The following is a 72,089-nucleotide window of genomic DNA, read 5'->3' as shown; positions in this document are numbered from 1 at the left end:
CAGTATTAAAATAGGGGTATACTAGGGTTTCCGTTGTTAGCCTTAAGGGTTTCATACCTTCATCTTTAGGGTTTTGAATGAACTTAAAACCTCTGATTACATCATTTAGGTTCTATGGCACTCTTAGAAGGATTTAGTTATACATTATTAAGTTCTCCCAAAATTTTCCCTTTTTCTTCCTATTGTGCTTCTCATTAAGTATTTCTGAACTACCATGGCAATTTAGAACTTTCCAAAAATGTTATAAAAATTACAGTGGGTAAACATTGACCTCTGTGGGTTAGTCTAAAAATTTGAGGTTGAAATTAATTCATATACTCCTTGTGCAAAATTAACAAAAGTAATGGTAAAAGGGCACCTTACACTATAGCTCTGATTTAGGTGAGGTTTTTGCACTAAATTTTATTTTTTCCATGATTCCTAAGTGATAATAGGTTTCTATGTTAAAAATCACAAAAGAAGACCTACTGGATATTTAGTTGTGATTTTCTAAAGTTTAATGCCAAAAAGGTACTTATAACTAACTTGTTGTTTGAAAAATATCAAACAACAGAACATACATTTTTCTTAGATTCATATTAGCTTATTGTTATATATCCCAAGGGTTGGGGTGGGTTCTCATCAGGATTATTTTTCTAGGATTTTTCTAAGTTTTTAGTGTTTTCATGAAATAAAATGTGGTGTAATTCTTTTGTACTAACAAAGGGCTTAACAAATTTTTCCAGTGAACTATGTTAATAAAGTAAGCTAGCAAAAATGTGGTTGCTCCCTGGTTCTTATTTTACACTCCCTTTTCTATTTTCCTTAGTTTTGAACCAAAGTAAATTAAAATGGTAAACCCTTCCCTAAACTGGTGAATTGAGGGGTTTACTATTTTTAAACAGGCTAGGTAGTGGTTTAGTATCTCTCTGATTTTTCATAACCCCAGTCTAAAAGTGTAGCTATTTTCCCTTCTTTATTTAGCTTTTGGCCAGTTTAGTATTTGAATCAAAACTTTAAAATTTCCTGCAATACTTAGGGTGTTTGGTATTTTTTCTAAGCAGTTTATATTATTCAGAGCCTAGCAAAATTTGTTTGACCAAATTTGGTTGAATAAAACTGAAGTTATGAATTTTATAAGCTCTATTTACATTTAAAAGGATAATGTTTAAAGGTTTTATGAAAAACCAGTTTATACCGAGGCCCCTGGGCTTTTCCTAAACCAATTCTTTACCTTATGCCCCTGCGGGACTATTCACATGAGTCTCTGACTATTCAAAAAACCCCTCAGCTTCTTCTTCTTTCTCCCCGAGATCCCTCCCCTCTTTGAAACAGTAACCGCGGAAGTAAACAGGGCGGCGCGGCTTACTGTCGGCGAGGGAGGTCCGACGAAGGGCAGGGTTAGCTCCGGGAGGTCCTGGCGGTCACGTCGAGGTACGGCTCGTCGAGGGTGATGGCTGGAATCGATCGGGCCACGTGCGTAGGCGGGCGGGCTCGTCGGCGGCGTGCGCTCTGGCCTGCTCACGGCCGTAGAGTTCAATCCAAGGGCACCGCGAGCTTCACCGGGTGCGAAGGATGCTACTCGTGCAAGGAATCGAAGAAAGACTCACCGTGGAGCTCGGTCTACGTACACCGGCGGTCGGGTGAAGTCCGACGAGGTCGATCCGGTGTCTCCGGTGAGGTAGAGTTTGATTCCTAGCTCTAGAAGCTTCATCGAGGTATGTAGAGGCTATCCCGAGGGTCGGATAGGGCAGGGAATGGCTTGGTTGGCCGGTCTACGGTGGCTGTGGCTTGCGCGGCCGCTGGCACCTTGCTCACGTGGCGAACTCCGGCGAACTCGAGCTCTGGTTGGGTCAGTGGCGCGCGAGGGTGTACGGTCGAGGCCAGGATGGCTTTTATAGGCGCGGGCGTGGACGCGAGGTTGGCCGGCATGGGGCTGCACGCGTGGGCGGAGCGCCGAGGGTGTGCTCTGGCGCGCCAGAACGCGTCGAACACGTGGGCGTTTGTTTCCGCCTCTGTTCAAATGCTTGCAGGGATCACAAACTTGCGTATCTCGCCAAGGGTCTTGTGCAAATCTCTTCTTGGCACCTAGGGCTAGCTATTTTGTGTGAGTTCCATCGGGAGATATGCCCTAAGTCACTAGATATGGGGGCGCCAAGTCAATGCTGTCGACACTATTCAACCCGAGACAAAACTCATGTCAAATCGTATCAAAAGGTCTTGGCTTCGGTTTAAACTTTTCCAGTGTGTGCCTTAGGTAATTTGGGTCCTTTTTGTCAATTGGACCTCATGGATTTGGTGCCAGCAACTAGGTGAACATCTCTGATCTTTAGAAGAGGGCTGATTTTTAACTTAGAGAGAAATTGGTTGCTCTTGAGTGTTCTTCACTTGGGGCTGAATTTGAGAATTTTGTGGGACCTTTTTGGAATACTTTCTTTACTATTTCTTGTAGATATATTAATGTACTTAAACGTTGGTAAAGGGTTTAAGTCATGGTATGGTCATTTGCATAGCTTTCCCACTAATCCCATGCTTGGGGTCTAATGGCCGAAGAGGGGGTCTAGGGTTTGAGCCATTTTTTCCAAGGTGAAAATGTATGAAAATCTTGGGTATGTCTTTTGTTATAATCATTCCTTAATTAATCCTTGGTTTCTAAAGTTTTGGTGCTCCTTCTCCTCTACTTAAACACATGTGATAATAGGCCATGAGTGCATGTATTGGGTCAGGGCCTTGGGTAACACTTGGGGTGTTACAACCCTCCCCCCTTAAAGGAATCTCGCCCCGAGATTGGGTAGGGATCCTTCAGTGGGGTACCAAAAAGGTGTGTGCTGGTGTGCTATAGTTTCCTTTAACCAAGTTTCTCTAGTTAACTGCTCTTCGAATGTCATCCTCTTTGCAACTTCAGAAGGAAGTCCTTTTAGAGTTATTTTCACAACTTACTTTACTTCCGCTAACTAAGTTTTTCTTATATTTAGATTCAAAGGGCAGGTGGGGGTGGGTGTTTTGGGTGACGTACCGACTCCTTTAGGCAGAAAGTCAGGGAAGCGAGAACGTAGAAAATCCTCTGTCTCCCACGTAACCTCTTCTTCTGAATGGTTGCTCCACCGAACTTTATACATTTTGATCAACCTTGCCCGAGTTGATCTCTCTTTTTGGTCCAATACCTTAACGGGGTGCTCTTGATAAGACAAGTCTGGCCCTATCTCCAATTCTGTTTCAGGTAGCACTTCCGTGGGTAAGCGGACACACTTTCGTAGCTAAGATAGGTGGAACACATCATGAACTGCTGCCATATGAGGTGGCAACTTCAACTGGTATGCTACAGGTCCACAAGTCTCTTTAATCTCATAGGGCCCAATATAGCGAGGAGCTAACTTGCCCTTGATTCCAAATCTCTGAACACCTTTGGTGGGTGACACCTTAAGATAAACATGATCTCCCACTTCAAATTGTAGAGGCTTCCTTCTCTTATCATGATAGCTCTTCTGTCGGGCCTGGGCAGCTTCCAAGTTCTTCTTAATGACTTTGGCTTTCTCCTCGGCTTCAATTACTAGGTCAGATCCAAATATTTCCCTTTCTCCAGCTTGTGACCAATTTAGCGGTGTCCTACACCTTCACCCATACAAGGCCTCAAAAGGTGCCATCTTTAGGCTGGACTGGTAGCTGTTGTTATAAGAGAATTCCGCCAATGTAAGGCACTTGTCCCAATTCTTCCCATAGTGCAGCACACATGCCCTCAACATGTCTTCCAAAACCTGATTTACCCTTTCTGTCTGACCATCTGCCTGAGGATGGTACGCTGAGCTTCTTATTACATGGGTTCCAAGTGACTCTTGCAACTGCTCCCAGAAACGTGCTATGAACGGTGCTCCTCTATCTGACACGATAGTCCTTGGTATTCCATGCAAACACACTATCTGGTCAATATAGATTTCTGCATACTTTTCCGCCCTGTGGGTGGTATGTACTGGCAAGAAATGAGCTGTCTTGGTTAACCTATCCATAATGACCCAAATATAATCGTGGTGTCGGGATGTGTTGGGTAAACCCACAATAAAATCCATGCTGAGGTCCTCCCATTTCCAAGATGGTATGGGAAGGGGCTGTAAGGTACTTGCTACCTTCAAATGACTGGCCTTGACCCTTTGGCAAGTGTCGCATTCAGATATATACTTAGCAATTTCCCTCTTCATCCTGGTCCACCAATACAAGGATCTGAGATCATGACACATCTTGTTACTGCCGAGGTGCATGGAAAATTTGGAAAGATGAGCTTCATCCAATATTTTCTTCCTGAGTTCAGGATTCTTAGGAACAACCAATCGGTCTCCAAACCATAGAACTCCCTTGTTGTCCTGATGAAAGCATTTGTACTTATCCACCTTTTGTTTGAGCACATCCCTAATGACTTGAACACCCTTGTCACCAATCTGGGCCATGATTATCTGCTCATGTAAAGTGGGCTCCACTGAGATATAATTCAAGGTACCTGAGGAAACAACTTCCAGGTTCAGCTTGCATAACTCATCACACAGAGTGGCGACCTTAAAGTCCATAGTTACATAGTTGCACTAGGCCTTTCGACTTAAGGCATCTGCCACAACATTGGCCTTGCCAGGATGGTAATGCACTTCCAAATCATAGTCCTTGATTAATTCCAACCATCTTCTCTGCCTCATATTAAGATCAGCCTGAGTGAAAATATACTTGAGACTCTTGTGATCAGTATAAATATTACAATGTGCCCCCATCAGATAGTGTCTCCAAATCTTCAGAGCATGAATTATGGCTGCTAACTCCAGATCATGTGTGGGGTAGTTTTGCTCATGAGGCCTGAGTGCTCAGGATGCATAGGCAATAACTTTGTTGTCTTGAATCAAGACACATCCCAATCTAGTGCCTGAAGCATCACAATAAACATCGAAAGATTCGGTGTTGTCAGGCTGTGCTAGCACGAGTGCTGTCGTCAGATGCTGCCTCAATGTATGGAAGGCATCCTCACATTTCTGACTCCATTCGTACTTTACTCCTTTCTTCAACAATTCAGTCATTGGTTTGGCTATCCTGGAGAAATCCGGAATGAATCGCCGATAATACCCTGCCAATCCCAGAAAACTCCGAATCTGTCGTACCATGGTAGGAGGCTTCCAATTCATCACTTCTTGCACTTTCTATGGATCAACTGAAACTCCATCCTGAGAAATGGTGTGACCCAAAAATTTAATTTCCCTCAGCCAGAAATCACATTTGGACAACTTAGCATATAAGCGATGATCGCACAGTCGCTAAAGTACGATGTGTAAATGCTCAGTATGTTTGTCTTCATTCTTTGAATAGACCAGAATGTCATCAATGAAGACCACCACAAACTTGTCCAGCTCCGGCATAAACACTGAGTTCATCAAATACATGAAATAAGCTGGGGCATTGGTCAGCCCGAAAGACATCACCAAATACTCATAAAGTCCATATCGGGTAGAGAAAGCCGTTTTCGGGATATCACTGGTCCTGATCTTGATTTGATGATAGCAGAGCGAAGGTCTATCTTGGAAAACACCTTGGCTCCCACCAACTGATCGAACAATACATCAATGCGGGGCAACAGATACTTATTTTTGATTGTCACTGCATTGAGAGGGCGGTAATCAACACACAATCTCAAACTCTCATCCTTCTTTTTCACGAACAAGGTCGGACATCCTCATGGTGAAGTACTTGGGTGAATGAATCCCTTGTCCATCAACTCTTGTAACTGCTTTTTCAATTCTGCCAACTCTGCTGGAGGCATCCTATAGGGTCTCTTGGATATAGGGGCAGTTCCGGGTTGTAGCTCAATTGCAAACTCTATGTCTCTGTCGGGTGGCATCCCTGGCAATTCATCTGGGAAAACATCGGGGTACTCACAGATCACTGGAATTCTCTCAATAGGTGACTCTGTCAGGGCAAAGGCACAGGAATGGGTACAGCCCCGGTTAGGCAAACATAACATAATTTCACCATAAGCAGGTGAGTGTATCTCAATGGCCCTTGCTGCAATATCAATCACTGCCTGATGCCTAGATAACCAGTCAGTTCCTAATATGATATCCACACTATCCAATCCGAAGATAAGGAGGGTGGTTCTAATTACAAGACTACCAAATTTTATAGGCACCTTCCTGTTGATTTGATAGGTGGCAACCCTGCCTCCTGGTGTTGAAATTGTAATGCCCCCATTTGTGTGATGGAAGGTAACTGACATTTGGCACTAAATTTTGCACTGATAAAGCTGTGCGATGCACCAGAATAAAAAAGAATGACTGTAGGATAATTCGAAACGGAAAAGATACCAGTCATGATGGGTGCTCCCTCTAGAATATCAGCCATAGTGGTGAAGTTCAGCCTGCCTTGCCTCACTTGCACCTTATGCCTCTTGCCTTGGTTCTGATTGGAATTTTGCCCCTGCCTCTGCTGGTTCTTGGGGCAATTCTTAGCGTAGTGTCCAGTGCTGCCACAAGTGAAACATCTGTTGTCATTGGCCTGACGATACGCTGCTGTGGTTGGTTGTTGTTCCTCTGAACTAGGGGCTGAGAGCGGTTGGGTGTCTGCTACTACTGTTGTGGTTGGATCACCCACCGTCCTTGCTGTTGAGGTCCCCTACTCTGAGTGTCGGACACAATCCTGAAGCGCTGAGGCTGAGGTGAAGGTCCTGCCATAGGGGTCTTCCTCTTCTTTTCTGCCTGGCGGGCGGTGATGCAGTCTTCCTGAGAAATGGCCATGTTGACTAACTCATTGTAGCTATTGGCCCTGACTGTGTTGAGATGGTCGCGGAGCTTAGTACCGAGGCCCCTCCTGAACCTGTCCCTCTTCTTCTCATCTGTGTCAGCATGATAGCCTGCGTACTAACACAGGTCATTAAAAGCTTGAGCGTACTGCAACACTGTACGATTCCATTGAGTGAGTGCCAGAAACTCATTGAGCTTGCGGTCCATGATGCCTGCCGGTATGTGATGTCCTCTGAACGCTGCCTTGAACTCTCCCCATTCCACCACGTGGTTGATTGGCTGCATAGCGAGGAAGTGGTCCCACCATGTCCGCGCGGGTCCGCGAAGCTGCTGGGTGGCAAACCGGACCTTAGCCACATCTGAACAAACTCCATTAAGCAGTGGGAACTTGGATTCCACCACTCTGAGCCATACATCAGCATCGAGTGGATCCTCTGCCCGAGTGAACAATGGCGGCTGAGTGCTGAGGAACTCCTAATAGGTGGCCGCTGCTAGGGGACGCTGATGGTGGTCACCACCACCATAGTGCTAGGGTGGTGGCTGACGCTGAGCCAATTACCGTAGAATCTCATTCTGCTGAGCCATCAGTTCCTGTATGGTAGGAGGCGGTAGCGGTGGTGGAGGAATGCGCTCATTCTGTCCACGACGCGCTCTTCCTGTCATCTGAAATTCAGGATGCTCATAATATCATTTCTTGAAATCAGGGATTTCATATGGTAAGAGAATTTAAAGGACAGAGTTTGCAAAATGTCAAACATTTCTTTGCACTAAAAGGCACCACATGACATAAATTTCCTTCATAACTTAAAATTGACATCATCCATCTTTCATAAATCCAAAAGAGTTTTCTAACGGGTTACAACAGTGTTCAAAATACTCAACTCTTTCTAGCCTAGTACCCCAAAGGTGCGAAAGCTAAGCTAGCTTGGAGGAGTTCTACTGCCGCACTCTTCTATCCCACTTTCTGAAACCTAATGGGCAAACGAGGCAACACTAGACTCGGGGGAAGGTGGTCTTCCTGAGCCAGCAGTGTCCAAACTGGATGCAGGCTCCGGCTCCTCTCCTCCCTCGATGTCAACATCCTCGTCGGCTCCTTCTGCCTCCATGTCTTGGATTTCCTGATGGTGCATATCCAGGTGCTGGTTGGCTTCCTTAAGTTGCTGCTGAGTGTTTAGGAGCTGATCCTCGAGAACCTCGATGGTGTTCTCCCTGGCTCCCACTTGCTCCTCAAGCTCTTGGATCTGGGTGGCCATCTGCACTACCTGCAGGTCCTTTTCCACCAACTCAGTGGATAGATCTACCACAAGGTCCTCCCGGTTATCCAGGGTGATCTTGGTAGACTCCACCAAGCCCATCAGTTGGGACACTGCCTCAGCTCGCACGGCTTGCAGACGATACAGGGCATTCATGCACCGCACCGTTAGGTAAGCAGTCTGCCCCGGGTAAAGAGCCCACACATCCTTGGCATGCTCCACTCGGTCCTTCCACATTGGGTCGTCCTCCTTTTCAGCGGGGAACAAGCCAATGGGATGAGTCGACAGCTCCAAGGGGTGAAAGCCACAAAAGGTCGTCAGCCCGTGGAGAGCAATGGACTCGATGGTATCTTCGGCCCTGAACCCGAAAGACTCGGAGTCCAACGAACGCTAGCCCGGCTGCAGGGGATGAGGCTCCAGGGTCATCCTCACTCTACAGCAGGGTACCCGGTGCTCCTCGAACAACTACACCGCATACTGGGGGGGCGTCGTATAACCGGCTCCCTGCAGTACCTCCCATAAAATGCGGGGAAAACCCTCGCGTGCAAGTCCGTCTGTGTGGGAATGCGCATTCCCTCCTTTCGAGAATTCGTGAGAAGTCATCTGTGTAAAGGTAAGCGTAAGCAAAAAAGAAAAAGAATTACAAAAATGAAGGAGAATTAGTTCTTGGCTTTTCTAAGGTTACGTTGAGGTTTTGTAGTATACTCAATCTTTTATTATCATGCCTCATAGCTTTAAAAGTCCTTGACCACTTACCAAGTAGTTTGAATAAAAGGATGCATGCATGCTCACCCTAATCGACCTCACATCAGCCTATAGGGATGGAGAAATCTCCATCCATTATTAGAGTAGCCCGTAGGGCACATTCAAATAGCCACCTAGCTACCCATCTAGGATCCTAAGGCTTCACGTTCTATGTCCATCCTTATCGCCTTACCGTTCTATCCAACGTTTGTTTCTAACATGTTTTACTTTTGAAAAGGATGGTTTTTACGGTTTACTGATTCCTCTGTGGTGGTACAAGCTCCGATACCAGCTGTGGCGGAACTGCCCGAGTTATTCCAACTTAAGTGCCTACGTCCCACCTTAAAGGCTAGACCACACTTAAATAGGAATAAAACGTCAGTCCCTCGGATCTAGTCCGATGAGGCCACTAACAGGATCAAGTACCACCTACTCACTCGAAGGTGAGGCACAGAGCAAATACAATAAAGCATAAAACCATACATTAAAGGAGTACTTAAAATCATTACAACATCATCGGATTTTTGCAAAAGTAGTGATCATTGTTCGAAAAGCAGCAGAATATAACTAACGGTAAATAAACGGAGGGATGGGAAAGCCTGGCCCATCACTCCTCATGCTCCTCCTCTGTTGAGGTAGGGTCCCACTCGACTGTCCACCCTAGTGGCAAGACGGACGACCAAGTCACTCCAGCAACCATGTCCTCCAGAGAACCTGTAAAAAAATATGCCACAAGCAAGGCTGAGTATACTAATACTCAGCTAGACTTACCCGGTGTGAGGAGTCTACTCCTCTACCTCTAGACATGCTGCTGTTTGGCTGAGGGGTTCTGTTTGCCAAAAGCACTAGCTGAGTATAAAAATCAAGTTTAGCTTTTCAAGTTTTAGTGTGACTCTCTTAAGACTAAATGTGTATTTATCTAATCATACATGGTATCAAGCATTTAGCAATCAACATCTTTTGCCAAATCAACACATTTCCACTTATTACTCAATGTAGCAGCATGGATCAAGCAGTCTCATTAGCTACGAGAAGCAGACGATTTGAATCGAGTTTTTAAACCTTGCAAGGTAAACCTAAACACACGACGTGGTGAGGCACTCCATCCCCACACACACCAACTGTCCCCATCGATTCCCCGTCAACAGAGAGGGGCTCACCGCCTTGGCGTACAATGCCTCACTGACCCCGAATGCTGTCGTGTAGTGACCGCACTTGTACCCACCATAACCGGAATGGGAGACCATGTCTCAGGTCGCGTGAGGAGGGAAATCTACTGCCAGGTTCACTCAGGTACTAGGCTTACCGATTTACCATATTTCTTGGCATGTGCTTAGTACGTTCAAACGCTTGACACACGGTACCACACCTTAATCCTTATTCCAATTTTCATCTCATAGACAACGCATCCCTATGGATCGTTGTCCACAAACCATAATCATTATGATATAAAAATGGATACAACCAATTCCTGACCTCGCGCGAGTGCTAGAAAAATCACTCGACTTCTACCGAGATCCCTAATTAGTAAAGCAGCTACTCGACCTAGCATACTAGTATCCATCTCAAAAGGAATCCTAAGTTCATGCAACTAGGGTTTCAAGCAACTCCTACACTTAAGTGCACAGTACAAGCCTACAAACACTAAGTGTAGTAAAATAGCATATATAACGGTTATGCATAAAACCGGGGGTTGCCTTCCAAAGTTTGGGCAGGCAGATCCTCGATGGCAGGCTCTGGTGCTAGCTTCTGGGCTACCTCCTGAGCACCTCCTTGCTCCGGAACGAGGATGTACTCCCCGTTAGCGAGATTATAGTCTATCGAATGCAATGAATAAGATGTATGCATATTAATGATATGGCATTTGGAAACACGAAGCATAGTGAAACAGTATTAAAATAGGGGTATACTAGGGTTTCCGTTGTTAGCCTTAAGGGTTTCATACCTTCATCTTTAGGGTTTTGAATGAACTTAAAACCTCTGATTACATCATTTAGGTTCTATGGGACTCTTAGAAGGATTTAGTTATACATTATTAAGTTCTCCCAAAATTTTCCCTTTTTCTTCCTATTGTGCTTCTCATTAAGTATTTTTGAACTACCATGGCAATTTAGAATTTTCCAAAAATGTTATAAAAATTATAGTGGGTAAACATTGACCTCTATGGGTTAGTCTAAAAATTTGAGGTTAAAATTAATTCAGATACTCCTTGTGCAAAATTAACAAAAGTAAGGGTAAAAGGGCACCTTACACTATAGCTCTAATTTAGGTGAGGTTGTTGCACTAAATTTTATTTTTTCCATGATTCCTAAGTGATAATAGGTTTCTACGTTAAAAATCACAGAAGAAGACCTACTGGATATTTAGTTGTGATTTTCTAAATTTTAATACCAAACGGTACTTATTACTAACTTGTTGTTTGAAAAATATCAAACAACAAAACTTACATTTTTCTTAGATTCTTATTAGCTTATTGTTATTTATCCCAAGGGTTGGGGTGGGTTCTCTTCAGGATTATTTTTCTAGGGTTTTTCTAAGTTTTTAGTGTTTTCATGAAATAAAATGTGGTGTATATCTTTTGTACTAACAGAGGGCTTAACAAATTTTTCGAGTGAACTATGTTAATAAAGTAAGCTAGCAAAAATGTGGTTGCTCCCTGGTTCTTATTTTACACTCCCTTTTCTATTTTCTTTAGTTTTGAACCAAAGTAAATTAAAATGGTAAACCCTTCCCTAAACTAGTGAACTGAGGGGTTTACTATTTTTAAACAGGCTAGGTAGTGGTTTAGTATCTCTCTGATTTTTCTTAACCCTAGTATAAAAGTGTAGCTATTTTTCCCTTCTTTATTTAGCTTTTGGCCAGTTTAGTATTTAAATCAAAACTTTAAAATTTCCCACAATACTTAGGGTATTTGGTATTTTTCCTAAGTAGTTCATATTATTCAGAGCCTAGCAAAATTTGTTTGACCAAATTTGGTTGAATAAAACTGAAGTTACGAATTTTATAAGCTCTGTTTGCATTTAAGAGAATAATGTTTAAAGGTTTTATAAAAAACCAATTTACACCGAGGCCCCTGGGCTTTTCCTAAACCAATTCTTTAACTTATGCCCTGCGGGACTATTCACATGAGTCTCTGACTATTCAAACCCCCCCGGCTTCTTCTTCTTTCTCCCCGAGATCCCTCCCCTCTTTGAAACAGTAACCGCGGAAGTAAACAGGGCGGCGCGGCTTACCGGCGGCGAGGGAGGTCCGGCGAAGGGTGGGGTTAGCTCCGGGAGGTCCTGGCGGTCACGTCGAGGTATGGCTCGTCGACGGTGATGGCCGGAATCGGTCGGGCCACGTGCGCAGGCGGGCGGGCTCGTCGGCGGTGTGCGCTCCAGCCTGCTCACGGTGGTAGAGTTCAATCCAACGGCACCGGGAGCTTCACAAGGTGCGAAGGATGCTACTCATGCAAGGAATCGAAGAAAGACTCAATGTGGAGCTCGATCTACGTACACCGGCGGTCGGGTGAAGTCCGGCGAGGTCGATCCGGTGTCTCCGGTGAGTGAGAGTTCGATTCCTGGCTCTAGAAGCTTCACCGAGGTACGCAGAGGCCATCTCGAGGGTCGGATGGGGCGTGGAATGGCTTGGTTGGCCGGTCTACGTGGCCGTGGCTAGCGCGGCCGCTAGCACCTTGCTCACGGGGCGAACTCCGCCGAACTCGAGCTCTGGTTGGGTCAGTGGCACGCGGGGGTGTACGGTCGAGGTCGGGATGGCTTTTATAGGCGCAGGCGTGGACGAGAGGTTGGCGCGGCGCGGGGCTGCACGCGTGGGCAGAGCGCCGAGGGCGTGCTCTGGCGCGCCAGAACGCGTCAAACACGTGGTCGTTTGTTTCTGCCTCTGTTCAAACGCTTGCAGGGATCACAAACGTGTGAATCTCGCCAAGGGTCTTGCGCAAATCTCTTCCTGGCACCTAGGGCTAGCTATTTTGTGTGAGTTCCATTGGGAGATATGCCCTAAGTCACAAGATATGGGGGCGCCAAGTCACTGCTGTCGGCACTGTTCAACCCGAGACAAAACTCGTGTCAAACCGTGTCAAAAAGTCTTGGCTTCGGTTTAAACTTTTCCAGTGTGTGCCTTAGGTAATTTGGCTCCTTTTTGTCAATTGGACCTCATGGATTTGGCGCCAGAAACTAGGTGAACATCTCTGATCTTTGGAAGAGGGCTGATTTTTAACTTAGAGAGAAATTGGTTGCTCTTGAGTGTTCTTCACTTGGGGGCTGAATTTGAGAATTTTGTGGGACCTTTTTGGAATACTTTCTTTACTATTTCTTGTAGATATATTAATGTACTTCAACTTTGGTAAAGGGTTTAAGTCATGATATGGTCATTTGCATAGCTTTCCCACTAATCCCATGCTTGGGGTCTAATGGCCCAAGAGGGGGTCTAGGGTTTGAGCCATTTTTTTCCAACGTGAAAATGTATGAAAATCTTGGGTATGTCTTTTGTTATAATCATTCCTTAATTACTTCTTGGTTTCTAAAGTTTTGGTGCTCCTTCTCCTCTACTTAAACACATGTGATAATAGGCCATGAGTGCATGTATTGGGTCAGGGCATTGGGTAACACCTGCGGTGTTACACCACTCAAGTTCAATTAATACATGGTGATCCTAGATACAAGCTAATGTCTCTCGAGGAAGTGATAGGAAAGTTTGTGAGCTTTGAATTGATGATCAAAGGCTCCAAATAAATCATCAACTTGGAGCAAGGCGGCACCTCCACACCCGAGGTGCAACCCGTCGCATTCAAAGCGACGGAAGAGAAGAAAGAAGAGTCTACACCAAGTAGGCTCCCCATCGACGCCTCCAAGCTTGACAACGAGGAAATGATGCTCATCATCAAGAGCTTTCGCCAAATCCTCAAGCAAAGAAAGGGGAAAGACTACAAACCCCGCTCCAAGAGGGTGTGCTACAAATGTGGTAAGCCCGGTCATTTTATCGCTAAATGTCCTATGTCTAGTGATAGTGACAGCGGTGACGACAAGAAGGGAAAGAGGAAGGAGAAGAAGAAGTACTACAAGAAGAAGGGCGGTGATGCCCATGTATGTCGGGAATGGGACTCTGACGAGAGCTCCACCGACTCCTCCCTCGACGAGGATGCCACCAACATCGTCGTCAACAAGGGACTCCTCTTCCCCAACGTCGGCAACAAGTGCTTCATGGCAAAGGATGGAAAAAAGAAGAAGGTAAAATCTAGAGCCTCCACCAAATATACAACATCTAGTGATGAGGGTAGCTCTAGTGAAGATGAAGATGACTTTCTCACTCTTTTTGCCAACCTTAACATGCAACAAAAGGAAAAAATAAATGAATTGATAGGAGCTATTCATGAGAAGGATGAACTCTTGGACAGCCAAGAGGAATTCCTTATTAAGGAAAATAAGAAGCATGTTAAAGTTAAAAATGCCTACACTCAGGAGATAGAAAAATGTGAAAAATTGACTAATGAGCTTAGCATTTGCCATGACACTGTTTCGAACCTTAGAACTGAGAATGCAAATTTAATTGCTAAGGTTGAAAAGTTAAATGTTTGTAATGATTCAACTGTCAATCTTAGAAATGAAAATGCTAGTTTAATTGCTAAGATTGATAATATGAACGAATCAATTTCTAGCCTTAAAATTGAGAATGATAATTTGATTTCTAAGGCTAAAGATTTAAATGTTTGCAATGATTCTATTTCCAATCCTAGAAATGAGAATGTTGTTTTACATGCTAAGATTGATGAATTTAATGCTTGCAAACCATCTACATCTACTGTTGAGCATATTTCTATTTGCACTAGATGTAGATGTTGGGGACTTGTTCTGAAATACTATGAGTTAAGAACAAGGCAACACAGAAAATGTTAAACATTAAAGTCCTTCGTCCTTCAAAGCATTATTTCCCTTGGGAGATAATGATTTTCGGACGAAGGTTATGAAGGACACATACCTTCATCAATTCAACATATAAAAAATGGAGAAGGAATTGTAAAATATAAAAGATAACATAAGCAGTTATGTATTATTATCAGTTCATTTCTATTTTATTATTATGGAAAAATAGAAATGATAATGAATTACAAATGTACCTTCGGCTTGAGGGAAGATAAAAGTACAAGCGTGACGCAAAAGTAAATGACAAGTCCGCGTGAACAGTACGGGAGCGCTGTTCATCTATTTATAGGCACGGGACGCAGCCCATGTAAAATTACACCCATGCCCTTTACATTTGCTAATAACTCTATAGTAATTCATCGAGGTCTAAATAGTCTTTTCATCTTTAAGTCGGTTTTTCTTTTCTGTTATCATGCCGAAGCTCCCCTGCGCATAGCTTCGGCTCTGCACCATCCTTCGTATTCCTTGTACTTTTCACACTGTGGTTTTGATCCAAGTCCGAAGGTACCTGTTCATGTATTATACTCCAGAAACATTATTAAATCATGTTTTTGAGGACCTTCGGAAGCCGAAGGCCTCCAACAGTAGCCCCTCGCAATATTAATTTGTTAGAATGATAAATTCAGATTGCGATATAGACGAAGGCCCTAAGCCGAAGGTCCGAAAAAACACCTTCCCTTTGCTAGAATAGCAACAGTCAATGACAAGCGGGGCCCTCCTATTTTCAATGTACTAGGCGTATAAATAAGAGCACACCACGAGCTCATTTGGCATGCTTTTTTGCCATATGCTCTTGCTTGCTCGATTTGTAGCTCTTGCGCACCAACACTTGCTTGGTTTTTTAAATTTTCTAAGCTTCGGCTTTGAGAGCACTTTTTCAGCATTTTCGAAGATGTCTCAAGATAAAAAAGCTGTTGCTGAAACGAAGCTGAGCCTTTCTGAGGAGAAGAATCTTGGCTTTATTGAATCAATAGAACAGACAAACATATAGAAGATTACTAGGGAGATTTTAGAAGGTTTATCTGAAGACACCGGTGACAGCGACAGTTATGACGTGGAAAGTGGGGGCGAGGACTCCGAAGATCGGCCGTGGCGACCAAGTCACGCAGTCTTCGACAATATGAGGGGAAGATACTTTTGAGATGTGTCTATTGTGAGGGCTGACAACGGAGACAAAACTTCTCCTACTCCCGAAGAAAATGAAGTCGTGATCTTCCGAAGCTTCTTCAAGGCTAGGCTTCGGTTCCCCCTAAGCAGCTTTGTGGTTGAGGTTTTAAAGATATTCTAGATTTTTCTTCACCAGAATACTCCCGAAGCCATCATAAGAATGGGAATCTTCATATGGGCTGTGAGGAGTCAGGGCTTGGAGCCAAGTGCAAAAAGTTTCTGCAGTATGCACGAACTTTTATATGTGATGAAGCCCTGGGGTAAAGAGCAGTATCATAACAATTTTGGCTGCTATAGCTTCGTTGCTCGTTCAGGCTCAAGCTGTCTAGTGCCAACCTTTCGGAAGAGGTGGCCTGGAGACTGGATGAAGGAATGGTTCTATGTGAAAAACGATCTAAAGGCATGAGAAGATATTAAAGATATCATCATGCGTCCTATCTGGCAGCACTTCGGCCTCCGTAAACCAAAGGTAGAAATTGATGAAGCAGCCGAAGAATGCCGAAAGGCCTTTGGCATAGTTTGTTCTTTCATCGGGACGAGAGACCTAGTCCAAGAGCACGTGGCCTACAGGATATGGCCATTGGTAGTAAACTGGGAGATGCCGAAAGAAACCATCAGCAACCCCCATGAAGGTGGTTTGATTCGACTAAAATATACTTTCAGGTTTGGAGACCAATTTATTGAGCCAGACGACGATTGGCTAAAGTGTGTCGAAGCTACAAGTGATGAACTGCTTGGGCCGTACTCCAAAGCGGAAGATAATGCACTATCACTGGCCTTCGGAAGCCGGAAAAAGAAAAGACTGAACAAAGTTTTTGATGCTATTGGGTTCATGTACCCTGACTACCGCTACCCATCACGGGGGCAAAAAAGAAAAAGTGCAACTTCCGGGAAAGATGATGCTTCAGCTACTCCAAGCGAGCCCACGCCGAAGAGGAAAAAGATGAAGGTCCTTACTCACCACCGCGCTTCATTGAACCGGCCATAGTGCCTGAATTTGGCGGTGAAACCTCTTCGGCTATTGAAGCCAAAGAACCTGCGGTTACACAGAAAGCTGAAGAGCCGGCTGCAATGCCGAAGGCATCGCCGGCCAGATCAGGTGAGCCAAAGACCATTAATATTGAGGAGGCAGAGGTCGAAAGAACAAAAATATTAGAAGTTATAAGCCCTTCGGCAGAGGTGACAGTGCCGAAGGCGCAAAAGGATCTTACAACGACCCCCAAGAGGAAAAGGATGGTCAACGTACTAGATGTATTGGAGAAAATAAAGACTTCAAGCTCTACTCCAGGGAAAACAACCGAAGCTTCAAAAACGCGAATTGAAACAAAACAAACTGAAGCCGAAGCTGCAAAGAGTCATGCCGAGACCGAAGCTGGGTCTTCAGAACCCGCCAAGGAGAAATCCCTGGAAACTGGAGAAGAAACGGAAAGAGAAGCTACAGAACATATTCTATCTGAACAAACTGCAACTCCTACTCCCGAAGCATCTTCCGAAATTCTCGATTATATTGTACGACATGCTTCGGGAAAAAGGTTGTCTGAAAAAGAAAAGCGAGAAGCTCAATTCTATGCCCAAAAATTGAAATATCCAAAGGGGGCATTGATATTCAATGACAGCGGAGAAGAAGATTTATTGTATTGTCTCCCAGACAACAATGAGATTTCTGTCTGCCGGGAGATGGGCAAAAGCTTTGGATTCCCGACACTAGAAGATGGCCTTTCGGTGCTATCGAAAGATGAACTGGCGGACAGCTTAGCATATAATAGTTTAAAGGTATGAGAATGAAATATTTAAAAACAAAAATTTGTTTTATTTGCTTATACTTAATACCACACTTCTTTTTGCAGGGCCTAATTCTTAGCAATGCCCTCAGGGCTTAGAAAAATGCCGAAGACGAAGGATGTACTATAGCTCTTAACAACCTTCGTTCCGAAGTAATTGAACTAAGGAACAAAGGTCTTGAAAAAGATAAAATCCTAAATTCATTGGTAAACAAAATAAAAGAAGACGACGTTACTTTCAAAACCCAAGCTGAAGCTCAGAAATGCGGAATAGAGGATCTTCGGAAACAACTGGCTGAAGCGAAATTGAAATGTGCTATTGCTGAAGCTGACCGAGACACCAGCGATTACTGGAAGAATTATTGGGAGAAGACAGTTGTAGAACTTCGCACTTCGAAAGAGAGATGTTATGAAAAATCCATAGAATGCGTGAGAAAAGTAAAAACTAGCTTCGCCAAAGTTGGCGCATACTCCAGCGAGGATAACTTCATAAGAGGCGATCCTGAGGGCCCAATTGAATGGATCAGCGGCGAAGCCGAAGCTTTCGAGGAAGTTTTGAGTGGCCGTGGGGACGTCTGCGCCTTCTCTGGCGCGAGGGGAATTGCAGCTGTCTTGGAGAAGATAGGTTGTGATCATGTGAAATCTTTGGCGCAAACCGAAGCTGCTTTATCTGTTGAAGATACAAAAGACCCCTCGGCCGAAGCAAGCTTAATTGGCGGAAAATTCTTTACTGACATCTAGGAAAATGGCGGTCGAGGGATGGCCCATGAGATAATAAAAAAGAGCGAAAAAGATACTCACGATGCAAAAGAAGCAACGAAGGCAGCTGAAAAAGCTGCGGAACTCGAAAGGCGGATAGGTATCGCTTAATAGCTTTTAGCTTGATTTTTTAATTTTGTGACTTCGAACTTATTTACGTTTTCTATTGCAGCTGAACTATCTCCTCCCCTAGAGCCCTTCGAGTCATTGGACAACCCAGAAGCTAAGAAGGAAGATGAAATTACTAGGATGGCCGAAGCTATTATGGATGAAGTTGTTACTCAACTGCTAAACGAAGCTGCGGAATCAGTTTTAAAAGAAGAATAGCTGTTATTGTAAAAACATTTGGAATATTAATGTAATATTTGCTGAACAAAGTATGTAATATTTTATAGTTGTTAAATGTAATATATAAGCTGTTTGTAACTCGATTCTTTACGATGCATGAAACTTTTATGTACATTCCATTTTTGAGCCTACGACGAAAAAACACCTTCCCTTCTTTTCATGCTTCGTGAAGAATATCCATATTCTGTAAAATCATCCAATCTCCGTAACAACATTATGCTTCATAAGCAATAGATCTTTCATATTAGAGTTGAAACTGTACTTCAAAACTTATTTTGTGCCTTGGCACTTCTTCGAAGCAATTTCCAAAGATCGAGATTGTATCCCCTTCTTGTGCCATTGATGCAAATATGATGTATGATGTTATGTTATGCGAATGGTGTGATGATGTTATGCTATGCAAAATGATATTTGTGCCAAAGATACACACACATTCCCATAGTAGAATACACAATCTCTTTGCCGTTTATTTTTCGGCTTCACCGCTTATTTTTCGGTGTATCAGCGTTGACTTTTCGCTGTAAGTTCTGCATTCCCTTAGAAATGTCTTTTGAACTTTTTCGCCTTCTATTTCGGCGGTAATCGCGTTGACTTTTCGCGCTTCGCCTTATATTTCGGCGGAATCAGCGTTGACTTGTCGCTGTAAGCTCTGCATTCCCTTTGGAACGACTTTTGAGCTGAAAACTTACGCTGCGCTCCCTTAGGAACGACTTTTTGTAACTTCGACAGACTTACACTGCGTTCCTTAGAATGACTTTTTGTTGCTTCGGTAAAACTTGTAATGCGGTTTCGGACCCCGTGTTCCGTTGAGAACTTGTATTTCACCGACTTTTTGGACTTCATAAGTCTGTGGAGAAGATATATTTTCACTATGGCAAAAACGAAGCTATTACAAGGAATTAAAAATACCAAGAAAACTAAATTTTCAACAACTGTTCTTTAGTAAGAAAGAGAATGACAACAAATGTAAAAACTGCTTCCAAGGTAGGATATCTCTTAATAGATATGCTTCGACTCTGGCACAGTACTGTTGACTGTGCGAGCTTCAGACTCCTCCCTGAAGTCTCTCTACTGATGGTTCTGTTGACTCCCATCTGGCTGTTGGCCATGCGGATATGCAGGTTGTAGTGGTGGCGGAGGTGGAGGCTGTGGCCAGGATGCCTACGACTGACTGGCCGAAGCAACAGACATTGCATGATGGTTACCCACATACTCTGGTATGTAGGGCGAGTGATATGAAGCAGTATGCATGACCTCCTTCGGCTGGTTCTGCTGAGCTGCAGCTTCTGCTATTTCCTTCTGTTTCTGAATGGTGACATGGCACATCCTTGTAGTATGGCCCTTGTACTCACCACAGAATAAGCAATAAATTTTCCTAGGCTGATCCTCAAATCTTCCTCCGAAGCCCCTGGCGCCTCTGCCCATTGGAGCTGGCGGCCGAAGGTAGTTTTGTTGCTGCCCCAAAGCTTGCGAGGAATACTGTGGCCTCTGTTGCTGACTTCCTCTGTCGTCATTCTGGGAGGAGTGGATTGATCTGACGTGCCTTGGGTGGATTCTTCCTCCGAAGCCCCTGGTCATCTCAGAGCACCTGTAGGCTTCCTCCCTTCTTTGACGAAAGTCATTATCAGCGCGGATGTATTCATCCATCTTTTGAAGCAATTTCTCCAGGGTCTGAGGGGGTTTCCTGGCGAAGTATTGGGCCGTAGGTCCCGGTCGAAGCCCCTTGACCATGGCTTCAATGACAATCTCATTAGGCACCGTTGGCGCTTGTGCCCTCAGACGCAAGAACCTTCAGACATACGCCTGGAGGTATTCTTCGTGATCTTGCGTGCACTGGAACAAAGCTTGAGCAGTAACTGGCTTTGTCTGAAACCCTTGGAAACTGGTGATCAACATATCCTTCAGCTTCTGCCATGATGTGATTGTTCCTGGCCGAAGAGAGGAGTACCAAGTTTGTGCAACATTCCTGACTGCCATGACGAAAGATTTTGCCATGACTGTAGTATTGCCTCCATATGAGGATATGGTTGCTTCGTAGCTCATCAGAAACTGCTTCGGGTCTGAGTGCCCGTCATACATGGGGAGCTGGGGTGGCTTGTAAGATGGGGGCCAAGGTGTAGCCTACAGTTCTGCTGACAGAGGAGAAGCATCATCAAAAGCAAAATTCCCGTGATGGAAATTCTCATACCATTCATCCTCGTTGAAGAAGCCTTCTTGATGAAGCTCCCTGTGTTGGGGCCTTCGCTCTTGCTCATCTTGAGCGAGATGGCGTACTTCTTCAGTAGCTTCGTCAATCTGCCTCTGAAGTTCGGCTAGTCTAGCCATCTTCTCCTTTTTCCTTTGTACTTGTTGATGAAGCATCTCCATATTCCTGATTTCTTGATCCAATTCGTCCTCCTGGAGTGTTGGACTAGTGGCCTTCCTCTTCTGGCTTCGAGCCTCTCGAAGAGAAATGGTCTCCTAGTTCGGGTCCAGTGGCTGCAAAGCGGCAGCCCCTGTTGCTGAAGCCTTCTTCGGTGGCATGACGAAGGTCAATGCTTGCCGAAGGTGGTCGAAAAGAGTTCACCGGAGGTGGGCGCCAATGTTGGGGACTTTGTAACGCCCCGAATTTTTGCAGTTGAATTTTTTCTTTCTTTACTCGCCAAAATTCGGGCGTTACCTTTTCTTTTTCTTTTTCCCCTCGCTAAACCTTGACCTTTTTCAAAGTTTAGCGGGATTCGGTTTGGAATTCCCGTATGTATAAAAACCCTAAATACTTTATGTTGTTTGATGCACCATGCCGCCCTTGCATTTTTGGTTGTTTGAAAGTGCAATCGCATTCATCTAAAAGATCGGATTTCGAGAACAAGCGGAAAATCTTTTATCTTTCTTTCTCTCTCTTTCTCTCTCCCCTTTCTCTCTCTCTCCCGCGCCCTGGGCCGACCCCGGCCGGCCCAGCCGCCCCCTGGCGCCCCCCCCTTGGGCCCAATTGGCCCAAGCCGCCCCCCCCACCTCCCCTTTTTCCCCAAACCCTCTCCCTCTCCCTCTCATTTTCTCTCATTCTCTCCCTAGCGCCGCCCCTACCCCTGCCCTAAGCCGCCGCCGCCCCTGCCCCCTACCCTAGGCCGCCGCGCCGCCCCCTGCCGCCGGCCGCCCCTCGCCGTCGATCCCCGCCGGTGAGCCCCCTCCCCCTCCTCCCTCTCCTCCCTCCCCTCTTCTCTCCCCACCCCCGCGCGCCCCCTGGCCGCGCCGGCAGCCGCCCCAGCCACGCCGTGGCCCCTGGCCGCCGCTGGCCGGCCCTCGGCCGCGCCCAGCCGGCCCCGGCCGCCGCTGGCCCGCCCCGGCCGCTCCCCTGGCCGCCCTGGCCCGGCCGCTGGCCGCCCCCAGCCGCGCCCCGCCCGGCCGCCAGCCGCCCCTAGCCCGCGCCCCGGCCGCCTGGCCCCCTGGCCGCGCCCCCCTGTCCCGGGCCGGTTCAGCCGGCCTCGGCCCCGGCTCAGCCGCCCCCGGCCCCAGCTCGGCCGCCCCCCGCGCTCGGCCGCCCCAGCTCGGCCGCCTGCCCCCGGGCCGGTTCAACCGCCCCTAGGGCCGGTTCAACCGCCCCCCCCCCCTCTGTTTTTTTATTTATTTTTTATTTTATTTTATTTACTTTCTGTGATTATAATTACTGTATTTTAAGTAGGCTAATCACTGTTCATGCTATGGGAAAATAGGAAGTTTAATTTAAAATTCCGTTATGCTATTGATTCACGTAGTTAATTGTTTACCCTGTGCAATGTTGATCAACTAAAAGTGATTAGGTTTCCATTAGTATATATAAATATATATAACAGAATTATTTTGTTAAAAACCAATTGTGTCATTAGTGCATAAGATTTAACCCCCTGCGAGACCCTTTCCTGTTTCTTTCTAACCATAACAAATGCGATATCGAATGTCATACTTGATGCATATTCGCTTTATTTGTTATCTTGTATGGTGTACTGTTCTTTTGTATTAAATATGTGGATGGATGGATGTATGTTTGCGCTCGCATAGAGAACGATTCGGTCGAAGAGCCCGAGGAATTCGCAGGAGAAGCCCCTGAGCAGCAGTCGGTTGGTGGAGGCAAGTGTCCTTTGACCTATCTCTGTCCTATTCATTATTTAATTCACCTCCCGCTTACACATTTATGCCTAAGGATTGACTAGCTTTTGTTATCCATGTCCTTGTTTACCTATCTGGGTTGGATTATTACTGTTTAGCTTTATGCTATTGCTCAACTCTAATCAATGAACATGATGTGGTTATCTATGATACGCTGTTTTCCCGTTCTTCTTTATGATCATACTTGTGGTTTTCAAGGGGACTCGAGCGGTTTCTCGAGTGCCTCTCCGTAAGGACCTGTTCTATGGATGACCGCCCGGGAAAACAGTGCAACCATGAGGGTGGAATGGGGTGCCCTTAGCTGAATAATTAGAGGATCCGGGATGTAGTTCACTTAGCCGTCGTGCCGTCAATGGGGCTCGGTGTATGCGGCTCGCTCTGCCAAGTTTGGGTTCGCCCCTTGGGGAGGAGTGCGGTGCATTTAGGAAACCTAACGGGTGGCTACAGTCCCGGGGAATCTTTGTAAAGGCTACGTAGTGAAACCCTGCCTATTCACCTTGGTAGTGTTTAAGGGTTTGATCGGCCCGAGGCAAGAGGGAATCACGGCTTGTGGGTAAAGTGCACAACCTCTGCAGAGTGTTATGAAACTGAAATATCAGCCGTGCTCACGGTTATGAGCGGCCAAGGGAGCTCCAGTGATTAGTGGTACTTGATCAGAGACATTGTGGTACAGGTGGTTATGAGATTGATGGTTCTGGTTATGATTATGGTATTGGTAAGTGGTATTCTTTCCGTTTGGAAAGGGTACATCGGGTTAATAACTTGGGTTAATGCTAAAACTTGGCTTTCTACTAGTAAATAATAATCTGACCAACTAAAAGCAACTGCTTGACTTATCCCCACATAAAGCTAGTCCACTACAGCCAAACAGGATACTTGCTGAGTATGTTGATGTGTACTCACCCTTGCTCTACACACCAAACCCCCCCCCCCCAGGTTGTCAGCATTGCAACCACTGCTCAGGCGAAGATGAAGCTGTGGAAGGAGACTTCCAGGAGTTCCAAGACTACGACGAGTTCTAGGTGTGGGTTAGCGGCAACCCCCAGTCGGCTGCCTGTGAAGGCCGCGTTATCTACGTTTCTTTTCCGCACTTTGATTTATTGTAAGAACTATATGGACGTCTCAGACGTATGATGTAATCGACTATTTCCCTTATTAATACTATTTTGAGCACTGTGTGATGATGTCCATGTTATGTAACTGCTGTGTACGTGAATAACTGATCCTGGCACGTACATGGTTCGCATTCGGTTTGCCTTCTAAAACCGGGTGTGACATAAGTGGTATCAAAGCCGTGCTGACTGTAGGACCGCTAACCTAGAGTAGAATGGTCGTTCTAAGGACTATAGACCTCTGTCCCTACCTTGACTTTGATATCTCTTCAAAAGTTGGTCCTACCGACCAAACCTATGTTCTACTATATATTATACCTTGCTGAAAACCATGTTTTATTCTAATCCTTCATCTATTTATGATTCATTACTTGCTGGTCATATTAATTCTGTTCTCACCCTTTTGCTTGCGATGTCTTTTGTAGATGGCTCGACTTAGACACACTGCACGAAAGTCAGTCATCCCCTTCTTACCTTCCCGCCTTGCTGAGCGTCCGCTTCGCCGTCCCGTGGCCGGACAGTCCAGCCACTTGGAGAGACTACACCACCGCCTGCGTGAGGAGCAGGAGCGTCGACGACAGGAGCAGCAGAGCTCTTCCTTCTCGCTCCACCAGGAGATAGAGTCTGTGAGGAGCTGCTCCCCTGTGCTTCCTCTGGAGCCGCCCCCTGCACCACCACTGGGCGCCCCAGCTTCTGGAGTAGCTGCTGGAGGAGACCCAGACGACGGAGATGGCGACGACAGCTCGAGCCACGACACCGACTTCTCTGCTAACCTTGAGCCGGAAGGATGGGTTGCTCGACCCATCACTCGCGACGCTGCTCGCGGGTGTCACTTCCACGATGCGCTCGACACCCTGCTACGTCGGGCATTTGACCGGCATACTTGGTCCGTCGAGTATCGCTGTGTGGTCTACCAGCATAGTCGCGGGGTCTACCCGGACCGCTGGGAGGCAACTTGCTTGGTGCGCTGCCCGGAGAACAGTCTCCAGGGTGCAGAGGCCTGTTCAGAGCACTATTCTATCTCTGAGCGGGACTCAGCTGAGGCAGCCATGCAAGATGCTGCACGGCGTGCGCTTTCGCACTACTGCTCGGTTTTCGGTGGGGCAGCTGACGGTCTTGACCTGAAGTATTACCCCCGCCGTTCATCTGGCAGCACAGGAGGCGTGATTGTCTCACCTGTCGGTGAGGGCAATCCTAGGTTGAGCAGCACAGTCAACCTAGCCGCCGTGCTAAACACGGAGCTGGACCATGCATTAGATGAGCTGAGTAGGGCTCGTGCTGAGATCGCCCAGCTGCGGGCTGAGCGCGCGGAACGTCGTTATCTGGATGGTGGTTCCCCCGCTCCCGTCGGGACTCAGCACCCGTACCGCTCACCTCAGCGTGGACACCAGTCTTATGGCAATCCCGCCTGCAAGACCAAGATAACTCTAGAGCCATAGATCGTTAGAGTTGGATCTTGTAATTAATACGAAATATATATACGTAGAAGCTTCAGTCTTAGCGTTAGTCTCGGTCTTAGTTAGTCTTAGTTAGACAGGGTAGTTTGCTATATCCTGTGCATTTATGTTTGTCATGATGAACTATGATTGGTTTGGATCTTTGTAATGATTGTCACCAGAGTGTGGGTATCCCCTGCATTTTGGTTTACCTATTATGTTAATAAAGTTAGTTATATAGTTGGGAAAACCTTTATTCTACTTTCCTCTTTTTCTGAGAAGCTGTGTGGCCTGTGTTGGAGATCAGTGAAGATGCTCATCTGTTCAGTGCTGTTGAGGAATTCTATTCTCTTTTCTTATGCTGCAAGATTTGCCAGATCAGTTCTGATGTGTGGTTGCGTTCTGCAGATGTCAGAGAACAGGCGCAGAGGAGGAAGGCGTGCTCAGCAGGAGCGAGCCGGTCAGCAAGATGAGGCGCCCCAGCAGCAGCAGCTGCCGCCCCCGCCCCCGATGTCGATTGAGCAGATGTTTCTGATGCAGACTCAGGCAGTTCAAGCCATCGGTCAGACTCTGGCCGCCATTCAGCAGCAGCAGCAGCAGCAGGCTCCACCTCAGCCTCAGATGCCTCAGATGCCCAGAGACAAGCGTGCTGAATTCATGAGAGGTCATCCCCCAACGTTTGCTCATTCTTCTGACCCTATGGATGCTGAAGATTGGCTGCGCACTGTGGAGCGAGAGTTGCATACCGCTCAGTGCGATGACAGGGAGAAAGTTCTGTATGGTCCCCGTCTGTTGAGAGGAGCAGCCCAATCATGGTGGGAGTCTTACCTCGCCACCCATGTCAACCCCGACACCATCACCTGGGAAGAATTCAGAGGTAGCTTTCGTCAGTACCATGTGCCTGCAGGTCTGATGACAGTGAAGAAGGAGGAGTTCCTGGCCCTTAAGCAAGGGTCATCGTCTGTCAGTGAGTACCGGGACAAGTTTCTGCAATTGTCTCGCTACGCTCCCGAAGATGTCAACACCGACGCCAAGCGACAATACCGTTTTCTGAGAGGCTTGGTTGACCCTCTGCAGTATCAGCTGATGAATCACACCTTCCCAACATTCCAGCACCTGATTGACAGAGCAATCATGACAGAGAGAAAGCGCAAGGAGATGGAAGATCGTAAGCGCAAGATCAGTGGACCCCAGCCTGGAAGCAGCAGCCGTCCCCGTTTCTCAGGCAATCAACCTCAGCAGTTCAGGCAGAACCAGCGTCCACCTCAGCAGCATCAGCAGCGTCAGCAGTATCAGCAGTTCCAAAGGCAGTATCCTCAGCATCAGTACCAGAATCGTCAGAGCAATCAGTCAGGAGGAGGTCAGTTTCAGAGGCAGAATCAACAGACACCTCGTCTTCCTGCCCCAGCAAATCAGCAGAACAGTCAGGCAGCACCAGCTCAGGTTGGAAACAGGGCATGTTTCCACTGTGGAGAGCAAGGCCATTGGGTGATGCAATGTCCGAAGAAGGCAGCCCAGCAGCAGTCAGGCCCCAATGCCCCAGCAAAGCAGAATGTGTCTCAGCCTGGAGCAGGCAACCGCTCTCAGCAGCGCTATAATCATGGAAGACTGAACCACTTGGAGGCTGAAGCAGTTCAGGAGACCCCCGACATGACAGTAGGTATGTTCCCAGTCGATTCCCATATTGCAGAAGTGTTATTTGATACTGGAGCAACACATTCTTTCATTACTGCATCATGGGTAGAAGCACATAATCTTCCAATTACCACCATGTCAACCCCTATTCAAATTGACTCAGCTGGTGGTAGAATTCGAGCTGATAGCATTTGTTTAAATGTAAGTGTGGAAATAAGGGGGATAGCGTTTCCCGCCAACCTTATAGTAATGGGTACTCAGGGAATAGATGTCATCCTAGGGATGAATTGGTTAGATAAGTATCAGGCAGTTATCAGTTGTGATAAAAGGACAATCAAGTTGGTGTCCCCACTAGGAGAGGAAGTGGTGACCGAGTTAGTCCCGCCTGAGCCAAAGAAAGGAAGTTGTTATCAGATAGCTGTTGATAGCAGTGAAGCAGACCCAATTGAGAGTATCAAGGTTGTGTCTGAATTCCCAGATGTGTTTCCAAAGGATTTACCGGGTATGCCACCAGAGCGGAAAGTTGAATTTGCTATAGAGCTTCTTCCTGGAACCGCCCCCATCTTTAAGAGAGCTTACAGAATATCTGGACCAGAGTTGGTTGAGCTTAAGAAGCAAATTGATGAGCTGTCAGAGAAAGGTTACATTCGGCCAAGCACCTCGCCTTGGGCCGCCCCTGTCTTGTTTGTGGAGAAGAAAGATGGCACCAAGAGGATGTGTATCGATTATCGAGCTTTGAATGAAGTCACGATCAAGAACAAGCATCCTTTGCCCAGAATAGAAGATCTGTTCGACCAGTTGAGAGGAGCCAGTGTGTTCTCCAAGATCGATCTGAGGTCAGGTTATCATCAGCTCAGGATCCGACCTTCGGACATTCCGAAGACGGCATTCATTACCAAGTATGGTTTATATGAGTTCACAGTGATGTCTTTTGGTTTGACCAATGCACCAGCGTTCTTTATGAACTTGATGAACAGTGTATTCATGGATTATCTTGATAAGTTCGTGGTGGTATTCATTGATGACATTCTGGTTTATTCTCAAAGTGAAGAAGAGCATGCAGATCATTTGAGGATGGTATTGCAGAGATTGCGAGAGCACCAGTTGTATGCAAAGTTGAGCAAGTGTGAGTTCTGGATCAGTGAAGTCCTGTTCTTGGGTCACATAATCAACAAAGAAGGATTGGCTGTGGATCCGAAGAAAGTGGCAGACATTCTAAACTGGAAAGCGCCAACAGATGCTAGAGGAATCAAGAGCTTCATTGGAATGGCCGGATATTATCGGCGATTCATTGAAGGGTTTTCGAAGATTGCGAAACCAATGACAGCGTTGCTAGGCAACAAGGTTGAGTTCAAGTGGACCCAGAAATGCCAAGAGGCCTTTGAAGCGCTGAAAGAGAAGTTGACAACAGCGCCTGTCCTAGTCTTGCCTGATGTGCACAAGCCCTTCTCTGTGTATTGTGATGCTTGTTACACAGGTTTGGGATGCGTGTTGATGCAAGAGGGAAGAGTTGTGGCTTACTCGTCCCGACAGCTGAAGGTTCATGAGAAGAACTACCCAATCCATTATCTAGAGTTGGCAGCAGTGGTTCACGCACTGAAGACATGGAGGCACTATCTGTATGGACAGAAATGCGATGTTTACACAGACCACAAGAGTCTGAAGTACATATTCACTCAGTCGGAGTTGAACATGAGGCAACGAAGATGGTTAGAGTTGATCAAAGATTATGAGTTGGAGATCCATTACCATCCAGGAAAAGCGAACGTAGTGGCAGATGCTTTGAGCAGAAAGAGTCAAGTCAATCTGATGGTCGCTCGTCCGATGCCTTATGAGTTGGCCAAGGAGTTTGACAGGTTGAGTCTCGGATTTCTGAACAATTCGCGAGGAGTCACAGTTGAATTGGAACCTACCTTGGAGCGCGAAATCAAAGAAGCGCAGAAAAATGATGAGAAGATCAGTGAGATTCGGCGATTGATTCTAGATGGCAGAGGCAAAGACTTTCGAGAAGATGCAGAAGGTGTGGTATGGTTCAAAGACCGCTTGTGTGTTCCCAATGTCCAGTCTATTCGGGAGTTGATTCTCAAGGAAGCTCATGAGACAGCTTATTCGATTCACCCTGGCAGTGAGAAGATGTATCAGGATCTGAAGAAGAAATTCTGGTGGTACGGAATGAAAAGAGAAATCGCAGAGCATGTGGCTATGTGCGATAGTTGTCGAAGAATTAAGGCAGAACACCAGAGACCAGCTGGATTGTTGCAACCGTTGCAGATCCCTCAGTGGAAATGGGATGAAATTGGCATGGATTTCATAGTCGGATTGCCTCGCACTCGAGCCGGCTACGATTCCATTTGGGTAGTAGTGGACCGTTTGACCAAGTCAGCCCACTTCATACCTGTCAAGACCAACTACAACAGTGCAGTATTGGCAGAATTGTATATGTCTCGGATCGTTTGTCTTCATGGTGTGCCAAAGAAGATAGTGTCAGACAGAGGAACGCAGTTCACCTCTCATTTCTGGCAGCAGTTGCATGAAGCCTTGGGCACGCATCTGAATTTCAGTTCAGCTTATCACCCGCAGACAGATGGTCAGACTGAAAGAACCAATCAAATTCTTGAAGATATGTTGAGAGCCTGTGCGTTGCAAGATCAGTCCGGATGGGACAAGCGATTGCCTTATGCAGAGTTTTCCTATAACAACAGTTACCAGGCCAGTTTGAAGATGTCACCGTTTCAAGCGCTGTATGGAAGGAGTTGCAGAACTCCGTTGCAATGGGATCAGCCTGGAGAGAAGCAGGTGTTTGGGCCAGATATTTTGCTTGAAGCCGAAGAGAACATCAAGATGGTTCGAGAGAATCTGAAGATAGCGCAATCGAGGCAGCGAAGCTATGCAGACACAAGAAGAAGAGAGCTGAGTTTTGAAGTCGGAGACTTTGTCTATCTGAAAGTGTCACCGATCAGAGGAGTCAGAAGATTCGGAGTCAAAGGCAAGCTAGCACCCCGCTACATTGGTCCGTATCAAATTCTCTCAAAGCGTGGAGAAGTGGCTTATCAGCTCAGCCTGCCAGAGAATTTGTCTGCTGTGCATGATGTCTTTCATGTGTCTCAGTTGAAGAAGTGTTTGCGTGTGCCAGAAGAGCAGTTGCCAGTGGAAGGTCTTGAAGTCCAGGAGGACTTGACCTATATTGAGAAGCCAGCTCAGATCCTTGAGGTTGCAGATAGAGTCACCCGAAGGAAGACCATTAGAATGTGCAAAGTCAGATGGAATCACCACTCTGAGGAAGAAGCAACCTGGGAGCGTGAAGATGATCTAGTGGCTAAGTACCCAGAGCTCTTTGCTAGCCAGCCCTGAATCTCGAGGGCGAGATTCTTTTAAGGGGGATAGGTTTGTAACGCCCCGAATTTTTGCAGTTGAATTTTTTCTTTCTTTACTCGCCAAAATTCGGGCGTTACCTTTTCTTTTTCTTTTTCCCCTCGCTAAACCTTGACCTTTTTCAAAGTTTAGCGGGATTCGGTTTGGAATTCCCGTATGTATAAAAACCCTAAATACTTTATGTTGTTTGATGCACCATGCCGCCCTTGCATTTTTGGTTGTTTGAAAGTGCAATCGCATTCATCTAAAAGATCGGATTTCGAGAACAAGCGGAAAATCTTTTATCTTTCTTTCTCTCTCTTTCTCTCTCCCCTTTCTCTCTCTCTCCCGCGCCCTGGGCCGACCCCGGCCGGCCCAGCCGCCCCCTGGCGCCCCCCCCTTGGGCCCAATTGGCCCAAGCCGCCCCCCCCCCCCACCTCCCCTTTTTCCCCAAACCCTCTCCCTCTCCCTCTCATTTTCTCTCATTCTCTCCCTAGCGCCGCCCCTACCCCTGCCCTAAGCCGCCGCCGCCCCTGCCCCCTACCCTAGGCCGCCGCGCCGCCCCCTGCCGCCGGCCGCCCCTCGCCGTCGATCCCCGCCGGTGAGCCCCCTCCCCCTCCTCCCTCTCCTCCCTCCCCTCTTCTCTCCCCACCCCCGCGCGCCCCCTGGCCGCGCCGGCAGCCGCCCCAGCCCCGCCGTGGCCCCTGGCCGCCGCTGGCCGGCCCTCGGCCGCGCCCAGCCGGCCCCGGCCGCCGCTGGCCCGCCCCGGCCGCTCCCCTGGCCGCCCTGGCCCGGCCGCTGGCCGCCCCCAGCCGCGCCCCGCCCGGCCGCCAGCCGCCCCTAGCCCGCGCCCCGGCCGCCTGGCCCCCTGGCCGCGCCCCCCTGTCCCGGGCCGGTTCAGCCGGCCTCGGCCCCGGCTCAGCCGCCCCCGGCCCCAGCTCGGCCGCCCCCCGCGCTCGGCCGCCCCAGCTCGGCCGCCTGCCCCCGGGCCGGTTCAACCGCCCCTAGGGCCGGTTCAACCGCCCCCCCCTCTGTTTTTTTATTTATTTTTTATTTTATTTTATTTACTTTCTGTGATTATAATTACTGTATTTTAAGTAGGCTAATCACTGTTCATGCTATGGGAAAATAGGAAGTTTAATTTAAAATTCCGTTATGCTATTGATTCACGTAGTTAATTGTTTACCCTGTGCAATGTTGATCAACTAAAAGTGATTAGGTTTCCATTAGTATATATAAATATATATAACAGAATTATTTTGTTAAAAACCAATTGTGTCATTAGTGCATAAGATTTAACCCCCTGCGAGACCCTTTCCTGTTTCTTTCTAACCATAACAAATGCGATATCGAATGTCATACTTGATGCATATTCACTTTATTTGTTATCTTGTATGGTGTACTGTTCTTTTGTATTAAATATGTGGATGGATGTATGTATGTTTGCGCTCGCATAGAGAACGATTCGGTCGAAGAGCCCGAGGAATTCGCAGGAGAAGCCCCTGAGCAGCAGTCGGTTGGTGGAGGCAAGTGTCCTTTGACCTATCTCTGTCCTATTCATTATTTAATTCACCTCCCGCTTACACATTTATGCCTAAGGATTGACTAGCTTTTGTTATCCATGTCCTTGTTTACCTATCTGGGTTGGATTATTACTGTTTAGCTTTATGCTATTGCTCAACTCTAATCAATGAACATGATGTGGTTATCTATGATACGCTGTTTTCCCGTTCTTCTTTATGATCATACTTGTGGTTTTCAAGGGGACTCGAGCGGTTTCTCGAGTGCCTCTCCGTAAGGACCTGTTCTATGGATGACCGCCCGGGAAAACAGTGCAACCATGAGGGTGGAATGGGGTGCCCTTAGCTGAATAATTAGAGGATCCGGGATGTAGTTCACTTAGCCGTCGTGCCGTCAATGGGGCTCGGTGTATGCGGCTCGCTCTGCCAAGTTTGGGTTCGCCCCTTGGGGAGGAGTGCGGTGCATTTAGGAAACCTAACGGGTGGCTACAGTCCCGGGGAATCTTTGTAAAGGCTACGTAGTGAAACCCTGCCTATTCACCTTGGTAGTGTTTAAGGGTTTGATCGGCCCGAGGCAAGAGGGAATCACGGCTTGTGGGTAAAGTGCACAACCTCTGCAGAGTGTTATGAAACTGATATATCAGCCGTGCTCACGGTTATGAGCGGCCAAGGGAGCTCCAGTGATTAGTGGTACTTGATCAGAGACATTGTGGTACAGGTGGTTATGAGATTGATGGTTCTGGTTATGATTATGGTATTGGTAAGTGGTATTCTTTCCGTTTGGAAAGGGTACATCGGGTTAATAACTTGGGTTAATGCTAAAACTTGGCTTTCTACTAGTAAATAATAATCTGACCAACTAAAAGCAACTGCTTGACTTATCCCCACATAAAGCTAGTCCACTACAGCCAAACAGGATACTTGCTGAGTATGTTGATGTGTACTCACCCTTGCTCTACACACCAAACCCCCCCCCCCCCCCCCCCCCAGGTTGTCAGCATTGCAACCACTGCTCAGGCGAAGATGAAGCTGTGGAAGGAGACTTCCAGGAGTTCCAAGACTACGACGAGTTCTAGGTGTGGGTTAGCGGCAACCCCCAGTCGGCTGCCTGTGAAGGCCGCGTTATCTACGTTTCTTTTCCGCACTTTGATTTATTGTAAGAACTATATGGACGTCTCAGACGTATGATGTAATCGACTATTTCCCTTATTAATACTATTTTGAGCACTGTGTGATGATGTCCATGTTATGTAACTGCTGTGTACGTGAATAACTGATCCTGGCACGTACATGGTTCGCATTCGGTTTGCCTTCTAAAACCGGGTGTGACAGACTTGTTCTCAAATACTATGAGTTAAGAACAAGGCAACACAGAAAATGTTAAACATTAAAGTCCTTCGTCCTTCAAAGCATTATTTCCCTTGGGAGATAATGATTTTCGGACGAAGGTTATGAAGGACACATACCTTCATCAATTCAACATATAAAAAATGGAGAAGGAATCGTAAAATATAAAAGATAACATAAGCAGTTATGTATTATTATCAGTTCATTTCTATTTTATTATTATGGAAAAATAGAAATGATAATGAATTACAAATGTACCTTCGGCTTGAGGGAAGATAAAAGTACAAGCGTGACGCAAAAGTAAATGACAAGTCCGCGTGAACAGTACGGGAGCACTGTTCATCTATTTATAGGCACGGGACACAGCCCATGTAAAATTACACCCATGCCCTTTACATTTGCTAATAACTCTATAGTAATTCATCGAGGTCTAAATAGCCTTTTGATCTTTAAGTCGGTTTTCTTTTCTGCTATCATACCGAAGCTCCCCTGCGCATAGCTTCGGCTCTGCACCATCCTTCGTATTCCTTGTACTTTTTCACACTGTGGTTTTGATCCAAGTTCGAAGGTACCTGTTCATGTATTATACTCCAAAAACATTGTTAAATCATGTTTTTGAGGACCTTCAGAAGCCGAAGGCCCCCAACAGTAGAGATGTTAATGTTGATGCTATAAATGATCACCTTGCCTTAATTAAACAACAAAATGATCATATAGCTCAATTAACTGCTAAAATCAATGAGCATAAAATTAAAAATTAAAAATTTAAATTTGCTAGAAGCATGCTCTAGAGTGGGAGACGCCCTAGCATTAAGGATGGCATTGGTTTCCAACAGGGAAGCAATGTCAAAATTAATGCCCCTAAAAGATTGTCTAATTTTATTAAGGGCAAGGCTCCCATGGTTCAGGATAACGAGGGTTACATTTTATATCCTGTTGGTTATCCTGGGCACAAAATTAGGAGAATTCATGCTACAAAACCTCATAATGCTTCTCACCATGCATTTATGTATAAAACTGAGGCTTCTAGCTCTAGGCAATCAACACATGTTAAACTGCCTAAAAAGAAAACTCCTGCTGCATCAAATGATTCTAATGTTTCATTTAAGACTTTTGATGCATCATATGTTCTAACTAACAAATCAGGCAAAGTAGTTGCCAAATATGTTGGGGGCAAACATAAGGGCTCCAAGACTTGTGTTTGGGTACCCAAGGTGCTTGTTTCTAACGCCAAAGGACCCAAGACTGTTTGGGTACCTAAGAACAAGGCCTAAATTGTTTTGTAGGTTTATGCATCCGGGGGCTCAAGTTGGATAATTGATAGCGGATGTACAAACCACATGACAAGGGAGAAAAGGATGTTCTCCTCCTATGAGAAAAACGAAGATCCCCAACGAGCTATCACATTCAGGGATGGAAATCAAGGTTTGGTCAAAGGGTTGGGTAAAATTGCTATATCACCTGACCATTCTATTTCCAATGTTTTTCTTGTAGATTCTTTAGATTACAATTTGCTTTCAGTTTCTCAATTATGCAATATGGGCTACAACTGTCTATTTATAGATGTAGGTGTTACTGTCTTTAGAAGGAGTGAAGATTCAGTACCATTTAAGGGAGTGTTAGAGGGTCAGCTATACTTAGTTGATTTTAATAGAGCTGAACTCGATACTTGCTTAATTGCTAAGACTAATATGGGTTGGCTCTAGCATCGCCGACTAGCCCATGTTGGGATGAAGAATCTCCACAAACTTCTAAAGGGAGAGCACATTTTGGGACTAACAAATGTTTATTTTGAGAAAGACAGGGTTTGTAGCGCATGTCAAGCAAGAAAGAAAGTTGGCACTCACCATCCACACAAGAACATCATGACAACGGACAGGCCACTGGAGCTACTCCACATGGATCTATACGGCCCGATAGCTTACATAAGCATCGACGGGAGTAAGTACTGTCTAGTAATTGTGGATGATTATTCTCGCTTCACTTGGGTGTTCTTTTTGCAGGAAAAATCTTAGACCCAAGAGACCTTAAAGGGATTCTTGAGACAGGCTCAAAATGAGTTCAGCTTAAGGATAAAAAAGATAAGAAGCGACAATGGGACGGAGTTCAAGAATTCACAAATAGAAGGCTTTCTTGAGGATGAGGGCATCAAGCATGAGTTCTCTTCTCCCTACACACCTCAACAAAATGGTGTAGTGGAGAGGAAGAATAGAACTCTACTCGACATGACAAGAACTATGTTTCATGAATACAAGACTCTCGACCAGTTTTGGGCCGAGGCGATTAACACCGCCTGCTATTCCATCAACCGGCTCTACCTTCACCGAATCCTCAAAAAGACATCATACGAACTCCTCACCGGTAAAAAGCCCAATGTTTCATATTTTAGAGTTTTTAGAAGCAAATGTTTTATTCTTGTTAAAAGAGGTAGAAAATCTAAATTTGCTCCTAAGGCTGTAGAAGGCTTTTTACTTGGTTATGACTCAAACACAAGGGCATATAGAGTCTTCAACAAATCCACTGGATCAGTTGAGGTTTCTTGTGACATTGTGTTTGATGAGACTAATGGTTCCCAAGTGGAGCAAGTTGATCTTAATGAATTAGATGATGAAGAGGCTCCATGCGTCGTGCTAAGGAACATGTCCATTGGGGATGTGTGTCTTAAGGAATCTGAAGAGCCTCCACAAGCACAAGATCAACCATCATCTTCCAATCAAGCATCTCCACCAACCCAAGATGAGGAACAGGCTCAAGATGAAGAAGATCAAGAAGATGAGCCACCTCAAGAAGGGGTCAATGATCAAGGGGGAGATGAAGAAATCAAAGACAAGGAAGATGATCAAGAAATTCAGGGTCAAAGACCGCCACACCCAAGAGTCCACCAAGCGATTCAAAGAGATCACCCCGTGAACTCCATCCTCGGTGATATCCATAAGGGGGTAACTACTCGATCTCGAGTCACTCATTTTTGTGAACATTACTCTTTTGTGTCCTCTATTGAGCCATACAGGGTGGAGGATGCACTAAGAGATTCGGATTGGGTGCTAGCAATGCAAGAGGAGCTCAACAACTTCACAAGGAATGAGTTATGGCATTTGGTTCCACGTCCTAATCAAAATGTTGTAGGTACCATGTGGGTATTCCGCAACAAGCAAGATGAGCATGGTGTGGTAATAAGGAACAAAGCCAGACTTGTTGCCAAAGGTTATTCACAAGTCGAAGGTTTGGACTTTGGTGAAACTTATGCACCCGTAGCTAGGCTTGAGTCAATTCGCATATTACTTTTTTTTTGAGGAAATTCGCATATTACTTGGCTATGCTACTTACCATGGCTTTAAGCTCTATCAAATGGACGTGAAAAGTGCCTTCCTCAATGGACCAATCAAATAAGAGGTCTATGTTGAGCAACCTCCTGGCTTTGAAGATAGTGAGTACCCTAACCATGTTTACAAACTCTAAAAGGTGCTTTATGGGCTTATGCAAGCCTCAAGAGCATGGTATGAATGCCTGAGAGACTTTCTTATCACTAATGGCTTCAAAGTCGGCCAAGCCGATCCTACTCTATTTACTAAAACTGTTGCAAATGATTCGTTTGTATGCCAAATTTATGTTGATGATATCATCTTTGGGTCTACTAACAAATCTACTTGTGAAGAGTTTAGTAGGATTATGGTTCAAAAATTCGAGATGTCAATGATGAGGGAGTTGAGATACTTCTTAGGATTTCAAATCAAAAACTCCAAGAGGGCACCTTCATCAGCCAAACCAAGTACATAAAAGACATACTTAAGAAGTTTGAAATGAAGGATGCAAAACCCATCAACACACCCATGGGAACCAATGGGCATCTCGACCTCGACACGGGAGGTAAATCCGTAGATCAAAAGGTATACCGCTCGTAGATAGGTTCTTGACTCTATTTATGTGCATCTCGACCGGATATTATGCTTTATGTATGCATGTGTGCAAGGTTTCAAGCCGACCCTAAGAAGGTTCACCTTAGGGCCATGAAGCGAATCATGAGATATTTAGTTTACACTCCTAAGTTTGGGCTTTGGTACCCCAGGGGATCAACCTTTGATTTGATAGGATATTCCGATGCCGATTGGGCAGGGTGTAAAATTGATAGGAAGAGCACATCAGGGACTTGTCAGTTTCTAGGGAGATCCCTGGTGTCTTAGGCTCCAAAGAAACAAAACTTAGTAGCTCTTTCTACCGCCGAAGCCGAGTACATTGCCGTAGACCATTATTGTGCGCAATTACTTTGGATGAGGCAAACCCTCAGGGACTATGGCTACAAATTGAGCAAAGTCCCTCTCCTATGTGACAATGAGAGTGCTATCCGCATGGTAGAAAATCCCGTTGAACACAACCGCACTAAGCACATAGACATTCGGTATCACTTTTTGAGGGATCACCAACAAAAGGGGGATATCGAGATAGCTTATGTCAACACCAAAGATCAATTAGCCGATATCTTCACCAAGCCATTAGATGAGAAAACCTTTAGCAAACTTAGGAATGACCTCAATATTCTTGATTCTCGAAATTTTGATTGAAACATTGCACACATAGCTTATTTAAATACCTTTGATCATATCTCTTTCGTTTGCTACGACTAATGTGTTTCCATGTGTCTTTTTAATGCTAAGTCGTAGATTGAAAGGGAAATGGAGTACTCGATGAAGACAAGGCTTCCACTCCACTCTGCTGGTATCATTTACCCTTCGTCGTTACTCCACCGTACTTCACATTGGTATAATCTTTTCACTCATATTTACTTGTACCTATGAGGGAGAAAATATAAAGGGCTCTCAAATGTCTCCGTTTTTAGCGATTAATGCCAAAGGGGAGAAAGTATATTAGCCCAAAGCAAAAGGACCGCACCACCACCAAATTCAAAATTTTCAAGAATTTTTCAAATTGGTATCTAAATGTATTTGATCTTGTTCAATTAGTATTTACAAAAATTGGCAAAACCCTCATGAACAATAAGAGGAGCATTTTATTCATGGGGAGTTTTGTTTAGTCAAAGGAAAAGCATTTGAAACAGGGGGAGAAATTTCAAAACTTGAAAATGCTTCTTGCAATCTTATTCATATATCTTTGACTATTTGCAAAAAGACTTTGAAAAGAATTTCCAAAAGAATTTGCAAAACAAGTGGTGCAAACGTGGTCCAAAATATTAAATAAAAGAAAGCAACCCAAGCATATCTAGTGAAATTGTAAATTGGTTTAATTCCAAGTAACCTATGCACCTACATTATGCAAAGTAGTTCAATTATGCACTTATATATTTGCTTTGGTTTGTGTTGGCATCAATCACCAAAAAGGGGGAGATTGAAAGGGAAATAGGGTCAAACCTTTTTCCATAATTAATTTTGGTGGTTGAATGCCCAACACAAATATTGGACTAACTAGTTTGCTCTAGAATACATGTTTTATAGGTGCATAAAGGTTCAACACAAACCAATAAAAAGATTAAAGAAAGGGTTCAAAAAGAAAGGAGAAAAGAAACCCAAGTGTGCCCGGTCTGGCGCACCGGACTGTCCTGTGTGCCACCGGACAGTGTCCAGTGCACCAGGACCGTACAACTCCGAACTCGCTACCTTCGGGTTTCTCCTGCGTATCTCCGCTATAATTGACCAAACTATCCGGTGTGCCACTGGACTGTCCGGTGCACCAGCGGAGCAACGTCTCTCCAGCGCAACGGTCGACTGCACAGTGCCCTGACAGCGCTACATATCGCGGCAGAAGTCAGAGCAGAAATCAGAGGAGCACCGAACAGTGAACAGTACCTGTCTGGTGTGGCACCGGACTATCCGGTGCCCCAAGAAGTCAGCGCTCCAATGGTCGACAACGTCCGAACTCTAATGGTTGGGTGACGCTGGCGCACCGGACTGTCCGGTGCGCCCTTCGACAAACAGCCTCCCCAACGGTTGTTTTGCTGGGTGAGGGCTATAAATACCCCTCAACCACCACCACTCCAACCATCCAAGCATTCAACACTCTCCATTCAATACAAGAGCAAAGTGCAACACTCCAAGACACAAATCAAAGCCTCCGATCCAATCAAAGTCCCCAATTCAATTCTAGTGTTTTAGGACTTGTGAGAGGATCATTCTTGTGTTTCTTTGTTGCTCTTGTTGCTTGGTTGGCTTTCTTCTTTCTCTCATTCTTACTCTCAAAGCCTTGTAAGCGAAGCAAGAGACACCAATCGTGTGGTGGTCCTTGTGCGGTCTAAGTAACCCGAGAAATCAAGGAAGAAAGCTCACTCGGTCTAAGTGACCGTTTGAGAGAGGGAAAGGGTTGAAAGAGACCCGGTTTTTGTGACCACCTCAATGGGGACTAGGTTCTCAAGAACCGAACCTCGGTAAAACAAATCACCGTGTCATCTGCTTTATTTCTTGGTTGATTTATTTTCCCCCTCCCTCTCAGACTCGATTTTAATTCTAACGCTAACCCCGACCTGTAGATTGTGTTTTAAGTTGTAATTTTCAGTTTCCGCCTATTCACCCCCCTCTAGGTGACTTTCAATTGGTATCAGAGCCTGGTGCTTCATTAGAGTTTAACAACTCGAAGTGATGTCGAGAGATCACACCAAGAGGGAGATCGTGACCGGCGGTGACGAGCCCACAAGCCTTGGGAAGGCTACATCAAGGGAGTCCGACAACAAGGTGAATGAAGGATCCCCTTCATAGATCAAGTCGCATCGGAGCGGCGACAAAAAGAAAAAGATGAAGAAGGTGGTCTACTACAAGACCGATTCATCATCACCTTCTACATCTCGCTCCGATGCGCCGTCCGTCACTTCTAAGCGCCATGAGCGCAAGAACTATAGTAAGATGCCCCTTCGATATCCCCGTATCTCTAAGCGCGCTCCTCTACTTTCTGTTCCATTAGGCAAACCTCCATTTTTGGATGGTGAAGGTTATTGTATGTGGAGTGACAAAATGAGGCATCACCTAACCTCACTCCATGCAAGCATATGGGACATTGTTGAGTTTGGAGCGCAGGTACCTATGGTGGGGGATGAGGGCTACGACTCGGACGAGGTTGCCCAAATCCGACACTTCAACTCCCAAGCCACTACTATACTCCTCGCCTCTCTATGTCGAGAGAAGTATAATAAAGTGCAAGGGTTGAAGAGTGCCAAGGAGATTTGGGATGTGCTCAAGACCGCACACGAGGGAGATGAGGTGACCAAGATCACCAAATGGGAGACAATTGGGGGGGAGCTCGGTCGTTTCGTCCTCAACCAAGGAGAGGAGCCACAAGTATGTACAACTGGCTCAAGACCTTGGTGAATCAAGTGCGCAACCTCGGGAGCACAAAATAGGATGACCATGAAATGGTCAAGGTTATTCTTAGATCCTTCGTATTTCGTGATCCCACTCAAGTTCAATTAATACGTGGTGATCCTAGATATAAGCTAATGTCTCCCGAGGAAGTGATAGGAAAGTTTGTGAGCTTTGAATTGATGATCAAAGGCTCCAAACAAATCATCAACTTGGAGCAAGGCGGCACCTCCTCATCTGAGGTGCAACCCGTCGCATTCAAAGCGACGGAAGAGAAGAAAGAAGAGTGTACACCAAGTAGGCTCCCCATCGACGCCTCCAAGCTTGACAAAGAGGAAATGACACTCATCATCAAGAGCTTTCGCCAAATCCTCAAGCTAAGAAAGGGGAAAGGCTACAAACCCCGCTCCAAGAGGGTGTGCTACAAATGTGGTAAGCCCGGTCATTTTATCGCTAAATGTCCTATGTCTAGTGATTGTGATAGGGGCGATGACAAGAAGGGAAAGATGAAGGAGAAGAAGAAGTACTACAAGAAGAAGGGCGGCGATGCCCACGTATGTCGGGAATGGGACTCCGACAAGAGCTCCACTGACTCCTCCTCCGACGAGGATGCCGCCAACATCACCGTCAACAAGGGACTCCTCTTCCCCAACGTCGGCCACAAGTGCTTCATGGCAAAGGACGGCAAAAAGAAGAATGCAAAATCTAGAGCCTCCACCAAATATACAACATATAGTGATGAAGGTAGCTCTAGTGAAGATGAAGATGACTTGCTCACTCTTTTTTCTAACCTTAACATGCAACAAAAGGAAAAATTAAATGAATTGATAGGAGCTATTCATGAGAAGGATGAACTCTTGGACAGCCAAGATGAATTCCTTATTAAGGAAAATAAGAAGCATGTTAAAGTTAAAAATGCCTATGCTCAGGAGATAGAAAAATGTGAAAAATTGACTAATGAGCTTAGCATTTGCCATGACACTGTTTCGAACCTTAGAACTGAGAATGCAAATTTAATTGCTAAGGTTGAAAAGTTAAATGTTTGTAATGATTCAACTGCCAATCTTAGAAATAAAAATGCTAGTTTAATTGCTAAGATTGATAAATTGAATGAATCAATTTCTAGCCTTAAAATTGAGAATGATAATTTGATTTCTAAGGCTAAAGATTTAAATGTTTGCAATGATTCTATTTCCAATCTTAGAAATGAGAATGTTGTTTTACATGCTAAGATTGATGAATTTAATGCTTGCAAACCATCTACATCTACTGTTGAGCATATTTCTATTTGCGCTAGATGTAGAGATGTTAATGTTGATGCTATAAATGATCACCTTGCCTTAATTAAACAACAAAATAATCATATAGCTCAATTAACTGCTAAAATCAATGAGCATGAAATTTAAAATGAAAAATTTAAATTTGCTAGAAGCATGCTCTATAGTGGGAGACGCCCTGACATTAAGGATGGCATTGGTTTCCAACAGGGAAGCAATGTCAAAATTAATGCCCCTAAAAGATTGTCTAATTTTGTTAAGGGCAAGCCTCCCATGGTTCAGCATAACGAGAGTTACATTTTATATCCTGCTGGTTATCCTGAGCACAAAATTAGGAGAATTCATGCTAGAAAACCTCATAATGCTTCTCACCATGCATTTATGTATAAAACTGAGGCTTCTAGCTCTAGGAAATCAACACATGTTAAACTGCCTAAAAAGAAAACTCCTGCTGCATCAAATGATTCTAATGTTTCATTTAAGACTTTTGATGCATCATATGTTCTAACTAACAAATCAGGCAAAGTAGTTGCCAAATATGTTGGGGGCAAACACAAGGGCTCCAAGACTTGTGTTTGGGTACCCAAGGTGCTTGTTTCTAACGCCAAAGGACCAAGACTGTTTGGGTACCTACGAACAAGGCCTAAATTGTTTTGCGGGTTTATGCATCTAGGGGCTCAAGTTGGATAATTGATAGCGGATGTACAAACCACATGACAAGGGAGAAAAGGATGTTCTCCTCCTACGAGAAAAACGAAGATCCCCAACGAGCTATCACATTTGGGGATGGAAATCAAGGTTTAGTCAAAGGGTTGGGTAACATTGCTATATCACCTGACCATTCTATTTCCAATGTTTTTCTTGTAGATTCTTTAGATTGCAATTTGCTTTCAGTTTCTCAATTATGCAATATGGGCTACACCTGTCTATTTACAGATGTAGGTGTTACTGTCTTTAGGAGTGATGATTCAGTAGCATTTAAGGGAGTGTTAGAGGGTCAGATATAGTTAGTTGATTTTAATAGAGCTGAACTCGATACTTGCTTAATTGCTAAGACTAATATGGGTTGGATCTGGCATCGCCAACTAGCTCATGTTGGGATGAAGAATCTCCACAAACTTCTAAAGGGACAACACATTTTGGGACTAACAAATGTTCATTTTGAGAAAGCCAGGGTTTGTAGCGCAGGTCAAGCCAGAAAGCAAGTTGGCACTCACCATCCACACAAGAACATCATGACAACGGACATGCCACTAGAGCTACTCCACATGGATCTATTCAGCCCGATAGCTTACATAAGCATCGGTGGGAGTAAGTACTGTCTAGTAATTGTGGATGATTATTCTCGCTTCACTTGGGTGTTCTTTTTGCAGGAAAAATCTCAGACCCAAGAGACCTTAAAGGGATTCTTGAGACAGGCTCAAAATGAGTTTGGCTTAAGGATCAAAAAGATAAGAAGCGACAATGTGACAGAGTTTAAGAATTCACAAATAGAAGGCTTTCTTGAGGAGGGCATCAAGCATGAGTTCTCTTCTCCCTACACACCTCAACAAAATGGTGTAGTGGATAGGAAGAATAGAACTCTACTGGACATGACAAGAACTATGTTTGATGAATACAAGACTCCGGACCGGTTTTGGGCTGAGGTGATTAACACCGCCTGCTATTCCACCAACCGGCTCTACCTTCACCGAATCCTCAAAAAGCCTAATGTTTCATATTTTAGAGTCTTTAGAAGCAAATGTTTTATTCTTGCTAAAAGAGGTAGAAAATCTAAATTTGCTCCTAAGGTTGTAGAAGGCTTTTTACTTGGTTATGACTCAAACACAAGGGCATATAGAGTCTTCAACAAATCCACTAGATTAGTTGAGGTTTCTTGTGACATTGTGTTTGATGAGACTAATGGCTCCCAAGTGGAGCAAGTTGATCTTGATGAATTAGATGATGAAGAGGCTCCATGCGTCGCGCTAAGGAACATGTCCATTGGGGATGTGTGTCCTAAGGAATCTGAAGAGCCTCCACAAGCACAAGATCAACCATCATCTTCCAATCAAGCATCTCCACCAACCCAAGATGAGGAACAGGCTCAAGATGAAGAAGATCAAGAAGATGAGCCACCTCAAGAAGAGGTCAATGATCAAGGGGGAGATGAAGAAATCAAAGACAAGGAAGATGATCAAGAAATTCAGGGTCAAAGACCGCCACACCGAAGAGTCCACCAAGCGATTCAAAGAGATCACCCCGTGAACTCCATCCTCGGTGATATCCATAAGGGGGTAACTACTCGATCTTGAGTCACTCATTTTTGTGAAGATTACTCTTTTGTGTCCTCTATTGAGCCATACAGGGTAGAGGATGCACTAAGAGATTCGGATTGGGTGCTAGCAATGCAAGAGGAGCTCAACAACCTCACGAGGAATGAGGTATGACATTTGGTTCCACGTTCTAATCAAAATGTTGTAGGTATCAAGTGGGTATTCCGCAACAAGCAAGATGATCATGGTGTGGTAATAAGGGACAAAGCCAGACTTGTCGCCAAAGGTTATTCACAAGTCGAAGGTTTCGACTTTGGTGACACTTATGCACCCGTAGCTAGGCTTGAGTCAATTCGCATATTACTTGCCTATGCTACTTACCATGGCTTTAAGCTCTATCAAATGGACATGAAAAGTGCCTTCCTCAATGGACCAATCAAAGAAGAGGTCTATGTTGAGCAACCTTCTGGCTTTGAAGATAGTGAGTACCCTAACCATGTTTACAAACTCTCAAAGGCGCTTTATGGGCTTAAGCAAGCCCCAAGAGGATGGTATGAATGCCTGAGAGACTTTCTTATCACTAATGGCTTCAAAGTCGGCAAGGCCGATCCTACTCTCTTTACTAAAACTGTTGCAAATGATTTGTTTGTATGCCAAATTTATGTTGACGATATCATCTTTAGGTCTACTAACAAATCTACTTGTGAAGAGTTTAGTAGGATTATGGTTCAAAAATTCGAGATGTCAATGATGAGGGAGTTGAGATACTTCTTAGGATTTCAAATCAAGCAACTCCAAGAGGGTACCTTCATCAGCCAAACCAAGTACATACAAGACATACTTAAGAAGTTTGGAATGAAGGATGCAAAACCCATCAAGACACCCATGGGAACCAATGGGCATCTCGACCTCGACACGGGAGGTAAATCCGTAAATCAAAAGGTATACTGGCCGATAATAGGTTCTTTACTCTATTTATGTGCATCTCGACCAGATATTATGCTTTCTGTATGCATGTGTGCAAGGTCCCAAGCCGACCCTAAGGAGGTTCACCTTAGGACCGTGAAGCGAATCATGAGATATTTAGTTTACACTCCTAAGTTTGGGCTTTGGTACCCAGGGGATCAACCTTTGATTTGATAGGATATTCTGATGTCGATTGGGCAGGGTGTAAAATTGATAGGAAGAGCACATCAGGGACTTGTCAGTTTCTGGGGAGATCCTTGGTGTCTTGGGCTTCAAAGAAACAAAACTCAGTAGCTCTTTCTACCGCCGAAGCTGAGTATATTGCCGCAGGCCATTATTGTGCGCAATTACTTTGGATGAGGCAAACCCACAGGGACTATGGCTACAAATTGAGCAAAGTCCCTCTCCTATGTGACAATGAGAGTGCTATCCGCATGGCGGAGAATCCCGTTGAACACAACCGCACTAAGCACATAGACATTCGGTATCACTTTTTGAGGGATCACCAACAAAGTGGGGATATCGAGATAGCTTATGTCAACACTAAAGATCAATTAGCCGATACCTTCACCAAGCCATTGGATGAGAAAACCTTTAGCAAACTTAGGAATGAGCTAAATATTCTTGATTCTTGGAATTTTGATTGAAACATTGCACACATAGCTCATTTAAATACCTTTGATCATATCTCTTTCGTTTGCTACGACTAATGTGTTTCCAAGTGTCTTTTTAATGCTAAGTCGTAGATTGAAAGGGAAATTGAGTACTCGACGAAGACAAGGCTTCCACTCCACTCTACTGGTATCATTTACCCTTCGTCGTTACTCCACCATACTTCACATTGGTATAATCTTTCCACTCATATTTACTTGTACCAATGGGGGAGAAAATATAAAGGGCTCTCAAATGTCTCCGTTTTTGGTGATTAATGCCAAAGGGAAGAAAGTATATTAGCCCAAAGCAAAAGGACCGCACCACCACCAAATTCAAAATTTTCAAGAATTTTTCAAATTGGTATCTAAATGTATTTGATCTTGTTCAATTAGTATTTACAAAAATTGGCAAAACCCTCTTGAACACTAAGAGGAGCATTTTATTCAAGGGAGTTTTGTTTAGTCAAAGGAAAAACATTTGAAACAGGGGGAGAAATTTCAAAACATGAAAATGCTTCTTGCAATCTTATTCATATATCTTTGACTATTTGCAAAAAGCCTTTGAAAAGAATTTCCAAAAGAATTTGCAAAACAAGTGGTGCAAACGTGGTCCAAAATATTAAATAAAAGAAAGCAACCCAAGCATATCTAGTGAAATTGTAAATTGGTTTAACTCCAAGTAACCTATGCACCTACATTATGCAAAGTAGTTCAATTATGCACTTATATATATGCTTTGGTTTGTGTTGGCATCAATCGCCAAAAAGGGGGAGATTGAAACAGAAATAGGGTCAAACCTTTTTCCATAATTAATTTTGGTGGTTGAATGCCCAACACAAATATTGGACTAACTAGTTTGCTCTAGAATACATGTTTTATAGGTGCATAAAGGTTCAACACAAACCAATAAAAAGATTAAAGAAAGAGTTCAAAAAGAAAGGAGAAAAGAAACCCAAGTGTGCCCTGGTCTGGCGCACCGGACTGTCCGGTGTGCCACCAGATAGTGTCCGGTGCACCAGGACCGTACAACTCCAAACTCGCCACCTTCGGGTTTCTCTAGCGCCACTCCGCTATAATTCACCGGACTGTCCGGTTTGCCACTGGACTATCCGGTGCACCAGCGGAGCAATGGCTCTCCAGCGCAACGGTCGACTGCATAGTGCCCTGACAGCGCTACAGTTTGCGGCAGAATTCAGAGCAGAAATCAGAGGAGCACCGGACAGTGAACAGTACCTGTCCGGTGTGGCACCAGACTTTCTAGTGCCCCAAGAAGTCAACGCTCCAACGGTCGACAACGTCCGAATCCTAACGGTTGGGTGACGTGGCTGGCGCACCGAACTGTCTGGTGCGCCCTTCGACAGACAGCCTCCCCAACGGTTGTTTTGGTGGGTGAGGGCTATAAATACCCCTCAACCACCACCACTCCAACAATCCAAGCATTCAACACTCTCCATTCAATACAAGAGCAAAGTGCAACACTCCAAGACACAAATCAAAGCCTCCGATCCAATCAAAGTCCCCAATTCAATTCTAGTGTTTTAGGACTTGTGAGAGGATCGTTCTTGTGTTTCTTTATTGCTCTTGTTGCTTGGTTGGCTTTCTTCTTTCTCTCATTCTTACTCTCAAAGCCTTGTAAGCGAAGCAAGAGACACCAATCGTGTGGTGGTCCTTGCATGGTCTAAGTGACCCGAGAAATCAAGGAAGAAAGCTCACTCGGTCTAAGTGACCGTTTGAGAGAGGAAAAGGGTTGAAAGAAACCCAGTCTTTGTGACCACCTCAACGGGGACTAGGTTCTCAAGAACCGAACCTCGGTTAAACAAATCACCATGTCATTCGCTTTATTTCTTGGTTGATTTGTTTTCCCCCTCCCTCTCGGACTCGATTTTAATTCTAACGCTAACTCTGGCTTGTAGATTGTGTTTTAAGTTGTAATTTTCAGTTTCTGCCTATTGACCCCCCTCTAGGCGACTTTCAAACCCCCCACAGGTGAAGAGCAGGTGGTCGAAGAGGAGCCGCCCTGCAATGAAGCATATGAGTTGATCTAGGTGGCGTCTCCTAGTCAGCTTTGTGGCGTTAGGGAAATAATATTTAGTTCACAATTTTATTATTATTTATTTTTGTAGGAATTATGCTATGTAATAATGACATTTATGATATTTATGACATTTATCTCTATACACTTTGTCATTATATGTGATGATCTTCCTTGGCGCACATATGAGACGCACCCGGCTTTATCCTTTAAATCCGGGTGTGACACAACGCAATTAGAATTCCCGGCAAAATAAGTTTAGCACCGGATCTTTTAGAGTCAGAACAAGAACCGGTACTAGAGACTAAGATTTAATATCGGTTTTGCTCAAAAACCGATACTAATATGCACCCTATATATTAAAACTGATACTATAGAGGGACCTTTAGTACCAGTTATAGCTAAGAACCAGTACTAAAAGGTTAGGCTTTAGTACTGATTATAGCCAAGAACTCGTACTAAAGGTCTCTCTATAGTACCTGTCGCTGCAATGAGGACTAAAGATTGGGGTCTTTAGTCCCAGATGCTAAGTACCGATTGGGAATCCAATACTGTAGCCAGTTCCCAACCAGTAAAGATGTCCCTCTCTCTAGTAGTGTAATCATGTTGAAACTAACAGGCGATGTATATGTGCCTTCTACTCTCCTCGATAATCGTTTAGTCTAAGGTCGTGCTCAACAAGGCCATGCAAACACTGTTTAATTTGCAATATAGACTGCACTGTTTACTGAGTGAAAATTAAAATAGGGATTGAGATAAGGAGTGTGATAGGAAGGTTGCTAATAGAGACAATCTAAATGGTATAGCTTATCGTGGCTACAAAACACCAGAGTAAATTTTTTGTCATAGACGAAATTTTTGGACTTGTCCAAAATTTTGGTGAGGATCAACATTTTAAATTCTGAGAAAACTAAACTAACTAATTATTAGATTGGAGTGTTCAAATACTTAATCGAGTTCACCACATATGTATAGTTATTGTGCTACGTCAATTCACACTTTTTGCTAGTTTCACCACCTCAATATAATGAAGATCGTGCAACCATAACAAGTAATACAATTGCAAGCCAAAAGAACACATGGAAACAATTTATCCCGAGCTTCATTCATACCACAAAGTTGTGCTTATGTCCTTATTATTGAGACAACCACAAAGGTCTTTAGAGTCTCTTGCAACTCCCCTCTTTTCCAGACATCATAAAGATCAAGTCGAGACCTACACTACAACAAATGGCTAAACAACCTTTTTAGGCACCCTTTACAAAAACAAACCAAGGGTATCCCTAGATAATACCTAGTTAGCTAGGATTCAAAGAACACAAGAGTATAAAACAAAAGACAAATCATTGATGAATGCCACAAGTGCTCAAGAGACAGATCTTGCTCTTAGAAGTTAAGATCAAATGAAGAGCTCACTCCAATCTTACTCACAAGATGGGGATCTTGCAAGAGTGAAAGATAGTGAAAGATAGAGCTTGTTTTTGTATCAAAGTAGTTTAATGAACTGAAAATGGCCAAGCTAGAGAGAAAAATAAAGGTGTGAAAAAATCCATCAATTTGGCTACAAAGCCATTGCTGTGTAGGAGGACTCCCCTTGGAAATTTTGGCTAGGGAGGCTTAGAATGTAAGAGGTCGAGATAGGGGAAGCTAGCCTAACCATAATCAAAGTTGATTGACTAGGAGGCACCACACCTTGTAATTTCTGAGTAGGGTAAGTTGGAATTTTCAAAAGGGGAGAAGACAATCACCAAAAGGCAAGGTTCATAAATTAGAGAAGCTGTTCGGAATTTCCGAAGAGGGGGTTCATACTTTCCTAAGGAGGGAGAAAAATTCCAAAAGGGAAGACAAACTTCACTAGAAAGCGGAAGTTCAAAAACTAGAGGTGTTGTTCCAAATTCTTGAGGGGTTAGAGAAAAATATGAAGAAAATAATAAGGACAATTTCTCTTGATTGAGTTTTTTAGGAATCTCTTTGGAATAGTTGTAGGGGTGTTAGGAGTTGATGAGTAAAATTTGTTGGGCATATTTTTGACACCTATAAGTAATGAATTTTTTTGATCCCACTTGATAATACGACATCATATACTTAAGACAAGATTAAATAAATATGAATTAGAATTAAACCATTTTTCGAGTTGAACTGTGGCGCCACATCTTTCATGAAGCTAGAACTAAGGGGTCTCACATTTCATTTGCACTTTTCAAAATTGGATGTTAATATAAATCTTATGAAGCATTGTTAGCTCTTCATATACATCAGTATCTATTTACCAAAATCCACATATTGGATTGATGCACTTACAATTCTAAAAAAATTACTAGAGTTTTATCTAAACATATAAGTTATCTGCCTCTGTAATTCATATAATTATAACCTACACGAATAAGAAAATATGTTGTTAATATGAGACACATCATCCACTAACGTGCATTTCTTTACGTTAACCTTGCCACGCCATCCGCTAAATAACATTATTCTACGGTGCACGAGGTATGCTTCTGGTTATAATAATTTAAAAGGATGCTAGGAGCATAATTTAGTTCCTATTTGAAAGCACCCAATTTTTAAGAATCTTGTTTATAGAAATTAAGGTGGTTCCAAACATCTTTATTATATTAAAGCATTAGTTTCAACGGTCATCCCGCGTCAATATTTTTCAAAAACCCCTTATATTTCTTTAGAATCAACCAATACTCCTATAATCTCTTCTCTACTACTATAATAGGAGAGTTTATGTAAAAATAAATTTAAATTATGTATAAGTGAGTGTTTGAATCTTGGTTGTTGGCTCCACATTCACACAAACCTAATAAATAGAAAACATATATTTTGTGCTTTATTAAAACAAAATTTATCCTATATCATATATATATCGAGGTAATGGAAGCTTTGGGATTCGATTAGTAGGGGAAGCCCCAGCCACGACGCGGATAGACCACAACCTGCGTGATTGCGTCAGCATTTATGCTGGTATAACCGAGTTATAGAATTTGTATATACCATGCAACGAATCTGGGAAGACAGTTCACCTATGCATGCGTCAGCAATTATACCGGGATAAACAATTTGAATAATGTGCATAAACTATGCAAAAAGAATCTGCTGATGCGCAAATCACGTGGGACGACTATACAAGTTTGTTCAGTGTTTATGACAGCATAAGAACATGAAACTTAACATCATAAATCATGTAATATCGAGACATCAGACCATTTATGCTATTGTATATACATGACCAGTGTGTGCATAGATCTAGGTTGGTTTGAGATTAGGAAAGTAGTGCTGTAAAATCGCGATAAATGTAAGACAGTTACCACTTTATTCTCAACGTTGCGTAAAAGATGTGTAAGATTTGTGGCAGTTGCCGTATATCTTGCTTTGTCCGTTTTTGCGTAAAACTGATACAAAAGAAGCATAAAATTGTGTATAATTTAGTGTAAACTACAGTTGACTTTATAATGGGTAAGAGGTCCACTGTTTGGGGCATAAAAGTCACACACAATTTGGAATAGCTGTTGTGTATCTCGCTTCACACAAGGTTGTCGTAAAACACATAAAAATATCGTAAATTAGCGTAAAACGCATCAAGAATTTTGTAAATTGACGTAAAACGCATCAAGAATTTCGTAAATTGATGTAAAATGCATCAAGAAGTAATTTAAGGTAATTGTAGCATAGAACACAACTAAATGTGTCGTAACTTTCGTTGGAGTATTTTGTGTAAATGTCATCATTCTCTACAACCTTAATAACAATCTTGTAGAATAGATGGCAGAGTTGCATAACGTCCTGGAATGGAAGATTTTGTGTCACTATCAAAATTAAACCTCAATAGTTTCATCAATCACTATGGGTACACCTCCAGCATTTGAGATGACTTCTAATGGAAATTCTAGCTCTTCTTCCGCCTTTTCTTCTGGCTTAGCTGCAATCTAGGAAAAAACAAAATCTCTTATGCAAGAGAAGCCTTGATCTGGTGACTAATTAAGCATGCAGTCAATGTAGCTTGGAAACTAGTAAACTAGACAAAAATAATAATATTTGTGACACAAGAATCAGTTGACTATTGCAAATTCATATAAAACTGGTCCAAGGTGGACAAAAGCTATCAATATTTTTGTTTTAAGACAAGATAGTGCCATGCATGGTGTTGCAATCTTGTGCAGGTATGATATGTGCAATGACTGAGCAGGTTATAGCCTGAACTTAGTATAATCTAGTGACACAAGCTTCAACTCAACTTAACTCGTCGGGAACAACATAATATAGTGAGTAGTGACACCAGATACATTGTCTAAACTATAAACAAGTGCATAATAAAATGAACAGACTACATAAGACAATACAACAACCCATAATGCCCCTTAGCATTCGATCCATGAATTTGGATTAACTCTTGGGTGAAACTTCTGGATTCAGGGGATATGGATTGATAATACCAGACATAAAAAATAAATAGTGAATTTATGTTCTTTTTTAACACAATAGTGAATTTATTTTATGCAAACATAGTCTTATGGCCCAAACAGATAAGAGAGTAGGATCAGGCGGAACCAAATAGTGATATTGGCTCTGCATTTCTACATTGGAAAATTCAAATTACCAAATTAGCAGAAATCGGCACATACCACGGCAGCGGCCAAGATTAGAACTGCACCTCCACTTGTTCCACCTAACAGGGGAGCGGGATGACGAACTTCTGGCCTGAACTAAGCGGCGAGGTGGGGTCATCGGCAGTGAGTCCGTTGGCGGTGTGGATCTGGTCGGTAGAAGGGAGGCCAAGTCACCGTAGACACAGCGGTTAGCACGCGAGGGGCGTCCTCACGGGGGACGATGCGGTTGGCGACGCCTAGAGAGTCGAAGTCGAGCGCGTTCCTGTGATCGTTGATTTCGCTGTCGCGCCACGGAACACCGCCGCCGCTAGGAACAACAGCCATGCAGTCGCGCTGGAGAGCAGGTCTAGGCGGAACAGGGGCAGTCTGGAGATGTAGCACCGATGCTGCGAGGAAGATGAAGATGGGGAAAGAAGAAACTGACGACGGCTACGTCTGGGGAAAGGAGGTAAGGTTAGGGGAGGGAAGAAAATGAGGGAAATGAAGGGAAGGCACCTCTGGAACGATGATGGGGGAGGCGATCCGCCATGGATCTCGTCTATGGGGACGCTTGTCCGCCACGGTCGTGCTGGATTCGCCGCGCTCGCTCGTGTCGCGCAACCGCCGCCAATGAAACCCTAGTCTCAGCCATCGCGGAAGGCCAGGTAGAGCGGTTGGTTTTATACGATGGTACATGAGCGTAAACCTGTGTATAACTAAGTGTAAACATTATAGTGGGTGGACCGGATGGTGCGCCTGGTCAACCGGGCGGGTGGTCGAGGCTTCCTATAGTTAAACAGAGCCTAGCGCTCTAAATACATATACTATATATAAACCGTAGCAATGGACGGGCATATGACTAGTATCAGTTTATGACTCAGTTTATAGAAATTAGATTTTTAGTTTCTTAAAATCAAGAAGCTAACCTCGCCTAGCTAAGATGAGAAATTGGTTTTCTTAAAAACTGTGTTGCTTCCAAACATGGCCTTAATGAGTTAATAACAAGATTATTTATATCTATATCTTATAATCCCCGAATCGCACTAGAATTCTGTCTTAACATGTAAAAGCAAGGTTAATAATATAGCCAATTGTTGGCTATAACGAACTTTGCACCCTTAGTCTATATAGTAGTTAACTCTTTACTATTAATGTATGACCCCACCTTTCTCTCTCACAAAGTTGTCTAGTTCTTGCGTTTGAGCGAGCTGTAAGTTTATAACCCGTTTTTACTCTCTCTCCTCCTCTCTTACCTCCACCCGAGCGTTTAGCCTGTATAGCCTCTTATTATATATACTTGCTCTAAGTTGTCTACCTTAGACCTTGTTTGGTTATTCCAATTTCATGCGAATTGAAGTGTATTGATATATATTGGGATATATTTTGACTTGCTATGGATTTAAATGGACTCAATACCATCCAATCCATCACTATCGGACTTGCCTTCTTTGCCGAGTGTTACAGTCGGCAAAACACACTCGACAAACATTTTATCGACAAATTCTTTGCCCGGCCGAAAAATACTCGACAAAAAAAGCACTCGGCAAATTAAAAATCACAAAAACCTAATTTTTTGAATTAGGGAATAACTACCTAAACACCACTGCCATTACTCTACCCATCGTCCTATCATTTGTCGCCATTTATTTTTAATCAAATTTATGTGTTTTGTGAATTGTCGCCATTTATTTTTTTGAATCAAATTTATGTGTTTTGTGAATCATGAGATTCGAACTCACAACCTCTCTCTCGCGTATAACCTTCTCTACCACTATAGTACTACATCAATAGTGCTTATATTACATTTTCATTTCTCATGTATTATAACAAACCTAGAGTAACTTTATTATTTGAGGCACTAAATGAATTAAATTGAAAACGTTGTTAACATAAAGTTGCATAACTTTTCAAGATCTACAACTTCGATTTTGATAGTTTCTACATCCGAGGTGTTTTACAAAATTTGAATTTCAAATTTGAAAACTTCACACGAATTTTTCTATAATAATATGATTTCAAATCAAAAAATTGTCAATTACAAAGTTTCATTATATTGCAAGACCTACAACTTTTATTTTGGTGGTTTTTCCATCCGAGGTAGTTTAAAAATTCAAACATAGTTTAGCATGACAAGACGATTTCAAACCAAAACATTGTCAACTACAAAGTTTCATAACTTTTCAAGACCTACAACTTTCATATTGGTGGTTTTTCTATTCGAGGTCATTTTCAAAATTCAAATTTAACTTTTTAAAATTCAAATATAATTTTGCCAGCTACAAAATTTTATAACTTCTCAAGATCTACAAAGTTTATTTTGGTTGTTTGGTCATTTGTACATCCCACATAATGGTTCTAACATTATTCATAAATCTTATACATCTATCTTATAGTTTCACAAAATACGAAATAGATATAGGTTTTATGAACAAATTTACTTTTATTTTGTCATACGAAGAAACGATTAAAATATAAATTGTACATCTTGATGAGTTATACAAATTTGTAGTTAAAATTTTTTCATTCGAATTAATTTACTACGTTCAAATGTGATTTTTAAATTGTCTTTGTCTAGTGTTAAAAAAACACCTGACAAAAAAGTTCTTTGCCTAGTGTCCAAAAAAAAATACACTCGGCAAATAAGCTCTTTGCTGAGTGTTAAAAAAACACTCGGCAATTGTCGAGTGTCAAAAATAAAACACTCGGTAAAGAATTTTTTGTCGAGTGTTTTTTTACCTAGAGTTTTTTACTCAGCAGTCGGCAAAGAGCTTATTTGCCGAGTGTCCGAAAAAAACTCAGCAAATTATTTAGCATTCAGCAAAGACCTAAATTCTGGTAGTGCATATGAATTAACGGTGAAACGAAAAGCCATCCACTATCAGATGTAATTATTACAACCCACTAGCATCTGCGATTGTAACATACATACATTAACCGGAAACATCATTTACCAATGCGCGCATTTAGTCGTTCATGATAACGTGTCACGCCATACAATCATATCAATTTATCTCTTCATATTCAAGTAACTAGTAGGTTAAAATCTAATTTTATTCTAATTCATCCGTAATTCCGGTAGAGCTTGGATATGCTTCTAGTTATAATAATACTTTAAGGGTTATTTTGGCAACACCATTTTTTTATGGCACTTCCAATTTTTCAAGGAAAAATGAGCTAATTTATCTTGAGAAAATGAAAAACTCTTGAAAAATTGGGGTTTTCAAACTAGCCCTGAGAGAACGCTAGGAGCATAATGATGTGTTTGATTTGTGGAGTCATCCAATGCTTCATGAGGTGATACATTATAAGTTTATTCCATCAATTTTGGTGGAATCAACTCACTACTCATTTATATACTAATTATTAGCTTATAAGGAATGAGGTGTTGATGGTCAACTCATTTTATTCAATAAACCAAATAAAAATGTGAGGAGTGAGAAGATGGATTACTTCATTCCTCAAACTAAACACACCCTAAGTTAATAACAGGATTATTATCTGTGGAGATGGGCACGACAGCTCGCGTACGTCCAGAGCGACGCAACACACAAAAATCTATCACCAACTTGCTTCGCACGCCTCTTTCAAATCCGTCCTGTGGCTCTTCCATCCTTAACTGCCATTGACAATAATTGGTACAAATGTAATTTTAATTGTACATACTCGATTGCGATTTTGTACATACGTACATCGAATGCGACGTCAGTATAAGATATGTGTAAGGAAATGCGAGAGTACTAGGAGCTAAAGATTATTGAGCAAGACTCCTCTTTTTTTAAAAAAAAAGGAGATTGTTGAGAAAGACTTGTGTGATGTTAAGACCAAAGACTTGTGTGCAGAAAAGTAATGTAGTCCACTAATAATTAAAGTGAGACAGTTCCATTTGACGCGTCGCCTGGAAATGTTGGGCTGACTGCATTGGACAGCAGCCAGCAAATTGAATAAACGTTTTCCCACGTTCCCTCGCTAAAGTTTGTCGCGTTTGAATATTATGAGTATAGTCGGTTGCCCGTGCGTTGCGACGGCTCACAACAATATCCACGTAAACTATCCACCAAAAAGATCTCAAGATTTTTTATTGATTGTCTCTGCTCTCTGCATAATTTTTTTTATTTGACTAAGCGAGTCGACATCGTGATAAAGTAAAGGCCATGTAGGCAGTCAATGTCGAGCCATCGAATGGATACCATAGGCAGCAAATTAGGGACCCTATCTCTCGCCTCCCCCACTTCCAAGGTTTCATAGACTAGGAAGGGAAGGGAAGATGCAGTCATACATGTTCGTTGCCGGAGATGGACACGACGAAGACATGGACATCTGGAGGCGACATAACTAATATACCGCTAGATACATACAGGGAGAGAGCACACAAGCAGAGAAAGAAGCACAGCCAGAACAGCTCCAAACCGAGAGGCACCCGCACCAGACGTCAGTCCGAAAAGGGCGAGAGAATGTGAGTGCCTTCGAGCCCTAGACCCGCCAAGGCAACACAACACCACCACCAACTCTGTAGCATATGTCGACTGCTGCCACGCTATAGGCTTTGGTTGTCCAATATGTCAGATCTAGACTCGTCATCACCAAGATAACCTAAGCGTGGTAGGCACCATCGTGTCCTCCTCGACGACGCGCACGAAGAAAAGCCAGGAGCAAGACCGACTCGCCTGTACCCGCGTCGACGAGCGTCGGTCGGCTCGCGGCTGCGACCGTGGGCAGGGGCAACGGTTGGGGAGGAAGAATAGGGCAAAGGCCGGAAAGACGAACGGGACGTCCGACGACGGCAAAAACGATGGTGCGTGCATGTTATGAAACACCCTCGTGGACATGCAATAGCCACTGCGCAGGTCGGTGTCGGGGCTGGTGTCGGATGAATACGGGGAGGAGGCGCCTGCTCCCACACCCTCTGCCGAGAATGCGTGGCGCGGAGGCGGAGGCATGAGGGGAGAGAGAAAACAAGCAGAATGACAAACGAGGTGGTGGCAACTGAGACGAGGGCCATCATTATCATGCGAAGGTATAGATGGTTAAATGGGTCATGTCTGGCGGGCTGGTTCGAGACACGACACATTTAATAGTGCCTGGGCCAGCCCGACACGATCATCGTGTCGTGTTTCGGCCATAACCTTGGCCTGTAGTGCTGATCCGGCCCGACACGATTATATTTTTTTATTTTACAAAACTCGTATATACATATGTACAATTTATATTCAATATTAAAAACAATTAATCATGATGTTCTATTGGTTAGTTGACTTCACTTAGTGTCTCCCGTCATTCCATCAGGGCTTAGGTTCGAACCCCACCTTTTGCACCACTTTTTTTAAATATTTTATGCTAATTTAGCAACCTGACTGGCTAACAGAGGTTGTGTGCATGGAGGGATGCAGGGTTAATTTGAGATAGATGTGAGGGGTTATTTATAAAAATATGAAACATGACGACCATTGAAACTGGTGCTTTAAATATAGTATAGATTAGAGCATCTCCAAGAGATTAGCTAAATAGCTTCTCAAGCTAAATTTTGGCTACTTAGTAGTATAATAGCTCTCCAACAGACTAGTCATTTAAGTATTTAACTTACTAAGCTATCCGGCTCTCTAAATTAACTCACTCACTAGCCAAATTTAGCTAGCAACTCTCGCTAGCTCAGATAACTTGTATTTTGAAGAGTCTGTTGGAATGAGATGTTATATATAGAGTTTAATATTTATAGAAAGTCAAATAAAGAGTTAAATAAAGAATAAAAAATAAAGAGTCTCTTGGAGATGCTCTTATGCTAATTTAACCACCCGACTGGCTAACGGAGGTTGTGTGCATGGAGGGATGTAGGGTTAATTTGAGATAGATGTGAGGAGTTATTTGTAAAAATATAACGCAGAACGGTCGTTGAAACTGGTGCTTTAAGTATAGTATAGATTAAATCTAATTTAATACCAAGATAAATTTATTAAATTTAATTAATATATAACTGGCAAATGTTTAATAGACTCGCCTTATCATTTAGTTCTTATCTTATAATTAATTTTGTATTTATACTATATTTAATATTTCTAATATTCAAATATTAGATGTGATGTATCCAAATGCACCGATAGCCTACAGGCAACAACGATGGAAGATACAGTGACACAGTTAGGAATAATTAGCAGCGTATTAAAAACTATGACATGTTTGACACAATTTATTTCATAGTTTTTCAGAGATTTAAGTAGAAGCTATACCAAATATGACACTTCTCTAGCAGTTTATCAGTTCAACTACTTCTTAGAATAAACTAAAAGATAATAAGTAGAAGTTGTTTTTCACCTTCTTCTCAAATAAATTGTTTTTCTAACAAGTAAACATATCTATATCTTGTTGAACTACATAGCTGCTACTGAAATTGGTCGTCTAAAGCTGAACTATTACTTTTTTTCCCTTCCATAACCTCCAACCTGCAAGCGGCACCAGAGAATCAAGCCACGTAGCGTCTGCTTGGCCACCTGCTGAAACATAGCTGGTGAGAGGTGCCAATGCAGCGAGTCCAAAGGCTCCGAGAACTTGATTTCCTAGTAGTTACAATCTAGCACTACAACAAAAAGGATTGATTTTAGGGGACAACTCATTTTATTAATAGAGCCGGACAAAAAAAATATCTGTCTCCTAAACTTTTTGATACGGTTAACGCTCATTTATGAATATCTTTACTATTATAAAGTATCAGTTTCAACGGTTGGATAGTGGTCCTGCATTATATTTTTATGAAAAAAATCTTACATCTCTTCTACATGAACCTGCCATCCAAGCCTTCCCATTCCTTGCCTTCCCTGGCGTGATGCGTCATCTAGGGTTTCAAAGCCGTATTGTCATAGACCCGTATCTCGATCCGCCTCGCCGCTGCCGCTCTCTTCTCCCCTCCATCGCTCTCATCAGCAATGTCTCCTTCTCCCCGCTCTCACTTCATGTCACGCTCAGCCTCCTCGCAAGCGGCATGGGCGGCGCACGTGCCACCAGCTCACCGGAGGGTCTCCACGCGCTCGCCGACGGGTAAGACTCCTCTTGCTTCTCTTGCAAGTTCAACCCAATGGCAACACAACCGCATACATCACCGTGCTGCACGCTTGAGGAGGATTGCGGTCGACGGTGAGGAAGGTGATGGCCTTGGCCTCGATAGTGGCCTGCAGTGTCTTGAGGGTGTTGGTGAGGATCTTGGCGGTGTCCTTGAGGTCACTGACGTCATCCATGTTGGTGGCACACGATGCGACAGATGTCGATGAAGATGTTGGCGGCGCAGATGGAGGTGGGGTGGCGGCGGCTTGTGGTGAGGTTGGTTGGGAAGGCGAGGATCGTCGGGGTCATGATACCAGGTTGTCAAGGGCATTAAGCCCTCGGGTAGCTGGACCTTGGCTACGTAGTTCTTAGCCTTGATCCGTCTTCTCTGGCAAGGTTAGTCCCTTAGCCGCATGCTTGATTGAGAGAGAGATAGGACACTAGAGGAGTAATATCTCGGTTGCCTTTATTGATTGATCGTCTCCCCGTATATATACATGCCGACCGACCCAACTAACTGGAGTGATAGGCTCCTTTAATCTAGCAACTAACCAAATAGCTCCTTTAATATAGGAACACTAGTAGAAATCTATCTCTACTAATGATCTTATCTACCGGTGGCGCGATCTTCTCCCTGCATGCCCCTCGCGCATTCTGTGCGCTCCGCGTCGCGGTGCACATCACGGGCCTGGCGCCTGGAATACTTGCGCCCAACCATGATAGGGAGAGGGCGAGGCAGATTCACCCTTGTGGCTGCAGCCGCGGGGGAAAGGGGATCGCACTAGGGTTACACAGGCGAGGGCACAAGGGTATTGTCGGGGACCATAATTAGGGGTACCCCCAAGACTCCTAATCTCAGCTGGTAACCCCCATCAGCACAAAGCTGCAAAGGCCTTATGGGCGCGATTAAGGTCAAGGCTAAGTCCACTCAAGGGACACGATCTCGCCTCGCCCGAGCCCAGCCTCGGGCAAAGGCAGCCGACCCGGAGGATTCACGTCTCGCCCGAGGGCCCCCTCAAGCAACGGACACACCTTTGGCTCGCCCGAGGCCCAGTCTTCGCAGAGAAGCAACCTTGGCCAGATCGCCACGCCAACCGACCGTATCGCAGGAGCATTTAATGCAACGATCGCCTGACACCTTATCCTGACGCGCGCTCTTCAGTCGACAGAGCCGAAGTGACCGCAGTCACTTCGCCGCTCCACTGACCGACCTGACAAGAAAACAGCGCCGCCTGCGTCGCTCCAACTACTGTGCCACTCGACAGAGTGAGGTTGACAGCAGCTAAGTCCAGCCTCGGGCGACATAGGAAGCTCCGCCTCGCTCGGCCCCAGGGTTCGGCCCCCGTCTCGGCCTCGGAAGATGGACTTCGCCTCGCCCGACCCCAGGGCTCGGACTCAGCCTCGGCTCCAGAAGACGATGGACTCCGCCTCGCCCGACCCCAGGGCTCGGACTCAGCCTCGGCTCCGGAAGACGATGGACTCCGCCTCGCCCGACCCCAGGGCTCGGACTCAGCCTCGACCTCGGAAGACGGACTCGTCCTCGACCTCGGAGGAGCCTCCGCCTCGCCCGACCTAGGGCTCGGACCGACCACGTCGCCAGGGGGGCCATCATTACCCTGCCCCTAGCTAGCTCAGGCTACGGGGAACAAGACCGGCGTCCCATCTGGCTCGCCCCAGTAAACAAATAATGATGGCGCTCCGCGTGCTCCATGACGACGGCGGCTCTCAGCCCCTTACGGAAGCAAGGAGACGTCAGCAAGGATTCGACAGCCCCGACAGCTGTCCTTCCGCAGGGCTCCAGCTCTCCTCCGACGGCCACGACATCACATGAACAGGGTGCCAAAACCTCTCCGACTGCCACGCTGGCATGTACTTAGGGCTCTAGCTCCTCTCTGCTAGACACGTCAGCACACTGCTACACCCCCCATTGTACACCTGGACCCTCTCCTTACGCATATAAAAGGAAGGTCCAGGGCTCTCGTACGAGAAGGTTGGCCGCGCGGGAGAACGGGCCGGCGCATAAGGCTCTCGCTCTCTCTCTCTCCCACGCGAACGCTTGTAACCCCCTACTGCAAGTGCATCTATTCGCCCTGGGCGCAAGACAACACGAAGGCCGCGGGTTCCCTTTACTGTTCTCCCCCTTTGTGTCCCGTCTCGCGCCGATCCATCTAGGCTGGGACACACAGTGACAATTTACTCGTCGGTCCAGGGACCCTCTGGGTCGAAACGCCGACAGTTGGCGCGCCAGGTAGGGGCGTGCTGCGTGTTGACGAACAGCTTCCCGTCAAGCTCCAGATGGGTAGTCTCCAGCAACCTTTCCAACTCGAGATGATGCTCCGTTTCGGGAGTCTTGAGTTCATGTCCCTCGACGGCAGCTACGACATGATACTCCTTCCTCCGCCGCGCGATAGCGACAATGGCGGCCGTCAGCCCGCCCGCCGGCGGTGGAATCAACGATGTCTTCCCCACATGGCAGAAGAACAACATTCGGGTTTGTCCCGTCACCTCCCCCACCGACGGAGGAGGAGGCGGGGCAACCATGGCCAAAGAAGAAGGCGGCACCTCGTCGGCTGTCGAACAAGTCGACGACGCCGGCGCCCCAGCGGCGGACACGTCGGGCTTCGACCTTGCGTCTGAGACAAAGACGAGCGCCGTTTCCCCGCAACACACCAACCCCAAGCAGACGAACGACGCCAGCACGCTCGTGAAGGACTTGTTGGGCGTCGCCCTCGTACCTGAGACAACGGTGCAGTCTGCCATTGACGCGACTTCGTCACCGCCCGTCGACCAAGAGGTACCTACCGATTCCCATCTCGTGCCTTTTGGATTCAGCTTCGACCCACCAAGCGACCTCGCTTCGGTGGAAGCCTTCATAGAGGCATGTACCAACCCTCCGGGGTACCATATGCGGTCGCCCTGGGACAGACTGACGGCCGTCTCGACCTACGGACCCTCGAGTTCCGAGGAAGATGACGAGCCCGACTTTTGTTGGGATTTCTCCGGGCTCGGTAACCCCAGTGCCATGCGGGACTTCATGACCGCATGCGACTACTGCCTCTCCGATTGTTCCGATGGTAGCCGCAGCTTTGGCGACGAGGACTGCGGCCCAAGTCGTGAATGTTTCCACGTCGATCTAGGGGGTCCCGGCGAAGGCAACCATCTTGGTATGCCGGAAAACGGTGATCCCCCTAGGCCTGCGCCTCGCGTTGACATCCTTCGGGAGCTAGCTGTGGTCCCAGTCCCTGCGGGGGGTCAGGACGCATAGCTCGAGCAAATCCGCGAGATGCAGGCCAGGCTCGACGAGGGAGCAGGAACACTTGAGCAGTTCCGGCGGAACATCGGGCAGGAATGGGCAGACCAAGCTCCGGCCGGAGAAGCACGTCATCTACCCCAGGGCATCCAGCACCGCATTGCCGACGGCGTCAGGGCAAGGCCACCACCGGCTTCCAGTGGGGTCGGCCAGAACCTGGCTGCAGCAGCAATACTACTCCGCGCGATGCCGGAACCAACGACCACCGAAGGGCGGCGTATCCAGGGAGAGCTCAAGAATCTCCTGGAGGATGCCGCGGTCTGACGGGTCGAAAGCTCTGCCTCCCGAAGGCAGGGGTACCCCTCGGAGCATCGCGCCGCGACTTCCCGATTCGTGCGGGAAGCCTCGGTCCACACCGGGCACACGCGCAACACGGCGCCTGCGGCCCCGGGTCGCCTCGGCAACGAGCACCACCACCGCAACCGTCGAGCCCACCTCGACGAGAGGGTGCGCCGAGGCTACCACCCTAGGCATGGGGGACGCTACGACAGCGGGGAGGATCGGAGCCCTTCGCCCAAACCACCCAGTCCGCAGGCTTTCAGCTGGGCCATACGATGGGCGCCGTTCCCGACCCGGTTCTGAACCCCGACTACCATCACAAAGTACTCGGGGGAGATGAGGCTGGAACTGTGGCTCGCGGACTACCGACTGGCCTGCCAGCTGCGTGGAACGGACAAGCCTTCGCCGGCAACTTCCAGGGCACGTACGTGCGCCCTGGGAACTCCTGGGATCTCTGAAGCTACCGCCAGCAGTCAGGAGAGTCTCTCCCGGACTACATCCGGCGATTCTCGAAGCAGCGCACCGAGCTGCCCAACGTCACCGACTCGGACGTCATCGGCGCGTTCCTCGCCGGCACCACCTGCCGCGACCTGGTGAGCAAGCTGGGTCGCAAGACCCCCACCAGGGCGAGCGAGCTGATGGACATCGCCACCAAGTTCGCCTCTGGCCAGGAGGCGGTTGAGGCCATCTTCCGAAAGGACAAGCAGCCCCAGGGCCGCCAGCCGGAAGACGTCCCTGAGGCGTCCACTCAGCGCGGCACCAAGAAGAAGAACAAGGAAAAGTCGCAAGCGAAACGCGAAGCCACCGACGCGGACCTTGTCGCCGCTGCTGAGTACAAGAACCCTCGGAAACCTCCTGGAGGTGCCAATCTCTTCGATAAGATGCTCAAGGAGCTGTGCTCGTATCATCAGGGGCCCGTCAAGCACACCCTTGAGGAGTGCGTCATGCTTCGGCGTCACTTTCACAAGGCCGGGCCACCGGCGGAAGGTGGCAGGGCCCACAACAACGACAAGAAGGAGGATCACAAGGCAGAGGAGTTCCCCGAGGTCCACGACTGCTTCATGATCTATGGTGGGCCAGTGGCGAACGCCTCGGCTCGGCACCGCAAGCAAGAGCGTCGGGAGGTCTACTCGGTAAAGGTGGCGGCGCCAGTCTACCTAGACTGGTCCGACAAGCCCATCACCTTCGACCAGGGCGACCACCCCAACCACGTGCCGAGCCCGGAGAAATATCCGATCATTGTCGACCCCGTCATCAGCAACGTCAGCCTCACCAAGGTCCTCATGGACGGAGGCAGCAGCCTCAACATCATCTACGCCGAGACCCTCGGGCTCATGCAGATTGATCTATCCTCGATCCGGACAGGCGCGGCGCCTTTTCACGGGATCATCCCCGGGAAACGCGTCCAACCCCTCGGACAACTCGATCTGCTCGTCTGCTTCGGGACTCCCTCCAACTTCCGAAGGGAAACCCTCACGTTCGAGGTGGCCGGGTTCCGAGGAACCTACCACGCAGTACTGGGGAGGCCATGCTACGCCAAGTTCATGGCCGTCCCCAACTACACCTAACTCAAGCTCAAAATGTCGGGCCCCAACGGGGTCATCACCGTCGGCCCCACGTACCGACACGCGTACGAATGTGATGTGGAGTGCGTGGAGTACGCCGAGGCCCTCGCCGAATCCGAGGCCCTCATCGCCGACCTGGAGACAAGGAGGCGCCAGATGCGAAGCACCACACCGGCAACTTCGAGCCAGCTGAGACGGTCAAATCTGTCCCTCTCGACCCCAGCAACGACGCCTCCAAGCAGATACGGATCAGCTCCGAGCTCGACCCCAAATAGGAAGCAGTGCTCATCGACTTTCTCCGCGCGAACGCCGAAGTCTTTGCGTGGAGTCCCTCGGACATGCCTAACATACCGAGGGATGTCGCCGAGCACTCGCTGGATATCCGAGCTAGATCCCGACCCGTGAAGCAGCCTCTGCGCCGATTCGATGAAGAAAAGCGCAGAGCCATAGGCGAGGAGATCCACAAGCTGATGGCCGCAGGGTTCATCAAAGAGGTATTCCATCCCGAATGGCTTGCCAACCCTGTGCTTGTGAGAAAGAAAGGAGGGAAATGGCGGATGTGTGTAGACTACACTGGTCTAAACAAAGCATGTTCGAAGGTTCCCTACCCTCTGCCTCGCATCGATCAAATCGTGGATTCCACTGCTGGGTGCGAAACCCTGTCATTCCTCGATGCCTACTCAGGGTATCACCAAATCAGGATGAAAGAGTCCGACCAGATCGCGACTTCTTTCATCACACCTTTTGGCACGTACTGCTACTTTACTATGCCATTTGGTTTGAGGAATGCGGGTGCGACGTACCAAAGGTGCATGAACCACGTGTTTGGCGAACACATTGGTCGAACGGTCGACGCTTACGTCGATGACATCGTAGTCAAGACGAGGAAAGCCTCCGACCTCCTCTCCGACCTTGAAACGACATTCCGGTGTCTCAAGGCGAAAGGCGCAAAACTCAATCCCGAGAAGTGCATCTTCGGAGTCCCCCGAGGCATGCTCCTGGGGTTCATCGTCTTCGAGCGGAGCATCGAGGCCAACCCGGAGAAAATCGCGGCCATCACCAACATGGGCCCCATCAAGGACTTGAAAGGAGTACAGAGGGTTATGGGATGTCTTGCGGCTCTGAGCCGTTTCATCTCGCGCCTCGGCGAAAGAGGCCTACCTCTGTACCGCCTCTTGAGGAAGACCGAACGCTTCACTTGGACCCCCGAGGCCGAGGAAGCCCTCGGGAACCTAAAAGCGCTCCTTACCAGCGCGCCCATCTTGGTGCCCCCCGCTACCGGAGAAGCCCTCTTGATCTACGTCGCCGCTACCACTCAGGTGGTCAGCGCCGCGATCGTGGTTGAGAGACGAGAAGAAGGGCATGCATTGCCCGTCCAGAGGCCGGTCTACTTCATCAGTGAGGTACTGTCCGAGACCAAGATCCGCTACCCACAAATTCAGAAGCTGCTGTACACGGTGATTCTGACGCGGCGGAAGTTGCGACACTACTTCGAGTCTCATCCGGTGACTGTGGTGTCATCCTTCCCCCTGGGGGAGATCATCTAGTGCCGAGAGGCCTCGGGTAAGATTGCAAAGTGGGCGGTGGAAATCATGGGCGAGACAATCTCGTTCGCACCTCGGAATGCCATCAAGTCCCAAGTCTTGGCTGACTTTGTGGCTGAATGGGTCGACACCCAGCTCCCGGCAGCTCCGATCCAACCAGAACTCTGGACCATGTTTTTCGACGGGTCGCTGATGAAAACAGGGGCAGGCGCGGGCCTGCTCTTCATCTCGCCCCTCGGGAAGCACCTCCGCTACGTGTCGCGCCTCCATTTCCCGGCGTCCAACAACGTGGCTGAGTATGAGGCTCTGGTCAACGGGTTGCACATCGCCATCGAGCTAGGGGTCCGACGCCTCGACGCTCGCGGTGACTCGCAGCTTGTCATCGACCAAGTCATGAAGAACTCCCACTGCCGCGACCCGAAGATGGAAGCCTACTGCGACGAGGTTCGGCGCCTGTAAGACAAGTTCTACGGGCTCGATGTCAACCACGTCGCCCGGCGGTACAACGAGACTGCGGACGAGCTAGCGAAGATAGCTTCGGCGCGAACAACGGTTCCCCCGAACGTCTTCTCCCGGGACCTACATCAACCCTCAGTCAAGACAAACGACACGCCCGAGCCCGAGAAGGTCTCGGCCCTGCCCGAGGTGCCCTCGGCTCAGCCCGAGGCACCCTCGGCCCCCGAGGGTGAGGCACTGTGCATCGAGGAAGAGCGGAATGGGGTCACGTCTAATCGAAACTGGCAGACCCCGTACCTGCAATATCTCCACCGAGGAGAGCTACCCCTCGACAGAGCCGAAGCTCGGCGACTGGCGCGGCGCACCAAGTCATTCGTCTTGCTAGGTGACGGGAAGGAGCTCTACCACCGCAGCCCCTCAGGCATCCTCCAGCGATGCATATCCATCGCCGAAGGCCAAGAGCTCTTACAAGAAATACACTCGGGGGCTTGCGATCATCACGCAGCGCCTCGAGCCCTTATTGGAAACGCTTTCCGACAAGATTTCTACTGGCCGACCGCGGTGGCCGACGCCACTAGAATTGTCCGCACCTACCAAGGGTGTCAATTCTACGCAAGGCAGATGCACCTACCCGCTCAGGCTCTACAAACAATACCCATCACCTGGCCGTTTGCTGTGTGGGGTCTGGACCTCGTTGGTCCCTTGCAGAAGGCACCCAGGGGCTACACGCACCTGCTGGTCGCCATCGACAAATTCTCCAAGTGGATCGAGGTCCGACCCCTAAACAGCATCAGGTCCGAACAGGCGGTGGTGTTCTTCACCAACATCATCCATCGATTTGGGGTCCCGAACTCCATCATCATCGACAACGGCACCCAGTTCACTGGCAGAAAGTTCCTGGACTTCTACGAGGATCACCACATCCGGGTGGACTGGGCCGCCGTGGCTCACCGCATGACGAATGGGCAAGTAGAGCGTGCTAACGGCATGATTCTGCAAGGACTCAAGCCACGAATCTACAACGACCTATACAAGTTCGGCAAGCGATGGATGAAGGAACTCCCCTCGATGGTCTAGAGTCTGAGGACAACGCCGAGCCGAGCCACGGGCTTCACACCGTTCTTTCTAGTCTATGGGGCCGAGGCCATCTTGCCCACAGACTTAGAATACGGTTCCCCAAGGACGAGGGCGTACGACGACCGACGCAACCAGACCACCCGAGAAGACTCACTGGACCAGCTGGAAGAGGCTCAGGACATGGCCTTACTACACTCGACGCGGTATCAGCAGTCCCTGCGACGCTACCATGCCCGAGGGGTTCGGTCCCGAGACCTCCAGGTGGGCGACTTGGTGCTTTGACTACGACAAGACGCCCGAGGGCGGCACAAGCTCACACCTCCCTGGGAAGGGTCGTTTGTCATCGCCAAGGTTTTGAAGCCCGGGACGTACAAGCTGGCCAACAGTCAAGGCGAGGTCTACAGCAACGCTTGGAACATCCGATAGCTACGTCGCTTCTACCCTTAAGATGTTTTCAAGCCGTTCATATACCTCGTTTACATATAAAGTCTAACCATCAAGGAAGGGTCAGCCTTGCCTCGGCAAAGCCCGACCCTCCCTCGGGGGCTAGAAGGGGGGAACCCCCTCCGCGTCAAAATTTTCCGGGGAAGAAGTCTTTCTGCCAGAATATCTTTCGTGCTTTTTGACTACTTCGGTAGTGGGATCATGAAAACAACGGAGTACACGTAAGAAGGCAAGGCCGACCGAGCCGAGGGACTCCTACGCCTCCGGGATACGAATACCTCACTCATCGCCTTCTGCGAGAAGTAACTCGCGTTCGGATGGGCGATCATGCTGACCGAACAAGCCTTAACGCTCAAAAGACTTTCTGTCGAAATGGATTTTCGGGTTTTCTCGGCTACGTCGATAATAGAATCCCGCGGACGAGCAAGAGTACACGTAAGCGGCAAGGACGACCGAGCCGAGGGATTCCTACGCCTACGGGATACGGATACCTCACTCATCACCTTCCGTGAGAAGCAACTCTAGCTCGGATAAACGATTCTGCTACCGACGAGCAAGCCCTGATACACAAAACAAGAGGAAAAGAAACGCAGCTTTACAACGCGACGACAGTATGTTTGGGCCTCGGCGGCCACAAAAAACATATGAATACTACAGGCGAACCGATCCTGGAGGCTCAGACGTCGATTGAGGGGGAGCAGCAGCACCCTCGGCGTCAACTCCACCTTCGGTGAAGTCTGACCGAGCCTCGGACGGCAACACAGTCAGAGGATCTCCACTCCGAAGGACGACGTCAGCACCACGACCGGGCCATCGCCGCCAAGGTCTCCTCCAAGAACCCGGCCCGAGCAGACGGCTCGGCCGGCCGCCCCGAAGCCTCAGCCAGATGTCCCTCGAGGACACCGGCCCGGCTCGTGGCCTCGGCAACTCGACTCCGGCGTTGGTCCCGCTAGTGGATGACCCGGCCAGGCTCCGGCCGACGAAGCCTCTTTTCGAGCCAACTCTGCCTCTGTCCATGCTGACACCGCTGCCTCCGGCTCCGGCTCATCGCAGAGCGGACGAGGGTTCCTTTAACTAAGCAAGAGAAGCCTCGAGCGGCAAGGCCGACCGAGCCGAGGGACTTGAAAGGGAAATGTGCCTTTAGGCCATTTCTAAGTATTTTGGTGATTGAGTTCCAACGCAAGTGCTTTTGTGTTGATCTATGCAATGTGGTGGACAAAGTGCAAATCATGTCAAAAGGTATGTTTCCAGACTTAGTACATTGTTTTATGGACTAATGTATTGTGTCTAAGTGCTGGAAACAGGAAAGATTGAATTGGAAATGAGATGGCTCTGTTCAGCCAAAGTCAGCTCGGTCTGGGTGCACCGAACAGTGTCCGGTGGTGCACCGGACAGTGTTCGGTGTGCTAGGTTGGCTCAGGCAAACTTGCCGCTCTCGGGAAGTAATTAACGGCGTACGGCTATAATTCACCGGACTGTCCGGTGTGCACCGGACTGTCCGGTGAGCCAACGGTCAGCCGGGCCAACGGTCGGCTGCGCGATCCACGCGGGACACGTGGCCGAGCCAACGGTCGGGAGGGGGCACCGGACTGTCCGGTGTGCACCGGACATTGTCCGGTGTGCCAACGACTCCAAGGCGCCAACGGTCGGCTTCGCCAAATAAGGAAAGAGATCCGCACCGGACAGTGTCCGGTGGTGCACCGGACTGTCCGGTGCGCCAGGCGACAGAAGGCAAGAATTGCTTTCCCGGATTGCTCTCAACAGCTCCTAGCTGCCTTGGGGCTATAAAAGGGACCCCTAGGCGCATGGAGGAGCACACCAAGCATCCTTTGAGCATTATTGATCACTCACACTCCATTCTTGCGCACTTGTTCGACATTCTAGTGATTTGAGCTCCGTTCTAGTGTGCTAGTATTTTGAGCTTAAGTTTGGGTTTTGTGTGTGCGCATTTGCTGTGATCTTTGTGTCTTGTGTGAGTTGCTAATCCCTCCCTTACTCTGTGCTTCTTTGTGAACATCTTTGTAAGGGCGAGAGACTCCAAGTTGTGGAGATTCCTCGCGAATGGGATATAGAAAAGAAAAGCAAACGCTGTGGTATTGAAGTGGGTCTTTGGACCGCTTGAGAGGGGTTGATTGCAATCCTCGTCCGTTGGGACGCCACAACATGGAAGTAGGCAAGTGTTGTACTTGGCCGAACCACGGGATAAACCACTGTGTCTACCTGTGTTGATTCTCTTGTGGTTATTGTGTTTCGCTAAGACTCTTCTCTAGCCACTTGGCAATATTGTGCTAACGCTTAACCAAGTTTTTGTGGCATTAAGTTCAAGTTTTACAGGATCACCTATTCACCCCCCCTCTAGGTGCTCTCAATTGGTATCAGAGTTGTTCTCTTCTAGAAAGGGACTAACCGCCCGAAGAGATGGATCCTAAGGGGAAGGGAATCATGATCAATGATAAGGAGAAGGAGTCCTTCATCAACGAGCCGAAGGATGACAATCCTACCGACTCGGGCTCGGGCCACAAACGAAAGGATGGGAAGAAGAAGAAGACAAGGCGCATCAAGGAGATCGTCTACTACGACGACAACGACGAGTCCACTTCTTCCCAAAAGGACAACGACGACAACGACTACGAGAGAAGGAAACCGGTTAATTCGAACTTTTCTTTTGACTACTCTCGTATTCTGCAAAGTACAAATGCTCATTTTCTCTCCATTCCACTTGGCAAACCTCCTCTCTTTGATGGAGAGGACTACGGTTTTTGGAGCCACAAAATGCGTAGTCACCTATTCTCTCTCCATCCGAGCATATGGGAGATTGTGGAAAGTGGAATGAAATTTGATAGCTCGGATAGTCCTATGTTTATCAATGAACAGATACATAGAAATGCACAAGCTACTACTGTGTTGTTAGCCTCTTTGTGTAGGAACGAGTATCATAAGGTGAGCGGCTTGGACAATGCCAAGCAGATCTGGGACACCCTCAGGATCTCACATGAGGGGAACGACGTCACCTTACTCACCAAAATGGAGTTGGTGGAGGGCGAGCTTGGAAGATTCGCAATGATCAGGGGAGAGGAGCCAACCCAAACATACAACCGGCTCAAGACCCTCATCAACAAGATAAGGAGCTACGGAAGCACACGATGGACGGACCACGACGTCGTTCGTCTAATGCTAAGGTCCTTTACTGTACTTGATCCACATTTGGTGAACAATATCCGTGAAAATCCTAGGTACACCAAGATGTCGCCCGAAGAAGTTCTTGGGAAATTTGTAAGCGGGCGAATGATGATCAAGGAGGCGAGATATGTCGACGACGCGTTGAACGGTCCAATTCATGAGCCTCAACCCATTGCTCTCAAGGCAACGAGGAGCAAGGAGGCGCTACCTAGCAAGGTGGTGCAAGTTGAGGCGGACGGGCTCAATGATGAAGAGATGGCCCTCATCATCAAGCGCTTCAAGACGGCGCTAAAGGGTCGCAAGGGGCAGCCAAGCAAGACCAAGACAAAGGGGAAGCGCTCATGCTTCAAATGTGGTAAGGTTGGTCATTTTATTGCTAATTGTCCTGACAATAATAGTGACCAGGAACAAGGGAACAAGAGGGAGAAGAAGAAGAACTATAAGAAGGCAAAAGGCGAGGCACATCTTGGCAAGGAGTGGGACTCGGATTGTTCGTCGTCCGACTCCGACAATGAAGGACTCGCCGCCGCTGCCTTCAACAAGTCATCCCTCTTCCCCAACGAGCATCACACTTGCCTCATGGCAAGGGAAAAGAAGGTAAGCGCTCGTAACACTAGTACTTATGCTTCTTCAAGTGAGGATGAGTCTAGTGATGATGATGAAATAGATTATTCATGTTTATTCAAGGGTCTGGATAGAACCAAGGTGGATAAAATAAATGAATTGATTGATGCTTTGAATGATAAGAATAGACTGCTAGAAAAGCAAGAGGATCTCTTATATGATGAACATGATAAGTTTGTAGAAGCTCAAAAATCCCTTGCTTTAGAAATAAAGAGGAATGAAATGCTTTCTTGTGAATTGTCTACATGCCATGACTCTATTTCTAGTTTAAA

The sequence above is a fragment of the Zea mays genome, chromosome 10 (assembly GCF_902167145.1).
Source record: "Zea mays cultivar B73 chromosome 10, Zm-B73-REFERENCE-NAM-5.0, whole genome shotgun sequence".
NCBI lineage: Eukaryota > Viridiplantae > Streptophyta > Magnoliopsida > Poales > Poaceae > Zea > Zea mays.
The sequence above is the reverse complement of the archived record's forward strand: the minus strand, read 5'-3'. Positions refer to the sequence as shown.